Consider the following 71,859-nt stretch of genomic DNA (forward strand, 5'->3'; position numbering starts at 1 on the left):
TGTGTGTTCAGTTGGTCCAACTCCTTGTGACCCCATGGACTTACAGTCTCCTCTGTCCATGGGATTCTCCAGGCAAGAATACAAGGGAGTGGGTTCCCATCCCCTACTCCAGGGGATCTTCTCGACCCAGGGATTGAACCTGCATCTCATGAGTCTCCTGCATTGGCAGGCGGGTTCTTTACCAGCTGAGCCACTGGGGAAGCCCAGATATGGTACAGATGTTGGAATTATCAGACAGGAACTTAAAATAACTGATGAATATGTCAATGGCTCAAGTGGAAATGATCACAGGGGTGATTTCAACAGAAGAGTAGAAACCGTAGGTAAGAATCAAAGATTTGGCAACAACGAAAATAAAAACTACAGTAACAGTGATTTTGACAGACTCGTTAAAAAATACAATGCAGGTAATAACAAACTTGAAGACAGACCAAGAGAAATTATTCAAACTGAAGCTCAAATAGGAAAAGAGTTTTTAAAAAGTCAGAGCATCCAACGGTTATGGGACAAAAACAAATGGTCCAACAGAAGTGTATTTTGAATCACCGAAAGAGAGTAGAGAATGAGGCAGAAAAACTATTTGAAGAAATAATTATCTCACTGACATGTTCAGAAAATTCCATCCAAGTACACAAGGAATATTCAGTAAGACAAACCGTATTCTGAGCCAGGAAATCAGTGCTAACACTTTAAAATTAATCATCGAAATCAAACAAAAAGTATTTTCCGAAGCTAATGACTGACATCAAACCAAAGATCCAAGGAGCTCAGAGAACACCAACCAGGATGAAATAAATAAAAATGAACACCAAGATACGCATATTCAAACCGCTGAAAACTAAGCACAAGGAGAAAACCAAAGGCAAACTGAAGGAAAATAAACACCTTTCATATAGAGGAACAAAGATAATTATTACATTAGACATCTCATCAGAAGCTAGGCAAGCAAAAAGACAATGGAAACGGCATCTTTGGAGTGCTAAAAGGAAAAAGGACCTACCAAGCCCAAATCCATTCCCCAGTTTGCGGGCCATATTCCACCTGCTGTCTATTTCTGTACAGAAAGCAGTATTGAATTTACACAATTCAAACATGTATTGGCTGTGGCTGCTTTCACGTGGCAGCAGTAGAGTCAAAACCCTGATGGAAACCACATGGCTTGAAATCCTAAAATATTTACTGACTCTAAAGAAAAAATTTGCCAACTCCAAAAGATAACTGATTTTCAAAAAAGGAGTAGCAAAAGTATTGGCAAGCTTCTGTGTGCTCATATCATATATGAAAGTGAAACACTTGACCCCCCACTGACACAAAGCATTTGAATGAAGAATTACTAGTATATTGTTGTAAGTTTCCTAGACTAGACATAAAGCAGTATCATTTTAACTGAAGTCAAAAATTTTAATTAAAGATTTACACTGTAAAACCTAGGGCAACTGCTAAAAAAAAATTAAGAAATAAATACTAAGCCACTAGGGAAGATAAAATAGAATCATAAATAGAAGAATGGAGATAATAAAGATAAGAGCAGAAACTACTGAAATTGAGGACAGATGAATAATAGGGAAAAAGGATGAAACCCAAAGCTGCTTCTTTGAAAAAATAAAGCAGATAAACCTCTAACTAGATTAACCAATAGGAAAAGAGAATAACACAAGTTATCAATATCAGGAATGAAAGATTGGACCCTCACACTGCAAAGATTAAAAGATAATAAGGGAATATTACAAGCAACTCTATGCCTACAGACAGAGTAATCCCCGAGAGGCACCAACTGCCAAAGCTCATTCAGGAAAAAATGAATAATCTGAATAAACCTTTACCTATTAAATAAATAAAATATACAGTTAAGACCTTTTTAAAAAAGGAAATCCCAGACCTGGACGGCTTCAAAGGTGAATTCTACTAAATATTTAAGGAGGAGATAATACCAATTTTACACATATTGTCCTGGAACATGAAAGAGGAACAGATACTTCCCGACTCATTTTATAAGACCAGCATTACCTTGATGCCAAACACAAAGACATCACAGTAAAAGAAAATTATAGATTAGTAACCTCGGTGTTCTTTGGAAGGAATGATGCTAAAGCTGAAACTCCAGTACTTTGGCCACCTCATGCGAAGAGTTGACTTATTGGAAAAGACTCTGACGCTGGGAGGGACTGGGGGCAGGAGGAAAAGGGGACAACAGAGGATGAGATGGCTGGATGGCATCACCTACTCAACGGACGTAAGTTTGAGTGAACTCCGGGAGTTGGTGATGGACAGGGAGGCCTGGCGTGCTGTGATTTTTGGGATCGCAAAGAGTCGGACACGACTGAGTGACTGAACTGAACTGAACCTCTGTGAATATAGATAAAAATCTTTAACAAAATATAAGTACATCAAATCCAACAATGTATATAAAGGATAATTCATCACAGTCAGGTGGGCTTTATCCCAGGAAGGTATGGCTGGCTCAACATTCAAAAAGCAGTCAGTGAAACTCACTGTACCAACAGGTTAAAGAAGAAAAATCAAATGATCATGACAAAAGATGCAGAGAAAGTATTTTATAAAGACACATCCATGATTTAAGAAAAAAAAATCTCTCAGAAAACAAGGACTAGAAGAGCATGTAAACTGATAAAGGGCATCTACAGCTAACATCACACATAAAAAGACCAAATGCCTTACTGTTGAGATCCAGAATAAGCAAGGATATTGGCTCTCAAATAGTCCAGAGGAAAAAAGAGTATATTCATTGGAAAGAAAGAAATGAAACTGTCTGTATTTATAGATTACATAATTATCTACACAAAAAAAATCCAAAAAATCTATGAAAAACTTACTAGAACTACACTGCTGGGGAAGATTGAGGGCAAGAGGAGAAGGGAGTGACAGAGGATGAGATGGTTGGATGGCATCACCGACTCAATGGACATGAGTTTGAGCAAACTCCGGGAAACAGTGAAGGACAGGGAAGCCTGGTATGCTGTAGTTCATGGGGTTGTGAAGTGTCAGACACAGCTTAGGGACTGAACAACAACTGGAACTAAAATGCAAATTTAGTGAGGTCCTAGGACGGAAGGTCTATATACAAAAACTGATTGTATTTCTAGACACTTCCAATTGAAAATGAAAATATTTGAAGGTACCATTTAAATACAATAGTACCCAAACCATGAGTGATTAAGTATGAATCTTACAAAATACATGCAAAACCCATATGCTGAAGACAAAACAGTAGTGATGAAGGAGACCAAAGACCTCAATAGATGGAGAAAGATGCCATGTCGACGGATTGGGAGACCATATTAAGGTGTCAGATCTTCTAAAACCAATGCATAGAGTCAGCACAATTCCAATCAAACAGTCCTGTGTTTTCTAGAATGGAGGTGCTGATTTCTTCGTGAAAACCCAAGTCTTGGCTCCCCTCCCATTCCAGCCTCAACAAGAGTCTGCTGAATGAACGACTGAAGGACGAGTAGACTCTGGTCTTCCTGGGGGGTGTTTCTGCTTATTACAATTTTCTGTAATAGAGAAGTATTTTATGCTGGAATTAGAAAAACAGAAAGAGAGGGAGAGGAAAGAAACCTGCACCACTGGAGACCAGAAGTTTCAGAGTGTCAGCTTCTCAAGATCACTTCTTACCTCCCTCCAATGCACTTTGGATGTTTTATGGACAAACAGGCAAAGTCCAAAAGGAGGCAGGGACTTGCTGAGGTCACTCTTATGGTTTGACTGGGCTGGAGCCAGAACTCCTAACACCCTGCCTCTTTCCGTTCATCATTATTGTCATCGAAAATCGACACCGTTCAACAGTCACCGTAGGCCAAGCACCAGGACTGCGGCTTTACATGCACCTTCTCATTTACTCAGAACAGCCATTGGAGGCCCATCGATGCGGTCCAACAAAACGTGCATCTTAAACACCAGGATCGAGCCAGCCCAGGGCACCTGCGTCCCACCGTGTCCACCCTGGGGCAGAGCTCAGCCCGTTAACATTTCTGCTAGAGCACAGATGGCTGAAACCCACCACACACTCTGCATGCGTACCAAGTTGCTTCAGTTGTGTCTCTTTGTGACCCTATGGGCCATAGTCCACCAGGCTCCTCTGTCCAAGGGATTCTGGAGGCAGGAATACTGGAGCAGGTTGCCATGCCCTCCTCCAGGGAATCTTCCTGATCCAGGGATCGAACCCCCATCTCTTAGGTCTCCTGCCTTGGCAGACAGGTTCTTTACTACTAGTGCCGCCTGGGAAGCCCCCACACACTTTACTTTCAAATAAACCACACAGCCCAGCCTGGAGACACTTCCAGAACCTATGAATTTAAGTGGGGCGGGAGTGGGCCACCCAGTGTGGTGTCAGGGACCAGCTTCCAATGAAAGGCCCACTGGCTCTAGGAGTCTGCGGGGAGGTGGGGGGTGGGGAGGGAGGTGGTGGTGTGTGTGTCAGTTGCAGACCGCATATACCCCGCCCCGCCCTGTGCTCCCCCACCTTCCCATTCCCTGTCTCCTCCTCCACTTTGGGAGCCTCCATCAGAAAGGACAGGACCACTGACAGTGTCTCTTCAAGATCCCAGGCTTTTGGCGGGGTCTTTGGTTTGACTCTGCTTAAATTGTTCCCTAAAACTAACGGCATGCTTCTTAATTTCCTGGAGCTTTGGGGTAATGGGCCAGGGGGAGGGGGAAAAAGGTCTCTGATTCATTTTCTCTCCACCTTCCACAAATGAAAGAGAAACCGGAATGAATGGTGTGGTTGATAAATGAGAGCAGCTTAAATCAAAGACCTGCTTCCCCCACAGCGAGATAGCACTGCACAGTTCCCAAGGGACCTGGAAGCCGCTCCTCTCAACAGGTTTCAATCTGAGACCCCGCCAGCCTTGAGGCATAGCAATCTCAGCCGCATCAAACCCACCTAGAGAGCTGGCCAGGAGATGCTTGGAGAGGCGAGGGGCAGGGGAGGCAGGAACAGTATCTTGCTAACCCTTTTCCTTAGGGGCATTTTGCACCATCACCCCAGGTTCCATTTACCTTGGCGTCGCAGAACTGGGACATTCTGCAGTACACTCTATAAATTCTTTTTTAAGCCAGCTTGAGCCAAATATAACAGGTAAGCCGTCCAGACCTGTTTAAAAAGGATAAACCCCAGCTAAGAGCATAAATTACACCCCACTGCTTTTATCATATAAACACGGCCAAAGAGCCAAGTGCATTAAAGAGGCGAGACACAGGCCCTGGTTGCTATCTCATTAAGCCCATTAAATATTAGGAAAGAAAATACCTTCACATCTTGGGTCTGGTTTAAACTATCAGGGAACAGATTAGAGTTAATTAATGCCGTGAACTCTGAAGCCGCCAGCCAGGAGGCTCCCGGCGGAATCCACACCTGTCACAGACTCGATTTCAGAAAATCTAAGTGGACATCCAGGAGCCCTCCCCTCCTCCCTACCTCCCCTGGATGTGGGAGCCCTAGGTACCTAATCTGTAATTCCCGAATCTGGATCAAGAGATAAACCCCACCCCTGAGACAGAAAGTCGGTGCAGTCCAAGCAGAAACCGTGCAAAGGTCTCTCACTGGGCACTCCGGAAATTGCCAGGGGTTCCAGGCCGCAAGGCGAGACCACTAAGTTGCTTCTGGCAACTTGGAAAGAGCTTATCAATTATTCATGCAACTGGATAAACAGGGATTTTATCTTGTAGCATGAATCAAGAGATAAAAATTCCATTTCAAGAGGGAGGGTGGAGACTGAACTCTGAATGTTAATTGTAAAAAGAAAAAAAAGAAAAAGAAGGAAAGGAAAAAATATGTAAGGTCTGCTTGGGCTGTGCCTTGAGCACTTGTAAACTTTCCCCCACCCCCAAATTTCTGTCTGTTCACCGACTGTAGCTCACCTGCTCCCCAGACAACGCGCTGTCTCTTCTATTGATGTACCAAAGCAGCCGCAAAGCCTCCACTTGGGAGGGGCCCTCCGGATGGATTTCTCAACCCCCAAACACCACCACCTTCAAGGTATTTCTATTTAAAATCAATTTGCTAAAAAAAAAAAAAAAAAAATCAATTTGCTGCTTCCAGACTGAAATTGGAAGCAGAGGAAAGTTTACAAACAGATGCCTGTCAAAAGGCTCAAACAAAACAAGAGCTAGTCCCACTCTTGGGACACGCAGGCCAGGAAAAAGAATATGACTTCCATTGCCGGCCTCTTGTCCCCTCTCCCCGTGTGGCCCTGCACCTGACAGTTCCTTAAAGGCTGGAAAATTAAGCCAAAAGATGAAATTGGGGGATTACTGATTTATTTAGACATTCACTTTATTAAATTTGACCATAGGTTGGAAAATACACACACAAATGAAAAAGAAAGTGGTAATGTCCCAGTGTCAGCTGCACTTGTCCTCCTGTGGCCAGACACCAAGTGACTTTCATTTCTATCCATTCTACTTTGTATTTTCCAAGAAAATTTATTAGGAACATGTTATAGTGGGAGAGAAATAATCAACTTTGTGCTTTTTAAACACTATGTTAGGTGTATATATAGATGTTTCTAATTGGGGCAATGTGGGAGACCTGGGTTCGATCCCTGGGTCGGGAAGATTCCCCTAGAGAAGGCAATGGCAACCCACACCCTTGTATTCTTGCCTGGAGAATCCCATGGACAGAGGAGCCTGGCAGGCTACAGCCCACGGTGTCACAAAGAATTGGATATGACTAAGCACTGCCACCACCATAACATTTATTGTTAAAAAAAAAAAAAAATCAACCATCTGCAGTCATGTGTGCCCCCAACATTTTTTTTTTAATAATTTTCCTCCTCTGACAAAAGCTCCTCAAAACAGGAATCATCACAGTAGGTTTGCCTTCTAGACACTCGGCTGGTGGGTGGGCAGGGGGCCGATGGCTGGGGAAAGATAAGACTCTGCTCTGGGCAGCCCTCTTGCAAACACCACAGACAGGAGAAGTTGGCACCTGCACGGTGCCCCAGGGTCGAGGAGAAGAGATGAAGAGCAAAGAACCACCTTGGGCGGTGCCTCCTGCTCTTGCTGCATCTCAGTTGCCCCTGTTCAGGAAGGGGAGTCCACGTTCTCCTCTCTCTTTTGTTCATCTTACTTTTCAGACTCTGAGCAGAAAGCTGCAATCACGTAACTGAGTTCATGGTGAGCTAATAACTCAGCTCTGTGTGAGGCCTCTCATTTGTTGTATTTTATCATCTTTCCCTTCTCCCACCCCATGCCCACTTCCCTCCTCTCATGCCTGAAGGCAGCCTCTCAGATCTGTCGGACATGTTGCCTTAGATACACACACATGAAAACCTGTGGATGCAGCTTTATGTCTGGAGCTTCCGTGAAGAAGCCCTTCTGCTTCCTACCTCTTTCTCAAGACACTACATTTTCTAGATCTCTCTGTTTGGTTGTGTGTATCTCATTGGTTTCTCTGACAGCATCAGGAGCCCCCCTGCAGTTTAGCTAGGCAGACCCCTGGACACTGCTGCTAAGTTGCCTCAGTCGTGTCCGACTCTGTGCGACCCCATAGACAGCAGCCCACCAGGCTCCTCCGTCCCTGGGATTCTCCAGGCAAGAACACTGAAGTGGGTTGCCATTTCCTTCTCCAAGGCATGAAAGGGAAAAGTGAAAGTGAAGTCGCTCAGTCGTGTCCGACCCTCAGCGACCCCATGGACTGCAGCCTTCCAGGCTCCTCTGTCCATGGGATTTTCCAGGCAGGAGTACTGGAGTGGGGTGCCCTGGACACTAGGAGGAAGCTACTCATATGGGAACACATGGCCCCACCTCTGTGAATGAGGACACCTGTGGATGAGGGACTGGGATGTATCTCCACAGTGTGGGGACAGGCAGCCCAAGGGTGAGTTGGTACGTTAGTGAATTATTACGAATCAGTTAATAAATGAGAGGATAAAATCAACAAACCAGCTTGGGGACCACCCAGAACAACAATCATGACAATTGTAATGCTATTCATTCTATCCGTCCATCCACCCATCCATCCAATCACCCACACAAACATGTATCTATCCATCCATCCACCCACTCATTCATCTATGCATCCATCCATCCATCCAAAATGTGTTCACTCAAAACCTCTGTGTCTGCGTGCTGAGTTGATCCCTCCAATGTCCCCTACCCCTACTACCGCCTGATGGGGGAAGAAGACTGAGGTGTGAGGGCTGGTGGGGAGGTTTCTGGGCATCCCAGGACGTTCTCACAATCTGCCTCCCCAGGAGCTGGTGAACTGGAAGTCATTCAGGACTCAGGCAGTTTAGGGTCAGGTTGAGGAGCAGGACTCTCAAGCCCCAGAGTAAGTTCTCATTCAGGCTCCGTCTCACACCAGCTGTGTGACCTTTGACTTTCCTCCAGGGAGTCTCAGGGCCTGAGAAGACTGGATCCTATACCCAATGTCTACTTCTGTAGACACTGTCATCTTAATCCTTCAGGGTCACATGGGCATTATCCCCACTTTACAGAGGAGGAAACTGAGGTGGGGAGTTGCAGGCTAGGACCAGATGAGGCCAGGGAGGCACCCAGGGCTCCAAATGTAGGTGGTGCTTAGCTTCAGGCACCCACCCCGTACCTCCATAGCCTGAGAGTGAGCAACCCCTCAGCATTCGAGCCCCAGTCCCTCACCCTGGCTGTGGCCCTGGTGAGCTGCTAAGTGGTAGCATTAAGTTTTGCAATTGAGGGACTTCCCTGATGGTCTAGTGGATAAGACTCTGTGCTCCCAGTACCGGGAGCCTGGGTTCGATCCCTGGTCAGGGAACTAGATCCTGCATGCTACAACTAAGACCTGGAGCAGCCAAATAAATAAAAGTCTTTTTTTAAAAAGATCTGCAACAGAGTCTTCTGACAGGGCCCAGTGCTCATCCTGTGACAGTGTGTTTGATCATTTGCTCATTCATTCAACAAAGTGTAGTAAGTCCCCATCACACACAAGGTGAGATGTACCAGTGCCATGGGGGACTAGATGGACAACTGCGGGAGGATCGAGGGCTCTCCCAAGGAACAAGAACACAGGCTCCCTGCCTCAGTTTCTCCGTCTGAAACAGAGGGCTGGTCATGAGGCTCTGGGGGGCTCCAGGACAGGCAGTGTGATGCTCTGCAGGCAGAGATGGTCACCAAGTTGGGGGAAGGGTGTTCAACCTGCCCCTCACTTCATCTAGAGCAGCCCCCGCCTGCCTTTCCCACCAGGGAAGCTGGCCTGGATGTTTACTGGGTTATTAGATAACCAGGCCCGGGCAAAATTTCTTTGATCAGACACCCCTGATAACGAGCAGGGGAAACAGACCATTTTACAGCAAGATTTCGTGGGGTGATCTTATCTTCCCGTGGTGCTGTTAATATGCAGGAGGATGAGGAGGCAGGTGTTTGGTGGGGAGGGAAGAAAGAGGCCCATTCTGCAAAGCTCTCCTATTGGGCCAGCCTCGGGCTTTGATTTGGGGGGAGGGTGGGGTAGAGGTCTGGCTCAGGGCCCCTCCCTCACATCAGCTGTACATGGCTCCAGAAAGCCTGCCCTGTGTCCCCTCACTGTTCCTGCAGCTTTGACCACTTGGGAAGACCCCTGCAGTGATCAGCCAAGAGAAGTCAGCTCTGGAGGCCGATGGTAAAGCCCACAGACATGACTCATGGCTAGCAGAGTCGAGACTCAAGAAAGAGCCTGCTTCTCCCTCAGACAACCTTATAATTACTAATCATTTCAAATGTTCTCGGTGGCAGGTCTGTAGGTACGAAAGGGGTCAGGAATCGAGCAATTAATACCCTTCCTGCAACAATGTCTGGACAATACAACTTTGGGGGGTTAAAAATAAATATCTACGTTTGAAGTCAAGAAAGTTTAGCTTCAGTTCCTTCTCTCTCTTTTGTTGGATCTTCTAGTGACCAGAGGGTTGTTCAAACACTAATTGTTGATTTTCTCTCTTTTTTTTTTTTTTTTTTGAGTAAAATCTGCATTGAACAGGGAACTTATCTGACCCTGTGCTTCTGTTTTCTCACCTGTAAATCCAGGAGAGCAGCACCAGTGGGCCTTGAAGACCCCTCCTAGCTTCTCCCATCCTTCCAAGCATCACCCACTGTTCATGTCAGGCTGGGCGAGTATGATAGCACCTATAATTCTCAATCTCAACAGAGGAGTTTGGCTAAGACCTAGGCAGCACTTTGCAATAGGGCTTCCCTGCCATTCCTAAGCCTCTTCGAAGAAAGGGTGTTATCATATTAATAGAATGGGCTTTCTCATTTAGGAACTTGAGATTCAGAATGGAGCCAAGAGCCCGGTCAGTCAGGGAATCCCATGGAGACACAGAGCATCCCAGACACAAGCAGGGTCTAAGGAGTTCTGCCACCTTCCAGCTGTGTGGCCTTGAGGCAGTGGCCCAACCTCTCTGAACTCAGTTTCCCTGCTCTGTAAAATGGGGCCAACAATACTTCTTACTTCTCATCAGGCTGTCCAGATATAAAGTCTATGCTTCAAAGCATCTGGCCCACACCAAGGTCTCAATGTGGGTGTTAGTCGCTCAGTTGTGTCCAGCTCTTTGCAACCCCTCCAGGCTCCTCTGTCCATGGGATTTCCCAGGCAAGACTACTGGAGTGGGTTGCCATTTCCTTCTCCAGGGTGCAACAATTATCAGCAATTCCTCTTATAAATAAGCCAGTATAAATAAATAAGCCAATATAACAATTAATACATGAGCACCAGGCTTTGCAGGGAAGTTCTGTTTTCTAATAGCAGTACAGTAGGTTCTGAAAGTACCGAATCATAACCCCACGTTGCGTCAGTGTAACACCCACCTCCCAAGCCAAACCATTCATACTCAAAGCCCCATCAGTGACCTAGGACTGCAAAATGCCCTCAAGCAGGAAGCCCAGAAAGTACAGCCTCAAACAGTCATGGCCAAAAGAGCATGCAGTTGTTAAAACTATCCATAATTGTAAATTTTTTTAATTTAAAGGCACATAATTGCCACAAACAATCACTATTATGCAATTATAAATAATCACACTCCACCCCCCGCCCACGTTACACCTTTCACCGAAACTTAATATGTGGCGCGCGACCGCTGTCTGCCGGGGAGCTGATGGCATCTCGGCTTCAGCAAGGCCACCTCGAGCCTCATGCTGTTCTCAGCAATCCATAGAGACCAGAAAAAAATGTCATTTTCAGGAAGGGAATTGATCGTTTCTCTCACATTTCCATTTGTGTAAAATCATGCTGTGGCCTCCTTCCACACTTATCGAGTCTGTTCCTCCAGAGAAAAGGAAAGCTAAGGACATCCCAGGGACGGGGGTCCCTGGCTGGGGGTTCCCTGGTGGAAGTTGACGGACTCCAGAGGCCCAGGGTAAAAAATCAAAAGACGGGGTGCTGTCTACTGACCCCCAGGGTCAAGCAGCCCACAAGCATAGACAGGTGGGTCTGTAAGCCCTTCAGAGGGCAGGTCGGCTGCCTGGACACACACCCTGGGCACAGACATGTCCCCACATGGCCAAGTCCTCCCCAAGGGACATCCTCCATCTCTCTCTCTCCCTCTTCCCCCCTCTTTTTCATTCTATTCTTCTTCCTCCCTTTTGAACCTGCCTTCCTGTCTGCCTCTCTTCTCTGCCTTATTTCTTTGTTCCTGCCTTTCTCTCTCCCTCTCTCTGCCCTTTTCTCTTTCCTTATCTTTCTTCTCCCTCTCTCCTTCTAGGTTCTCTCTTTCACCTCTCTTTTGGTTCTGTCTACTCTCTCTTCCTCTTTCACTGTTAAGGACAACACAATGAAAATGGACACCTTGATCTAGGCATCTCAGCCCCCCACCAACCCCCACTTCACGACTTTACTTCTGTTCTCCTGGTGGTCCCCGCAGGTGGGAAGCGCTTCAACTTCCACTTCTCCAATCCAAGTGATTTTGTCGCTTCTTCATTCATAAATCCAGTAACTTGGGAGGCTCCTTCCCAGATGCTACTCCTGTCCAAGACTTCCCTACCAGTGGGGAGCTGCCTGGGGGAGCCCAGGCCCTGAGGTCAGGCCCTGAGGTGGCCTGACCCATCCATCTCCCTCCTTCTCCCAGCTGCCTTGCCTCTGAGCAGCCACCCTCAGCTGACTCACTCAGATGGGGATTAGGGGTGGGGGCAGGAGGAGGAGTTGGGGGTGGGGGGAACCGCCCCGGTCGGCTCCACACTGTTTGCCCAGATGCTCTTTGGAGCAGAGAAGAGCTAATTACAGGGAGCGGCTGTGGGCTGCTGGGCGCCCCAGGTTGGCCACATTCACTGCGCTCCTGCACTCCAAGTTGACGCGACTTTTCCAAAAGTGTCTGGAAGGCCTGAAGAGAAGCCTTAGGGGTCTGAGGACCCAGCGGGCACAGATGAGCTGCCCCCGACCCCCTAGCCCTTGGAGGGGACAACCTGCATAGGGGTGCGCTTTGGCGGAGGAGCGCACCGTACCGTCTGGCTTGGCTAGGGCAAGAGTTTTCGGGAGGCCTCCTGGCTCAATGCAGAGACTTGGTGGGGAGAGGAAAGAACCAGGGCACGGAGGGGGGTCGACTGGGTTCTGAATGGCAGGAGGAGCTGCGCCAGAGGGCTGGGCGCGCTGCGAGGCTGTGCGCGCAAGGCCGGGGGCTGTCTCCACCTCTTCTGGAAAGTTGGACCTATGAGTGCGCTGCTCTCCTTACAACTATCAACAGCCCAGGAGGGCGAGCGCGTGCGAGCGCGGAGGGGCGCGCAGGACCCTCGCGACTTCTTCGCAGGGCCCCAGCCGGGCCGCCGCTGTCCGAGGCCGCCTGAGAGCCCTGCGCCGGCGCCTCGTCTCCACACAGTGTGGAGGCGCCCCAGGGGCTGTCCTGCCACCCTCGACGGGATGCCGGCTGCCATGCTCCCCTACGCTTGCGTCCTGGTGCTGTTGGGAGGTAGGTGCCACCCTCCCCCCACTGGCTCGCCGCCTGAGGTCAGAAGGGAGGGAGCTGCCGTCTGATATTCCTTGGGCTTCTTGGGGACTGCTGTGTGGGCAGGTGAGCCAGGCCGGCGGTTCTGGTCTTGCGCGCTCTTCTCCAGCCTCACCTGGCCGGGCACCTGCTGCACCTCCAGCCTCCTCCTGGACCCTGTGCTGGGAAGCCGGGCGCGGAACCACGTGCGCGCCCCTCTGTGCTCAGTGCCCGCGCGGCCTGACCTCCAGGGATCCCCAGCCCACTGGGAGCCCCTCAGCAAGGCGCAAGCTCCATGTCACTGGGCTGCGGAATCTGGTCTTGCCCACTGCATCCTGGATGGGCTGGGACTCAGAGATGGTGTCCTACAGCAGAGCCGCAGCAGAAGTGAGGGGAGGGCACAGCGACCCTCACACCCCTCCTCAAATTCTGGTGTCCAGAAGGCTTGCGGTAGGGGGGCAGGGAACCCGACCCCCCAAAGAGGGGACAGCGTCGCCTCCAGAACTAACTGCTCTCCAGCTGCCTCTTCTTAGAGGATAGGAAGATCAAAATTCTGTAATGCCCGCTGACCGTGGTGTACCACCATTGGCAAAAATGACAATAATAACCACAGTGTGCCGGGCTCACCCCCAAGCACCCTCACCTTGTGAAGGATTAAGAATTCTACCCCTGGAGTCAGATCACCTAACTCAGAAGTCCAGATCAGCTTCATATCAACCTGTGTGAACTCGGACAGGCATGTCCATCAGTTCTCTTAGCCTCAACTTTCTCGTCTGTCAAACTGGCCCACGAGATCCTCACCTCTGTCTGGGGTTATTGTGAGGTTACAAGAAGGAGAGCAGGAGAAGCGACTAACACACTGCCCAGCCCTGAGGCGTCCATCCTGCAGGAAGACACAGCTGGGCACGCTTTTCTCCACTTACAGGCCAGGGGCAAAGTCAGGTCTCTCTGCAGCTCTTCAATCAGCCCAGAATTTCTCAGCTAGATATCGGAAAAAGAGATGAGCTGGGTCTGAAGGAAGGTCGAGGGACGATGTGTAGGTGGTTTGAAGAGCTGCAGATGTATCCGCCGAAAGGGGACATTTACCTCAGGGCTGGGGCGAGAGGTCCCACGGCTGTCCATGGCCAAGCAGTTCTCACTGGGCACAAAAATAGGCCAGGAAAGTAAGACTGGAAGGAAGGGGGCGCGGAGGGGATGGCTGGGCAAAGAGTGTGTGTGCTTGCCCTGTGGGCACAGAGCTGGGAGGGGGAGGAGGAGGAAGCTGTGTCTTCATTTCTCCTCCACCTCCTCCCAGGTGGTTCCATCCCATGGGGATGGGACGGGCCAGCCCAGTAGGGCACATTTCCCCAGAAACCTGCAGCCTTGGGCACAGCACAGGGCCGTTGTCCTTGGCAGGCCCCGTGCTTCTGTCTCGCCAATAAAATCACCGCCAGTGTGGCTCTCTGGAGTCCTGCTGCTTCGCTCCCAGGTGGCCTCTCGCCACCCCAAGTCAGGCAGATTCCACAGGAGAGAAGCCGAGAGTACCCAGAGGCCTGGGTGTACAGAAAAGGCGGCTGTGGAGCCTGCAGTTGAGACACAGGGTCTCAACCCTGGGGTGACAGATGCTTGCGGGCTGCCTTCACAGCTCCTCGCTCTGAGCTGGGCCTCATTTTCCACTGAACCCTTTTCCAAAAGCCCTTCTCACCACTGGCTGCATCACCAGGCAACAAGTTCCTTGTGCTTTAGTGAAAGGAAACAGAACCCTTTTACTCCTTCAGATACTTAGATAATTGAGGTACCTGAGCGGAGGCAAGCCTGGACTTCATGTCTCCAGGTTCAAGAAACTACTGTAGGCACACCAAAGGCCACACACACACACACACACGCACACACACACACCCCACCAGGGTTTCTCAGCCTCAGCACTGTTGACACTGTGGTCCAGACCCTTTTCTGCTGGGGGCCACCCTGTGCCCTGGAGGACATGGAACACCATCTTTGGCCTCCACCCCCCACACGCCAGTAGCAACACCTCCCAGCTATGAAAACCACAAACGTTCCCAGAAGCTGCCGGATGTCCCCCGGGACACCCATTGTCCCTGGCTGAGACCCACTGGTATGGGCAGATCAAATTCAACGTTCAGATGAATCTGTCGAAAATCACCAGGTTGGATGGATTTTGTTATTTTTGCTCTGAGCAATCAGGAAATCAAAGGCACAGTGGGACCTCAAGAAAAACAACACAGTCGAAGTAGTTTCTAATCTAGACGTTGATTTTTCCCACTTGTCCTCTCTCCCCTGGTCTCTGAAAATGTCCTTCCTGGGGGTGACAGGAGCTAGCTGTGGGTGAGGGTGGCTAGTTACCGGCTGCAGCAGACCCTCGTCAAAACCCTGCATCGCCAGATGTGTCTTGTGCCAGTGCAGCGGCTTCCAGCTTTGGTTCACTCCTCAGCAATTTCTGGCTCTTAAAAATCTCCTTACTCAACAATTTATGCTTGAGGGGGAAAATGAAAAACCACAGCTTCTTTTTTTCCCCCTCTCATTTATATTTCTTTTTTCTAATTTCAGCCCTGCTTTTATCTCTAGCCATATACTTTGCAATGGCAAGTTATCATTTAAAGACAGATTAACTAGGACAAAATCACAGGCTATTCCATAATAAATTGCTTGTGGATATGGGGCTCTGTTTCAAAACTGAGAGTGAAAGCTGGGGAGAAAATTAACTTAATAGATGGGTCCAAAAAATCAAAGGTGAAAGGAGATCGGTAATTGTATTTATTACTTAAAACAAAAAAAAAATGTTTTTGAATGAAAACTTCCTCTCACCACTTGGATCATTGTGGCCAGCTGTTTCACTTGTATTCTGACTGACACTGGAATCTCCAAAGTCTAAATAACTAGCTCAAGACAAACAGAACAGCTTTGTTGGTTTCCAAACCATCCGGATGGCAAACTAGTAAGAAGCTACATGTGAAGAACTATTTGGGAAATGTATTGGACGCTCACTATGTTCATGGAAACTGAAAGCCAAATGAGCCCCTGTTAAGATTTCCAAGATATAGTATAGCTGAGTCACTTCATGGTTCACCTGGAACTATCACAACATTGTTAATAGGCTCTACCCCAAAGCAAAGTAAAAATTTAAAAAGGCAAAAAATAAGATAAAAGACCTGGTGCAGCCAAGTAAATTAATCAATCAATTAACTAAAAAGAACCCAATGCAAAAAGAGGCCACTGAGTTCGGTTTGAACTTGAGGGCAGTTCAGGCTGAGCTGGGGGTAATCCAGGGAAGGGACTGAATTCTGAAGCTGGTGCCAGAGGTGGCCATGAGGTGTAGCCAGGTGGTGGGCAGTGTGACTGATCCTCGAACCAGAATGGCTTTCAGAAGCATATTGCACAAAGCCAGCCCCCGACCCAGAGTGGGGATTGCAAGGGTCATGGTGAATAGATGTCCCAGAGAACGTCAGACCTTCCTGTGCGAAGGGCCACCAGGGGTTCACCGGGGAGGCAGGACTAGTCCCCCAGGACCTCCACCTGTGCACTGGGAGGTTGGTTGGTCTTGGCTGAGTTTAACATGTCTTGTGTGCTATGGAGAGCTTGAGAGCAGCATCTTAGGAACTGAACAGACCTGGGTCCCATCCTGGCTTTGTCACCTTCTGGCCCTGTCACCTATGTCCCCATTAGTGAGTTGGGAATGATGATAGCCCCACCCTCCAGGGACACTCGGTCCCAGCCAGAGCCTCTGTCCAGCTCAGCTGTGTTCATACCCGTGCCTTCTAGCTTCCCTGGTGGCTCAGGGGTTAAAGCGTCTGCCCGGAATGCTAGAGGCCTGGGTTCGATCCCTGGGTCAGGAAGATCCTCTGGAGAAGGAAATGGCAACCCACTCCAGTACTCTTGCCTGGAGAATCCCATGGAAGGAGGAGCCTGGTAGGCTACAGTCCATGGGGTCGCAAAGAGTCGGACACAACTGAGTGACTTCACCTCACCTCTCCTTCGAGCCCCTGTCAGTGCTTCTGATACCTGTGTGACCCTCCTCCCCGCACACTTCACAGACAAGCTTTCTTCCTTCTGAGAGGAGGTATCACCAGCCACCACCAGGATATGGAAACACACTGTCAGCCTGTCCTTCAGGCCATGCCGCTTTCCACCACAGCCTATACACACACACATGCTGTTCCTCTGCTTAGAACACTGTTCCCTGCCCCAGCCTCCCCTTCATTTGCAGATTTGGATGTAAATCCCTAGTCATGAAATTGCTGCAGCAAAATATGTGTGTAAATTCTCCCCAGAGCCTTTCTTTCTAATGGCTTGCACAGTCAACAACCTCCATGAATGGGCTATGAGACCCTGTTCCCCACATCCTTGCCAACCTTCATCATTACTTTTCTTTAAAAATCTTGCCAGTGGCAATGCCTGGTTTATTTATACTTGCATTCCATCAGTTATGAGTAAAGAAGAATGTCTGTATATTACCCCTTTCATTGACTTTCCTATGACATGTCCGGTAATCTCCTTTGCCCATTTTTATATCGAATTAAAAAAAATATTTTCTTCTTATTGATTTGTTAGTGCTTTTTATATAGAGAGAAGTAGCTGTCTCCCATATACATTGCCATTTTCCCTAGCTTTCTGTTTGTTCACCCAAACTTCCTAAAAGAGAATTTACTCTTTGTTCCTGGTCTCTTTCACATTTATTCCACTGAAACATGCGAAGGCATGTGGTTTCTAAGCAAAATGTGCATTTTTTCACCCAGGAGGAGAATAGATGGCCAGATAGTCTTACTAGGAATGACCACATATGGTGTCTGTGTGTGAAGGAGAAACTGACTTTCCTTGGGGGGAGAGATACAACCCAAGCACTATGTTAACAAGCATCTCATAAGTGATACCCCATGATTCTTGCAACCTCCTGTGCCATGGGCACCATTCTACAGATGACAGAAGCAAGGCCACACACCCAAGGTGGTCCAGCCTGCAAGCCCAGGGGCTGAGATTTGTGGGCCCCTGAGCTTCCTGCTTCAGCTGCCCTCTCCTGGGGCAGTTCAGCTCAAAGCTCAGGCAAGAGGCTCCCTGCCCTGCTGCTGCTCGAAAGAACTGGGCTTTTGAGCCAAGTTTGGGCGCCGGGAGATCCACAGGCTCTGTGGCATCTGGGCTGATGGTTTACATAACACGACTTAATGGGGAAGATCGCAGCGCAGAGACCACAAGCATGCTAACAAGAACAGCGTTTTAAATCCCCAATTAAATGTTAATCTGAGAGTTGTTGAAGAGGGAAGGATCCTAATTGTCCATCTGCAAAGGCTGCAGAGCTGCTGGGCTCTGGAATTCGGCTTCCCACATTCCAATTCCGGCTGCTCCATTTGCTGCAGATTACCTCATCCTTCCATGCCTCAGTTTCCTCCTTCATGAAGTCGACCCCAAGGGACTACTATGAGAAGTCGGTATTACTATCCATGTGGAGCATTTAATACAGCACCAGGCACACAGCAAGGGCTTGGTGAGGTCACTCACATCACTGTTAAGGTGACAGGACACTGCCCTGCAAGGTCCAATCTGGGGAGTATGCTATCCTTCTCCTTGCGGGATTGGGGGGCAACTGCAAGGCAGTCTGGGATGTCAGGAGTGTGGCTGGGGAGGAGGGGTCAGAGAGGCTGATGGACAGAGTCAGAGGAGGACAGGGATGCAAAGTACAAAAAGGGAGTCAGAAGCCCGAGTTCCTGCTTTCAAAGGCATGTGGGGGTTTGGGTTGCCTTTGCCTGGTAGTGGACCCAAAGTGCCCATCCAGTGGGTGGGGTGGCACCATGCATTTCAGGAAGGAGGGATGGGGGAGGGTCTTTGTGAGGAAAGCTATGACAAACCTAGACAGCGTATTAGAAAGCAAAGACATCACTTTGCCCACAAAGGTCCAAATACTCAAAGCTATGGTTTTTCCAGTAGCCATGTATGGATGTGAGAGTTAGACCATAAAGAAGGCTGAGCGCTGCAGAACTGATGCTTTTGAACTGTGGTGCTGGAGAAGACTCTTAAAGTCCCTTGGACTGCAAGGCGATTAAACCAGTCAATCATAAAGGAAATCAACCCTGAATATTCATTGGAAGGAGTGATGCTGAAGCTGAAGCTCCAGTGCATTGGCCACCTAAGCTGACTCATTGGAAAAGACCTTGATGCTGAGAAAGATTGAAGGCAGGAGGAGAAGGGGGCAACAGAGGATGAGCCCTGGCTTGGGAAGATCCTCTGGAGAAGGGAATGGCTACCCACTCCAGTATTCGTGCCTGGAGAACTACGTGGACAGAGGAGCCTGGTGGGCTATAGTCCATGGGGTCGCAAAAAGTCGAACAAGACTGAGCAACTAACACACATGCACAGAAAACGGACTTGTCGACACAGTGGGGGAAGGAAAGAGTGGGACAAACAGAGAAAGTAACACCGACATAAATATACTACCACGTGTAAAATGGATAGCTGGTGAGAAGCTAGTGTATACACAAGGAGCTGAGCGTAGGGGTCTGCAGTGAGTTAGATGGGTGGGATGGGGGAAAGGGAGGAAGGCTCAAGAGGGAGGTGATATGTATATAATTATGGCTGATTTGCATTGTTGTATGGCAGAAACCAATACAACATTGTAAAGCAATTTTCCTCCCATTAAAAATTAAAAAAAAAAAAGTAAAAATGTCAACATCCACTGGGCACCTGCTTTTGTTAAGCATTGTAGGAGCATTATATTACTTCTTTACGATTGCCTTATTGTTTGCACACTGCAGTCATTACCATTTCATGCCTGAAGAAATGGAGGCCAACGGGCTAGGGTTCCTAAAAAGTTTGCAGACCAGTGAGCTCTTGGTTGCTCAGCAACTATCCACAGCATGTGAGATACCAACGCAGTAAGTCCACACAACTCACTGCTCCCTGGTGGCCCTAAGGTACTAATAGTCTGTCTACACAGTTAGCTCAGGGACCAGGAGACCCATTCCCCATCTCAGAGAGGAACCAGGGAAGGTGGGATCCTTCACAAATGCCAGGGAGATCCATGGTGCTACCTGTTGGTCTCATTAGCAGTGGAGGGTTTGCCCTGAGTAATCCTCTCCCGCCACCCCCTTCTCAAGTCTTCTTCTGTTTGAAGCCAAACTGCAGTGGACAAGTGCTGGGTCTGCCTGCCTAGGTTCCTTGCTCCCTTTTTCTGCCAACAGCAAAGTTTCCCTTATTGACTCTAGTCCTGGAGGACTTGTGAGCCAAGGTGCCTCCCATCCTACCTGGGACATGAATCTCAGGCCTGTGCCCATAGCTATCCCAAGAGCTCAACACACATTACAAAATCTGGGCTGCCCTCTCCAAACTTCAATATTAAATTATACAAAAAGGGAGAAGCAAAACAGTCGCTCACACCCAACCCTCTTCTTGCCCCCAAATACGGGTAAAAACAGAGCTCAACACAGAGATGTATTTAGCTTGGAATTACCAGTGACCACAGCAAAACGAAATTACTTGTCCTCTGAAATGTACAATTAAGAGTTGTTTTAACATATGTTTTTGGTGGTTGGGTGTGGTTTCTAGATAGTTTGAAACTGAAGTCTACTGTTTGGTCCATCAGCTCTAACCGGATTCGGATGGGCTCCACTTTCCTTAGCAGCAACCCCAAGTTAACTGAAATGAAGACCAACTTGCCAGAGAGTGAGAGTGCCTGGGCTTTTCCGGTTGATGTTTGCCCTTTTTTTTTTTTTTTTTTTTTTTTGCGATAGTTTTACATTTCATCTGCTTTTACAGGGAGGTCAACTTAAAGTAACCAATGAAAGCTCAGAAAACTGTTAACCTGGTGATGGAGTGACTAGCTGCGTTTTCCTAGTTAACCCCACCCCAAGCCTTCAGGGACTATAGATGCCTGTTTGGCGCCAATTCAGAGATGTATTCATCTCTGCCACAGTGAAATGCCATCATGTTTAGCAGTGAATTCCTGAAAACTTCCTGATGCTGACTTCCTGAAAACTTGGTGTTCTAGATACCAGGTAAAGAGCTTAAGCCCAGTCCCATTATATCAGGCTATCCATTAGTACTGCTGTCAGGGGCCTCAGGGAAAAGAGGTTAGGATACCGAGCTTCCAGAATCCTTTAAGGGCTTCAACAAAATGTGGAATCACTTGGAATTTGCATATTCATCACCATAGAGCTTCTCAGAGTGTTTGAGGCCAGAGCTGCTGGAGTTCATTATTAAGAGCGTAAAACATATTCCCCTGTTTACACAGATAATTTGCTCAGAAAGTTCTTTTTTTTTAAATCCCACTTAAGTACAAACTTCTTTCTCTCTCTCCTCCAAATTCTAATTTAGAAGAACTAAATGAATGAGTATGCATTTACTATGTTTTTGGATAACTTGGTATAATTTCAACTCAATGATGGAAACATTTCTTCATTCAAGTATTCTTCAAGGGGTGTTCAGTGGATGCTGACACTGTGCCAGGCACTGTTCCACGTCTTGGGGACACAGGCATGAACAAGATGGGTCTGGTATGGCTCTCGTGGGGCTTGCCTTCCAATTGAGTGGTGGGTTGGGGTGGGGAAGCACAGACAATAAATAAGAAATGAGAGAATGACTGACGGCAGTGGCACTATGGAACGAAGGAAAGACGGTGACTGGGGAGGTGTGGCTGCCAGAGGAGGTGAATTGAGCTGCTTGGTGATAGGAAGAGGGGGTGTGAGAGAGACCTGAGAGGACCTGACTAGGTCTGAGGCCCAGGAAAGGAGGTTGAAGATCCCAAAGGAGAGAGGAGCTAGAGGGAGGGGCGTCTGGGCCAGGGGACACCATGCTCCCGGGTCACATGCTCTGAGAACATGGGGGCCTGCTGTCTTGGTGGTGGGGTGGGATGTGGAGCAGAGCCTCAGGAGCCTATGCTGGTGAAGGTCACAGCCAGGGACAGGGCAGAGCGGAAGGCTTGCATCTGGAGAGCTCTGCCGGACACAGCAGACACACCAGCCCCAACCGCAGATGAGAACTGAATGTCCACCCGACCTTGGTGACTGCTGCTGAGGGTCTTGACCACAGCACCCAAAAGTGGTCCTGATGCAGGTGAAGGGAGCGAGCAGTCAACAGGGTCTGAGGCCAGGATGAGGCCAGCCTCCGAGGTGGACACGGAATGGAGATGAGACTCCACAGGGGGCATGGAGATGTGAGAGTGGGGCCCATGGCCTTGGTGCGAGAAGGACAACAGCTGGAGGTGATGTCTACCAGGAGGTGATGAGGGTCAGGGCAGCCTCCGAGGATGAGAGGCTTTGGTCCGAGGGAGGAGGACCTGTGATCTCCAAGCAGCACCGGCTCAGGACCTGCCATCAGGGAGGCTGGCATTCAAGTGGAAACCAAGGTTCTCAGGGATGGGAGGTGTGGGTTTGGCTCGTCTCCATGTCCAAACCGGACTCCGTGTCCAAACTGGCAGCCAGTTCAGGCAGACACCTTTGAACTTCCTCCTCCATCCCTCCCAGCCCCTTCAACCCTTTTCCTGGCCAGGTGTGTCCCATCAGCTCCCACTGGACAAATGGCCTTTCTTTGTGTACAAGGGCCAGTTCAGGATAACCAAGGGTGTGAACAGAGTCCTTCTTCCCTTCAAGAAATTATATCTTTGTTAATCAGAAATGCAGTATCTGAAGCCGCACTTAAGCATCATCTAATAGGTCCCCAATTACTGAAGGGGTGCATTTCGGGGGCTGAAATTTCAGCCGCACCACCACCAGTCTGATTATCTTGCTGCTTCCCTCCCCGTACCGAAAACATTTCATTATTGAGCAACACGCTTTCGAAGCTAGTTTACATTGTCTTTGCTTGGCTGACCTTGTATGCTATTGAGTTGGAAAATGTGGTTTGTATTGTAAGGCCTCTTAATAATGTTTTTTTTTTTTTTTTTTTTGAAACGAGGGACTTTTCCATTGCAAATGAGACAACACCATATTTAGCACAAAGAACGCCTCTGTCTGTTTTGAAACATAATTTTCATTAGCTAGGTTTTTCACCGTAAAGAGGATTTAAATTTTGTTTTAAAAACAGTCTGCCCCCCACCCACCCACCTGCAACACATATTTCTGTGTATCCCTCCATAACAAAGGTCTAGAAAGACAGGCAGATTGATAGTAATGGTCTGCTGGGAAAGGAGGTTGAAGGCTGATTAAAGGGAATTCTGCTGCCCTGCCTTACTTCTTAGTAATGCCAATACACTAATAGGGGCTAGATAGAGTCCTGCCTTCACCAGCCCCGCAGGCAGGGGCCAGTGTTATGGGTTGAATCGTACCCCTCCACCCTGCCCCCAAAATTCGTATGATGAAGTCCTAACCCCAGAACTCCGTAATGTGCCCTTCTTTTCAGAAAGGGTCTTTACAGACTGATGGCATTAAAGTGAGGTCATGGGAAGGGGAACTGTAATTCAAAATGACTGACATCCTCATAAAGAGGGGAACCAAGGTGAGGACGAGGGGAGGGAGTCATCTGCAAGCCTGGGAGAGAAGCCTCAGAGGGAACCCCCCCTGCCACACCTCTACCTGGAACAGCTGGTCTCCAGAGGGAGGGAGAATCCATTTCTGTTGTTTAAGCCCCCAGTGTGGGGGGCTGGGTGATGCTCCCCTGGGACCTAATGGAGTGAGGCATGGGTGGGGCAGGGGTCCAGTGTCCTCCTCCCTGAAGTTGGGCAACAGGCCCAGCCCCCACCCAAGCAGCTCTCACGCCGGCGCCCCTCCCCAGTCCCTGTCTGCCGTCTGCACAGGAAGCCAGGCAGTTTTGGAGGGATTAGGACCATCGCATCTCACCCACCTGGCCCCTCACGGTAACCACGTTCCCCTATTCTGTCCTCGAAAGGCCCACTGAGACCTTAGCACTGCTGACTAGGTGTCTCACGTCCCCACCAAGATCCTATGATCCCCCTCAGCTGGGTCCCCACACGGGCTCCTCCTCTTCTTGGGGCATCCAGGCCTCTGTGGGGCTCCTCCTGGGCATGCCCTGCCCTAGGCCCTGCCTCCCCCTCCTCCCCCTGCCTTCCCCTCCTCCCCCTGCCTTCCCCTCCTCCTCCTCCTCCCTCCTGCCTGCTTCCTGGCCTCCTGCCAGCGCACCCAGCCTCCCTCACTCTGACACCCCTCCCTCCTCTCTGGATATCTCTCTTCAGTCATTTCACAGGCTTCTATCACTCAAACCAGCACCGGCCAACGGAAATTAGATGCTGGCCGCATAGCCGCTATTGCACGTGAATCCTAGTTCCTTGACCAGGGATGGAACCCATGGCCCCTGAAGTGAAAGTGGAGTCTTAACCACTGGACTGCCAGGGGAAGTCCCCATATATGTAATTTTAAATTTTCTAGTAGCCACACTTTTAAAAGGAAAAAAGAATAAAATGAAATTGTATAATTACATAGTTTGATTCAGTGACTCGATGGACATGAGTATGAGCAAGGCATGCTGCAGTCCATGGGGTCATAAAGAATTGGATGCAGCTGAACTGAACTCATAGTTTGATTCATATTTAAAGATATTCTTATTTAACCCAAGATATCCAAAATACTATCATTGCCACACACAACCAATATTTTAAAATTATTGAGAGTTGGCATTATTTTTTAAATAATGTGTGATAATATTCAAAATATTCAAAATTTGGGGCACAAAATTTCCATCAGAAATCATTATATATTTAAGGTTTATAAAATTTACTGTTGAAAAGGTGAGGCACACGCTTACCCAAGTTGTTCCAGAGCTTAAAAGTGTTCTAATAACTGAACTGAATTTTAGTTTTTAAATGTGAGCTAAAATCATGTTTCTCAGAAAAGGGGCATTAGATAAAACCGGAGAAAATCTGAATAAAAGTATGTATGGACTTTAGTTAATAATGTACCAAGATTGATTGTGTAATTGTAGTAAGTGTGGGCTTCCTAGGGGGCTCAGTGGTAAAGAATCCGCCTGGCAATGCAGGAGATGCAGGTTTGATCACTGAGTGGGGAAGATCACCTGGAGAGGAAAATGGCAACCCACTCCAGTGTTCTTGCCTAGGAAGTCCCATGGACAGAGGAGCCTGGCAGGCTACAGTCCATGGGGTCACAAAGGGTCGGACATGACTTAGCCACTGAAGAGCACAATGACAACAGGCACTGCCCTCACAGAAAATGCTACTAACAGGGGAATCGGGGCTAGTGTAGATGAGGGCTCTCTGTGCTTTCTTCCCAGCTTTTCTGCAATCTGAAACTCTCTTCATACTCTCTCCTGCAGCCTCGATCCCCACAGGGGTCCCTGTGAGCAGGTCTGACTTCAGACCTAGCAACGAAAGTGAAAGCTGCTCAGTCGTGTCCGACCCTTTCCATGAACTATACAGCCCATGGAATTCTCCAGGCCAGAATACTGGAGTGGGTATAGCCTTTCCCTTCACCAGGGGCTCTTCCCAACCCAGGTCTCCTGTTTCAGATGGATTCTTTACCAGCTGAGTCACAAGGGAAGACCTCACACGCTTGCAAATTCACATAGTGACTTTTGTTTTTCATATAGTTTGGCTTGCGTATCTCTTTTTATTTCACTCAAAGTAGATCGGAATCTTATTAACATCTCCTCAGTGCCACTCATAAGAAGCCCTTTCCCCTTTCCCTAGCCTTCAACTGCAGGCATAGCCTTACCCATCCCTGCCTGGCACCAGGAAGACCCCCAAGGGCTCCCCTGCTCCCCCCTTCTCTCCCCTGCAGGTCCATGCCCCCTCAGTTGCTTCTGCCTGAAGCACCTCCAGGGCTCCTTTGCCTCCAGTATGGCCCCACCTGCCCAAACCAGCCTGCTCCACCCAGGCAGTCTCCGTACCCTGTGGGCCCCACTCTCCCTGCAGGCCGAGCTGCAGCTGCAGCAGCTTTCTGTCCTCCCCTTGCCCATTTCCAGCTCAGCCCATCCTCAGGGCCTTTGCATATGCTGTTCCCTTAGCTTGAACGTACTTTCCACGTGTTATTTCCCCAAATTCCCCTGGACCACCAGCCAGGGAGCCCTCCTGGCTAGCTTTCCCCTTCACTCCCTCAAATCCATCCTCAGCATTTGTTGTGATATTTCCTCCCTGAGATTATGTGAACACTATCTGTCCCCACTCACCCAGCACAGCACCCACCATCCCACCCCCCACACTCCACTCTAGGGACCCACCTCCCTGCCCCACCACACACTGTTGATTTATCTGGGATCTGGCTCCCAGGCGGGGCTGTGAACCCCTCCAGGGCACAATGGGTTTTATTCTTCTTTGAGTCTCTCCCACACCTGACCCAGGGTTTGGCGTAGATTATTGCTAAATAAAAGCTGTAATTGCATACACTAAAACTTCTTTTCAGGATTCAGAAAATCAACCTGAACTCATTAACCTCGGGGGTAGCAGGACTGAATAGAAATGCCCCCTTGCCCTCCTCTGCTCATAAAAATATTCATAAAGCGTGAGCGTGGCTGCAGCCCGCCTCGTGGCAGGCCCTGTGCTCAGCTCTCCACCACCTCAGCTCTGTGCTTTGTCCCTGTGCTAGAAGTGAGTGATGGGGCTGCATGATCACACAAGCAGTGACCCCAGGGCTGAGGGTCCTGACTCCTGCCAAGGCTGGAGGAGAGCAAGGAGACAGCACTTGTGTGGATGGTCGGGTCAGTGCCGAGGAAACGGGGGACCCTTAGTAAATGCAGCGCATCACAGCCTGGGGTTTGACGTTCTGGGTTACAACAGTAATCACATGCATGGAGTGAACGTGGAGTACTTCACCTGTGTTACCTCTTTCTGCACAGTAAGCCTCTGAACCCATTATATAGATGGAGAAACTGAGCTTCTCCCTCAAAGCCACTAACCTGGATTCCAGCCTGGATCTGCTGGGTCCAGTCTGGGCTCTAGCCACCATGGTCCTTGCCTTCAAGGGGCCTCAGCATGGAGGTGAAGCACAGGTGTGTACTGGGAGCTAGGGAAGCACAGAGGCCCCCTCCTGCTCCTCGGGCAGAGGCGTGCCTTCAGTAGGGACGTGATGCACAGCCTGGTTAGATGACACAATGTGATCCCAAGGCTCTGGCATGCCTTCTTAAGACCACACCCCTTTCACGCACTGATCTGCAAGAGGGCAGCTGTAGACATTCACACATGGAGCCTAGTGGGTGTCACGCTCTGCTCCCAGTCTTGAAATTCTTAATGCTTTCTGAACAAGGGCCCTGCTTTTTCAGCATGCACTGGGCCCCCAGTTTATGGAGCTGGTCCCAGTGGCCAACGTTCTTGGATGCATCTGGCAGGAGTGGCATGACCCTAGGCAGAAGTCGGCTGAAGATGCCCATGATCCCCAAGTGCTGCATGAACAGCAGTCATCGCTGGGAAGGTGGTAACCAGAACCTCCCTTGTTCCCTCTGGAGACAGTGAAGTGGGGCTGCAGGCCAAAGAGGGAACTGGAGGGCAGGCTTGAGACAAGATCATGGGGAAATTGTCACTAAAGAGGTGACATCTGGGCTGAAGGATGAGAAGGAGCTGAAAGGTCCAAACGAGCATTCCTGGGCCAAGGAGCTGCCAGTGCAAAAGCCCTGGGGTTAGTACAAGCTGGGCGTCTTAGTTGTTTCTGGCAGCTGTTACCACATGGCTATTACCATGGCCTGGGCAGCTTCACCACAGATGTGTTTCTCCCAGTTCTAGAACCTGGGAGGCCCAGGATCAAGGTGCCAGCAAATTCCATATCTACTAAAGGCCTGCTTCCCTATCTGCCTTCTTGGTGTGTCCTCGGGGGGCTCAGGACTTTCTCTTCTTATAAGAGGGCTAATCCCATCCTGGGGGCTCTACCCTCATGACCTCATCTAAAATGAATGTCTCCAAAGGTCCCCACCTCCAAATGCCATTGCACTGGGGGGCAGGGCTTCAGCTTATGTATTTGAGGCAGGCACAAACATTGTCACAGCACTGGGTGTGATTACAAAAAAACATTGACAGTAGATCAGTGTGTGATGTGCCAGGTGCTGGGAGGAACTAAGAGAAAGGAATTGGAGGCGAAGACTGGGTTTTGAAGGACTCGGAAACGGGAAGGATTTTAAATAGGTACCCGCTCACAAATAGGTTTTTATGATATAATGTTTGATAACTATTAATGCAAAAAAATAAAAGTAGAGCTTCCCTGGTGGCTCAGATGGTAAAGAATCTGCCTGCATGCAAGAGATCCAGGTTTGATTCCTGGGTTGGGAAGATCTGCTGGAGAAGGGAATGGCAAGCCACTCCAGTATTCTTGCCTGGAGAATTCCATGGACAGAGGAGCTCTGTGGGCCACAGTCCCATGGGGTCACAAATAGACACCAGTGAGCCCATCTGTTACGCCAAGAACCGGAACTTTCCTAGTATCTTTATCCTTGTCTATTTCTTTCCTTCCTGAATTTTGTGTTTTCTGTTCCTTGCCTTTTTCAGGGTATGTATACCCTGGATGTAAGTTTGTTACCTTTGTTGCTTGTTCTTGAGCTGAATAAGTTACCACGCGCTGTGCATGGGCTTCTGGGCTTTGGCCACTCCGTATTAGGTCTCTAAGTTGTGTGCGCATGGTGTTCTGTGTGGCTGCCGTCATGCTTTTTCACCCCGCTGGGTTATATTCCGATATGTAAAACAGTCTAGATTATCTTTCTGTTCTTCGGTCTGTTACATTTGTTTTCAGTTTTAGGCTATTACAAGCAAAGCTGTTACAGACATTCTTGTACTTGTCACCAGGTACACGTGTGCAAGAGTTATAAAATCAGTGTCATGATCTATTAATGCATCGGGAAATCACACTAGAGGGCCTTAATCTGTGTGTTTTCTTAAATGTTTTGTTTTGTTGCTGCTGTTTTTAGAGAAATACTGATTTTAATTCAACATAATAAAGCAAACTCTAGGCATCATTTTTCAGCCTAAAAATTGACAAAACTATTAAAACAAGGGAAAATTTCCCCCATATTTGATACATGGCTCCAGTTACCAAAAGAAAAATGATGAAAATGCTAAAACATGAAAAGAGAAGCCTAAGATTGTTTAAGTATATGAAAAAACTCTCACAAAACCTGTCAACATTGTTCTACAAAACAGCACCAGTAAGAAAGGCATGGCTGTCTCATGGTAAGAACCAATATCGTTTCCTAAATCCTCCGGTTCTATAATTTGCATGTGTGAATGCTGCTTGTTGATGTAAAATGGATTTCTGACCGTGAGTACCAGCAAATATTTGTAAAGCCCACTGGTCTCACATTGCTAACTTTTATGATGTTCATGTATGGGAGTGGTTTTATAAAACACCAGGGTTCCCACTAATCTTTACCTACACTTGCTATTTGGGGAATTCCTGATTTTTGCTCATCTCGTGAGTGTAAAATGTTACCTCATTGGGCCTTAATTTCCATGGCCCTGACAATTAATGGGCTGGAATGTCGCTATCGAGCTTTACTTAACATCCTGTTTTCTCTTCTGTAAGATTCTGGCTTGTGTGTTGCACCTATTTTTCCACCGTATTGTTTTTCCTTAAGATCTATGGGACCTCTTCACGTTCTGTACATCAGTTCTTTGCTGGTTCTCTGTGTGGCAGCTGTCTCCTCCTAGTTGGTGGTCTTCCTTTCACTCCCTTATCTGAGTAACAGGAGTTCCTAACTTTAATGTATTTATTCGCTTGTCTTTCGGTATAACACGTTTTGCATCTTGTTTGAGAAATCCTTCCCTACCCTGAAGTCATAAAGATATTCTTCCATATTTTCTTCTGAGAGTTTCAGTACTTTGCAGTTTACACTTGGCCTTCCCTGGTGGCTCAATAGCAAAGAATCCACCTGCAATGCAGGAGACATGGGTCCAATCTCTGGGTTGGGAAGATACCCTGGAGAGGGAAATGGCAACCCAGTCCAGTATTCTTGCCTGGAGAATCCCATGGGCAGAGGAGCCTGGTGGGCTACAGTCTACGGGGTGGCAAAAGAGTCAGACATGACTTAGCAACTATACAGTAACAACAATTTACATTTAAGTTTTTTATCCATTGGAAATTGATTTGGGGGCTTGGTGTGAGGAAAGGGAAGAATTTCTTTTTATTTTCCGTGTGGATAACCAAAGGCTATGTATTGAATAGCCTTCATCCTCACTGATCAGCAGTCCTGTCCCTTATCAATCTTCTGAATTTCATGAGTCAGTATCTAAGGGATCTGTTCTATTCTTCTGGTCAATTTGTTTATCTCTTCACAGAATGTACAATGCTCCAATTACTCTAGTTTTCTATAAATCTCTAATACAACACACCCGCATTTATTTTTCTTCAATTTCTGACACTTTTGCTCTTTCATATAAATTTTATAACCACCTCGTCAAGATCCTAAAATAATAAAATAAAATAGAATAACCTATTGGGAGTCTGATCTGAATCCATTGTGTCTATGGATCAGTTTTCAGAGGACAGACATCTCAATATTTCCTACCCATGAATATAACATTTCTATCTTCTTTAATATCTATCAATGTGTTTTTATAATTTTCTCCAAATATGTCTTGCATATCTTTATGAGATGTAGTCCTAGGTACCTTATATTTTTATTACTATTATAAATGGTATCTGCCCCCTCCATCTCTTTCTTGCTGTTATAGAATGTAATCAACTTTTTTTTACATTGATTTAATTTATTCAGGGATCTTGCTAAACACACTTGCTGTTTCCCATCATTTTTCTGCAGATTTTGACTTCTATTCTAAGATAATCATATCATCCACAAATAGTGACCATGTTATTTCTTATTTAATCCTTAAATCTTTTATTTCTTTTTTTTATCCTTCCTACTTCAGTAAATGTTGAGAGTAATTGGCATCCACCGTGATGTCATCTCATTTCTGATCCCAGCTGGCCAGTGTTTTACTATTCAGTTCAGTTCAGTTCAGTCGCTCAGTCGTGTCCGACACTTTGCGACCCCATGGATTGCACACACCAGGCTTTCCTGTCTATCACCAACTCCCGGAGCTTGCTTACAATTAAGAGATATTAGGGTAATGCCCTTAATCAGCATAAGGATATCTTTTGATAAGGTTTTTTTTTTTATTGTGAAGAGGTGTGGAATTTTATCACAAGTTTTCCTGCATGCTGAGTGCCAAAGAGTTGATGCTTTTGAACTGTGGTTTTAGAGAAGACTCTTGAGAGTCCCTTGGACCCAAGGAGATCCAACTAGTCCATCCTAAAGGAAATCGGTCCTGAATATTCATTGGAAGGACTGATGCTGAAGCTGAAACTCTAATACTTTGGCACCTGATGCGAAGAGCTGACTCATTTGAAAAGACCTGATGGTGGGAAAGATTGAAGGCGGCAGAAGGGGACAACAGAGGATGAGATGGTTGGATGGCATCACCGATTCAATGGACATGAGTTTGAGTAAGCTCCAGGGGTTGGTGATAGACAGGGAGGCCTGGCGTGCTGCAGTCCATGGGGTCTCAGAGAGTTGGACATGACTGAGTGACTGAACTGAACTGACTTTCCTGCATCTATAAGTCATATCACATGGTGTTTCTGGTCCTGTGGGAACGTGGTGAATGACATTTATAGATTTTTCTAACATTAAACACATTGCAATAGACCCCAACATGGACATAATGCATGATCTTCTTATATACTATGTATTTCAGTTGCTAATTTTTAAAAAATATTTATTTGTCTATTTTTCCGCCTCAGGTCTTCGTTGCATGGGATCTTTTCTGGTGGCACGTGGGCTTGGTTGCCTCTGCAGCCTATGGGATCTTAGTTCCCTGATCAGGGATTGAACCCGCATCACCTGCACTGTAAGACAGATTCTTAAGCACTGGACCACCAGGGAAGTCCCCTGCTAATAGTTAATTTAGGACTTTTGCAACCAGGTCCATCAATGAGGCTGTCCTGTAACTTTCCTTTTTCACATCATTCTTAATTTTCATTCCTCACACTGTCCTCAAAAGGCTTCAGGGTCTCTCTCTCCTTAGTGTCCTTTCCAAAACCAGGAGGAGAAGCAGGACCCCAGAAGCAAGGACTCCAGGAGAAGCAAGACCCCACATATCTTCATGTGGACATCAGTGTTTGCAGACATTGGAACTATGTCTGCAAAAACTATGTAAGCTCTGTGAACATGAGTCACTTAGGAGACAGTCTCTTCCTTTTCTTTCCCTGGTCAGTCCTTTTACCCCCCGACTACCTTCCATCCCTGCCTCCTGCTGTAAAGTGTTGCAGTGACCACAGGCACTCAGGCATCAGCTTAAGGAGAAGTTGAGCTGGAGATTCTTTTACTTAGTGAGATGTGTCCATGTGTCTCAAAGCCACTCCCCTGTGTAGTTATAGCTGGCTGAGCATGTGGGGAGGCTGGCTTCCAAGAAGACGTGCCTCTCACTGGAGTCCCTTCCCACTGTGAGGACATGAAGGCATGTGTGAATTTGTCCTCTGGCATCAGAAGTTCAAGGGTGGAGGAGAGATAAGGCATGAGCCACCCAGAGCTGGGGCTAGTCTAGGAAATGTTACTTCATATCTCCTAGCCTGTAGGTGAAAGCAGCTTAACAGAGGTTAGGGTTTTCCAAAGTTTGATAACAACCTGGAAAATGTTTGCTATTATAAAGAGCTGTGAAGCTAAAAAGAAACATTTCTAAACTATCAATAGCCAAAAATACGTTCAGCCAACAAAAACAAAAGAAAGACTGAGTGGCCTTTCCACTCTTCCCATAAAGAATGAAAATTCAAAGTCTTTGTCATATAAAGAGGGAATCGAAGCCTGAACAACCCAGAAGACACAGGAAGAAATGGCTGCAGAAGATTCAAGTCATTGATTAACGAAAATAGTATGTTCTGGGTTTTGTAATGTGTATTCAGTTCAGTTCAGTTCAGTCGCTCAGTTGTGTCTGACTCTTTGTGACCCCATGAATTGCAGCAGCACACCAGACCTCCCTGTCCATCACCAACTCCTGGAGTTCACACAAACTCTTTTCCATTGAGTTGGTGATGCCATCCAGCCATCTCATCCTCAGTCGTCCCCTTCTCCTCCTGCCCTCAATCCCTCCCAGCATCAGAGTCTCTTCCAATGTGTCAACTCTTCACATCAGGTGGCCAAAGTATTGGAGTTTCAGCTTTAGCATTAGTCCTTCCAATGAACACCCAGGACTGATCTCCCTTAGAATGGACTTGTTGGATCTCCTTGCAGTCCAAGGGACTCTCAAGAGTCTTCTCCAACACCACAGCTCAAAAGCATCAATTCTTTGGCGCTCAGCCTTCTTCACAGTCCAGCTCTCACATCCATACATGACCACTGGGAAAACCATAGCCTTGACTAGATGGACCTTTGTTGGCAAAGTAATGTCTCTGCTTTTCAATATGCTATCTAGGTTGGTCATAACTTTCCTTCCAAGGAGTAAGCGTCTTTTAATTTCATGGCTGCAATCACCATCTGCAGTGATTTTGGAGCCCCCCAAAATAAAATCTGACACTGTTTCCACTGTTTCCCCATCTATTTGCCATGAAGTGATGGGGCCAGATGCCATGATCCTAGTTTAACATTTGTCAACTGTATAACATTTGTAATCTCACATGATTTTTTTCTCATTTTCAATCAATATGTACTTTTACGGCAATTTTGAATTTTTGTATAAATTTGCACCCCTTTTCTTCAGAGGGTCTTGCAAATTGAATAAACTTCAGGCTTCACAAAACCTGGATCTGCCCTGTGTGGACGAAGGACCACAGAGGAGCTTGGGGCTGCCCTTTCCTCCTGCTCTTTGCAGGAGATTATGTAACATCAGAATGATCTGCTTCTTTAGCCTTTAGTGGAACTCTTTTGTACAAACACCCTAGCCTGGGTCTTCTGTTTATTTGGGGGATAGTGGTAAATTACTGTTCAATTTCTCAGTTATAGAACTATCCATGTATATATACCAGTATGTATAAATACTAGATCATGGATTCTTTTAATGAGATATAGATGATTTATATTGTTGTTGGATCAGAAGCTTATTTTCAATATTGCTGCAGGGTCTGTAGTTATGTCCCCTCCCAGTGTTATTAATTTCCCTCTCATCTCTCCCCACCCAGCCACTATGCTGCTCTTTCTTTCTTTTTATGATCAGTCTTACCAGAGATGATTCCCATTTATTAAGGATTTTAGAGAATGAACTTGAGCCTTGTTGATTGTCTGTTTTCTATTTTATCAATATCTGCTTTCTTTTTTTATTATGATTATCTCTTTCCTTTATTTTTCTTTGGAGTTACCCTACTTTTTGTGTTCTACCTCTTTCAGTTGGATAAATATCTTTAACTTGGAGACTTTCTTCTTTTAAGTATAAGCCTATAAGCTTACTTTGAAAACTTGCTTTCTCCACATATGAAATGTGTTTTTATAGGGACTGTTTTCTCTTTTTGCTCAGTTCTAAGCTCTATTTCTTTATTTTAGTTGTATTTCTTAATTGATGTCTGAGTGTTTCAGAAGTATTTTAAATTTACAAACACAGATTTTTAAAATTGTTTTTATTTATGATTCTTATTTTATTTTGGTTATAGAAGTGTCACCTGTATGATACCAGTCCTTTGAATTTGTTGAGACATTCTGTGGCCTCATATGGGTCAGCTTCTGTAAATGTTCCATGTGTGCTCAAAAAAAAAAGGTACATTCTCTAATTGCTTGGCACAGTAATAATTGCATATATACATTTAAACAATACATACAAATGTGCACAGATACATGTATATGTGCACTGTACACACATCTGTATAAAATGAATTATGTTTGTTGTGCTTTTTTAAGTCTTATGTATCATAACATTACTACTCTTGTCTGCTAGACCTCATAATTGAAAGAGCTGTGCTAAAATCTTTCATTAAGATGATGGATTTCTCACTGTTTCCCTATATCTGTAGCAATTTTTGCTTTGTGTATTTTGATGCTGTTTTATAGCCATATCTTCCTGGAAGATTGGATCTTTTATGGAGTGATCGCTATCCTTAACAATGCTTTTTCTAGTAATCCTATTTTATCTGATATCAGTTTCCTTTTATTTTGTATTTGGTAAGGACTCTCAATTCTGTTACTTTCAACCTTTCTGTGTCTTTACACATCAAGTATATAAATAAAATAAAGCAGGAGTTTTAAACATCCAATTTAATAGTGTCTGTTAAGAGGTTAGTAAATGAGATTTATTTTATCATATTTAGTTTTCAAAAAATTGTGCTTTATATGTTTTTTTCCCCTATTTTCTTTAAACAAGGGTTTTAGGTTTTTTTTTTAATACGGTTGGGTTCTGTTTATACCATTTTTTCTTTCTTCCAATTTAGAAGCTATATAATACTATTTATTATTTTAGTGGCTACTTCTGAAATTATAGCATCTTAATATCTTAATCTTTTTCCTGATAGTACAAGGAATTTAGAACATTAACCTGATCATTTCTTCTCCAAATTACATGTTACTATTTTCCAGTAATTTTGTTGATATCCTTTTTTTAACCACACAAAATTACAGATCATCAGTTTATTCAGTTTTTTTTTCAGATTTACAACATTTTCAAGTTCTTTGTTCATTATATCTTCTTAAAAATCAGACCTTCCTTCATCATAAATTCCTTTGCATAGAAGATCATTTCATGCAGTCATAAACATTCTTAGTATTGTTTATCTGAAAGTGTCTTTGTTTCATCCTTAATCTTGAAAGGTTGTTTGGCAGGGTCCAAAAAAGATCTTCACAACCAAGATAATCACGATGGTGTGATCACTCACCTAGAGCAAGACATCCTGGAATGTGAAGTCAAGTGGGCCTTAGAAAGCATCACTACAAACAAAGCTAGTGGAGGTGATGGAATCCAGTTGAGCTATTTCAAATCCTGAAAGATGATGGTGTGGAAGTGCTGCACTCAATATGCCAGCAAATTTGGAAAACTCAGCAGTGGCCACAGGACTGGAAAAGGTCAGTTTTCATTCCAATCCCAAAGAAGGGCAATGCCAAAGAATGTTCAACCTACCATACAATTGCACTCATCTCACACGCTAGTAAAGTAATGATCAAAATTCTCCAAGCCAGGCTTTAGCAATACGTGAACCGTGAACTTCCAGATATTCAAGCTGGTTTTAGAAAAGGCAGAGGAACCAGAGACCAAATTGCCAACATCCACTGGATCATGGAAAAAGCAAGAGAGTTCCAGAAAAACATCTATTTCTGCTTTATTGACTATGCCAAAGCCTTTGACTGTGTGGATCACAATAAACTGTGGAAAATTCTGAAAGAGATGGGAATACCAGACCACTTGATCTGCCTCTTGAGAAACCTATATGCAGGTCAGGAAGCAACAGTTAGAACTGGACATGGAACAACAGACTGGTTTCAAATAGGAAAAGGAGTACATCAAGGCTGTATATTGTCACCCTGCTTATTTAACTTCTATGCAGAGTACATCATGAGAAACACTAGGCTGGAAGAAGCACAAGGTGGAATCAAGATTGCCGGGAGAAATATCAATAACCTCAGATATGCAGATGATACCACCCTTATGGCAGAAAGTGAAGAGGAACTAAAAAGCCTCTTGATGAAAGTGAAAGTGGAGAGTGAAAAAGTTGGCTTAAAGCTCAACATTTGAAACGCTAAGATCATGGCATCTGGTCCCATCACTTCATGGCAAATAGATGGGGAAACAGTGGAAACAGTGTCAGACTTTCTTTTTTGGGCTCCAAAATCACTGCAGATGGTGATTGCAGCCATGAAATTAAAAGATGCTTACTCCTTGGAAGCAAAGTTATGACCAACCTAGATAGCATATTGAAAAGCAGAGACATTACTTTGCCAACAAAGGTCCATCTAGTCAAGGCTATGGTTTTCCCAGTGGTCATGTATGGATGTGAGAGTTGGACTGTGAAGAAAGCTGAGCCCCGAAGAATTGATGCTTTTGAGCTGTGGTGTTGGAGAAGACTCTTGAGAGTCCCTTGGACTGCAAGGAGATCCAACCTGTCTATTCTGAAGGAGATCAGTCCTGGGTGTTCATTGGAAGGACTAATGCTAAAGCTGAAACTCCAATACTTTGGCCACCTGATGTGAAGAGTTGACACATTGGAAGAGACTCTGATGCTGGGAGGGATTGAGGGCAGGAGGAGAAGGGGACGACTGAGGATGAGATGGCTGGATGGCATCACCAACTCAATGGAGAAGAGTTTGTGTGAACTCCAGGAGTTGGTGATGGACAGGGAGGCCTGGTGTGCTGCGATTCATGGGGTCACAAAGAGTCGGACACAACTGAGTGACTGAACTGAACTGGAGAAAAAAGAATCTAGATTGATGGCTCTTTTCTTCTCTTCGGTATTCTGCAGATTCAAGTGTTGATTTGTTTTTATTAATCCTGCTTAGTATTCACTGTCCTTCTGGGTACCAATGATTTGGTTTCTTTTATCACTTCTAGAAAATATTGAGACATTTTTTTCCTTTCCCTATTGCTTGTTCTATAACTTTCTTTTCTCTCCTTCCAGGACATATTATTTAGGCTTTCTCATTATAGCTGCTATGTCTAGTAAAGCCTTTTAAAGTGTTCAGCCCCCTCTCTTTCTTTCCTGAATTTTGGTTAATTTCTTTACTTCTATTTTCCAGTCCACTAATTCCTTTTCCAACAGTATCTAATCTACCCCATGATCTAAGTACTAAGTTTTTATACCAACAAGTACATTATTTTATTTCTTAAAGTTCCATTTGATTCTTTTTGAATCTGGTCGTTTCTATAGGTTCATGTCTGTTGTTCATTTTTTTAATTCCATATTTTACTTCATTAAATATTTCATACATACTTTTCCTTATTATGTGATAGTAACTCCAATATCTGAAGCTCTTGGTATGTTAGCCTTTTCTTTCTGCTAACTCTTACTCCATAGTGGGTTGTTTACTATGTATTTGGTGATCTTTATCTGGGACATCATGGAAAATTTTGGAACCTAAAATGATCATGCTTTCCACAGGAGAGTATTCATATTTACTTCTCCTAAGTGTCAAGGGGCACCAACAACCCTGTAAGTCCTGGTTCCCTGCCCCTCAGTGCTGACGTTGGCTTCTGCCCTCCGTAGAGTCTCCACAGGTCCCACTTCAGCTCATTCAGGGGACCAGGGAACTCAGAGGCTCCCCTAAATTCAGGTGAGAAATGATGGCTTTACCCAGAGTGGTGGCAATACAAATAAGCATAAGGGTATGAATCCATATTAGTGGAGTAACTGCTTATTAACCTGTGCCCCTTTATTTAGCAGTATTTTATAATCACACACACACACAAATATGTGTTTGGCCACAAACTTTCATTAGCTTCTAATTTCTCTTCCACTGTTCATATGTTAGATTTGCAAAAAGGGAAAAATCTGATAATATCCAGTGTGGTCAAATGTGTTAAGGACATGGATACTTTCATATACCACTGATGGAAGGTAAATTGAAATGGCATTTTTAAAGGGCAATTTGGTCAAATCCCATCAACATGTTAAATGCACATACAAATTTGTTTGGAATTTCTCTAAAAGACACCCATAAAATTTATACCAAGATATATTAAAAGGATGTCCAACATGTTGTTGTATTTAAAAAAAAAATTGACCACAATCTAAATAACTATCTGCAGAGGATTGGTTAACTAAATCAAGATTCATCTATATAATGGAGTATTGTTTTGTCTTTTCCACAAAGAGAGAAGGCCAAGATGGAAAGATAGCCCCAATAATTTAAGTGTAGAAAGCAAAATGCAGAACGATGTGTATAGGAAGATTGCATTCATAAAAAAAAAATTAACAGCCAAATAAAAAAAATTTACATTTATATACAGAAATTGGCATGAATGCATTTTCTGGGAGGATGCACAAGAAACTGTTAAAATGATTCACTTTGGAGGGAGCAACCAGGGCTTCAGGGTAGAAAGCAACTTTCACTTTCCATTTTACACCTTTTTTATACATCTTGAAAATTCCGCTGCAAGCCACATATTGTTTTGTTTGAAGAGTTTAGCCTGTTTTTATTGGACTCTTCTTGATTAGGACACCACTTTCCCTGGTTATTACCTCTTCTGTTTGTGCCATTTCATCATTTCTTCAGATTCTTCCTTCAAAGACTTCCTTCAAATTCCCTCCAGTCCTAAAAGGCCAGCCTTCCTCAAAGATTTCCAAAATCCATCATTAATTTAAAAACATAGATTTCATATAATACACATAGTATGGTCCTATTTTGTTTCATATATATAATATGAAAAAATATATATATATATATGAAAACATATATATATATATAAATGTTTCCCTGATAGCTCAGTTGGTAAAGAATCCACCTGCAATGCAGGAGATCCTGGTTCAATTCCTGAGTCAGGACAATCTGCTGGAGAAGGAATAGGCTACCCACTCCAGTATTCTTAGGCTTCCCTTGTGGCTCAGCTGGTAAAGAATCTGCCTGTAATTCAGGAGACCTGGGTTCAATCCCCAGATTGGGAAAATTCCCTGTAGAAGGGAAAGGATACCCACTCCAGTGGGTCTGGCCTAGAGAATTCCATGGACTGTATAGTCCATGGGGTCCCAAAGAGTCAGACACAACTGAGTGACTTTCATTTTCACTTCACTTCCATATATATATTTTGAATATGCATACATGTGTGCGAAAAGAAAAGTCTAGAACGATTTATTCATTCATTCAGGAAAAATGTATTGTGCGCCTGCCATGGGCCAGATATTGTGGTAGAGGATCAAAGGGGACCAGGGTCCCTGTGCTCAGCTCTCTTGATAACCCAGACGCTAGAATTCAGGGAGTCACCTGCGTACCAGCAGGTTAATGGCAGTGTGTTCTGTGTGAGGTTATGTGGGTGAGCTTTTACATCACCTTCATGCTTTTCTGTATCTTCTGATTTATTTATCTATTTGTTTTTTGCCCTGTGGAGGGCATGGAAGAACTTATATAAAAATAATAATTAAGCCATAAAACTCAATCTATCCCTTTGGTCTTCTCTCTTCTCCAAACCCCTACACTCATCAGTACAATCACTGAGACATTGATGCTAAAGCTTTTTTTGTGTCTGGATATCAAGTATAAGTGAGTGTCTCGTGTTGTATCTGCCACCCTACTCATACACAACCTGCTCCCGGCGCTTCTGCATCTCCGGCAGGGATGGGGCAGGAGTGGGGGCTCCTTGGCCCCTGCCTGGCCCTTCCAGCAGGGCGGCTTGCCCTGGGACTCTGCCTCCGGCTAACGTGACCTCTGTCTTCGCCCCATGTATGTGCTGTGGACAGGTGTGTGGCCGAGCCAGCTCCTCATGGCTGGCTCTTCCTGGATGCCCTGTCGGCTCCTCAAATGACACACACCCGAAATGGAACTCTCCCCAGGCTCCCTTCTCAGGAATGGACCCTCAGACCCGTTTCCCAGCTGGGAACCCACAGAGCCACACTCCCTCCTCCCTATCATCACCCCACATCTCAGCGGCCCTGGCACCTCCTCCTGAGAACCCCTCTTCCCCAGCCTCACCTTTATGCTGGGATTTGAAGTGGTCTCCCACGGGTCACCGTGAGCCGCCCCACCACCACCACATACACTGGACCATCCTGACCACAAGCCAGCAGAGCCTTAGCGCTTCGGTCCCCGGCCACTGTCACTGTGAGCCACCAACAGCAGTTGGTCACATCTGATCCTTCTGTCCTATAATAGGGTCAACCTTTCTCTCCAAATCAACTAACTCGTTTTCACTTATTTTTAAAATTAATCTATGCTTCCCTGATTGCTCAGAGGTTAAAGCGTCTGCCTCCAATGCGGGAGACCCAGGTTCGATCCCTGGGTCGGGAAGATCCCCTGGAGAAGGAAATGGCAATCCACTCCAGTATTCTTGCCTGGAGAATCCTATGGACGGAGAAGCCTAGTAGGTTACAGTCCACGGGGTCGCAAAGAGTCGGACACGACTGAGCAACTTCACCTTCACCTTAAAATTAATCTATCCTTGTATGCTTTAGCCTCGTGCTAACGAAACTCCAGGCTGGATGTGTCAGTTATCAAGCTGAATCGAAATAAGACAGGTAAACTGTCCATCACCTACCCCTGTGCCACCCAGGTGGGCACAGTGCCCTTGGGAAAGCATGCCTTTCAGAATCCCCACTGGCTCTCCTCCCGCCCCGGGGCTTCCTCACTCTCCCAGGGTGAGGGCAGGCAAGCCTCCATGCAGCTCCTGCTGCTCCCTGCCTCTCCACCTCCTGCTCGCCGGCTCTGTGTGCTCTCTGCCTGGGGACTAATGACTTCCTGCTCAGCCGGCTTGCTTTTCACACCTCCCCACCCCTCCAGCCTCTGCCCAGGGCCCATTATGGCCCTCTCCACCCATCAAGCCGCTCCTGCTCCAAAACTCTCAAGGAGCACGGAGGCAGCAAGGCTCCTCTTGGCAGACCGGACCAGAACACCAACCTCTGTCTCCCTGGTGCAGAACATAAGGTCGCGTAGCCCGTTGTCGAAGCACCTTTGCCATCCCATGGCCGGGCACTTGGTAGGTGCAATGTGGCTCAGAGACCTGGGTCTGTGTATGAACTTGGAAGAACCTGGGGTTTGCAGGGAACACAGTTGGTTTGGACTTGGGGCCTTTCCACCCACCAACTCGTGTGACAGAAGCTAGACACTCTCAGGCACTCCTTTTTGGAACCTCTGTTTCCCTGTGTGTGAAATGTGGGCAACCCCAAGACCTACCCCAAAGGCTTGGTATGAGGACCCCACAGATAAGTAAACGTGGGTTCTGCATACTCTAGAGCTACAGGAAACCTGTGTCTTGTTGTCAGTATGGTAGCTAGACGCCCAAAATTTAATCCACTGTGGTCACCCAGTTAGCCCTGCTGTGTCCCCTGGGTGAGTTGGGAGCTCCCTCCCCAGGATGCCTCCCTGGGATGCGAACCCTTGATCCAGGGTGGCAAGGGAAGGTGAGAATTACAAGCCTGTTTACTTAATATTTAGGAAGCCAGTGCATTTCCTGTGCCTTGCCTGCAACACTTAAGCCAATATTTACGTCGTCTTTGGGATTCTATTTGTATGGTAATTTAAAAATAGGGTTCGGACTTACAGCTCACCTTTCTCCTGAAACTCTGAAAGCACATTAATTTTCTAGACAGTAAAATAATGCAGTAATTAAATATTACCATTTCTTTTAAAAAATAAAATCTGGTAATGCCTAACAAAATGGGTTTTTCAAAACATGATGTAGGATTTCGCACAAAACTACACTCCTGGGAAATTCCTGATTTTGAATGTATGGAAGAGACCATGAACTCCATCTCAACACAATGTAAGAAAAATTGACTTCTTAAATTGCAATAATTTTCTTGCATTTAAAATCTCCATGCTTCCCAGCGTGGCTGACCCAAAGGCCCTCCCATGTGCGTCTTTGGGGAAAGGCCGAGAGGAGCTGGGATGGTTTGTTTGATTGTTTATGAAGCTTCCCGGACCCCTTTCTCACGGTTCCAAGTTGGAGCGTTTGTTCTGCCTTGCAAACTTCTTCCAAAGGAGGCCAAGCTTGGTGACCCCGTGACCCTCGCCCTTGGGTCTGCAAATGCGTTCTTGGTAGGAGTGAAGCCCAAGATTCCCCCACGTGGAAGAAGGCATGGGGCCCCGAGTCGGCCTTCCAAGGGCTCCTTCTCCACCAGCGCCAAGGTGGGCGGAGAGAGTCCCTGGCCCTCGGCTGAACGCCGAGGCTGGAGGAGACGGTGCTGGGTTTCAACCGAGGCCGCCCAACCGCCCCAACCAAAGCTCAAGAGGGCCCCCTTGTGGACACTTCCAAGAACAGCCCCGTACGTGGCGTACGTCCCCCAACGCCGGGGGCTGCGACCCGGGACCCCCCCGCACCTCCGGACCGCTCTCAGACCCAAAGGCACCCAAGAGGCGACCAACAGTCTCCATTCCTCTCTCCTCGAAACCTATTTCCGTGAGACAGGAGGACTCTTGGCCCCTCCAGGCAAGACCTGGTGGACAACCAAGCTTCCCAAGGTGCCTCCCCAAGGTCCTTTGTCCTGAGCCTCTTTGCGGGAGTCTTCACGGCGAGGACACAACGTCTTCTTTCTTACTGAACATGTCAAAGCCTTGTGATTGCCTTGCCAAATTCCTGTCCTATAGAACAATGGAACCTTCAGTCTTCTGCCAGGAGAGCGAACAAGGATTCGATGCAACTGGAGACTTCTAGACACACGTTCTGTTTCGCAAACACTGACTTGTAACTACAGCCCTCAGGGCAGCGCTAGAATGCTCGGTGAGACCCAGGCAGGTTCAGAAGCCAGGAGAGATCTCACGCTCCAGCACCCCACCCCCACGCCACTGATTACTCCCCTCAAAGCACAGGGCTGAACGTTGGGATCTGTGGAGAGTATCGACCAAATTTGGTATCTGCTCCATGCATGCCCAGTCATGTCCGGCTCTTTGTGACCCCATAGACTATAGCCTGCCAGGCTCCTCTGTCCCTGGGATTCTCCAGGCAAGATCACCGAATTGCCATTTCCTCCTCCAGGGGATCTTCCCAACCCAGGGATGGGACTCACATCTCATGTCTCCTGCATTGGCAGGTGGGTTCTTTACCATTATCGACACCTGGGAAGACCCTTCGCTCCCCACTGCAGTCACCCAGCAGTGGCTGGGACAACCCCACCCCAGAGGCTCTGGGCCAAATGTCAGGCATTCTCTTCCTGGGGTCGTCAGCCACTTTTCCCTGAGAGAAGGCAGGTGCTGGTGAGGCTGAAGCAGGAAATTTGGTATAAATTATGAATATCTACAGGGCCAACGTGCAGATCTGGGAACACAGGCACTCAAGTCGAGCTCAGGAGGACATGTGTCCAAGACACCAGAACATCTGGGTGAAAGAGGAAAAGCTCCCATGAATCATCCGGACGCCTTGGCTGTTTGGAAGCAGCTGGACCTTGGCTGGGAATTCCCAGTTTTCATCCGGGTAGAAGACCCGGCCAGAGAGAGGAGTGATTAGCATTATCATGGGGCTCAGGGAGTTTTGATGGGAACGGTTTTTCGTACTGGAACATTCCTAAGCAAACAAACAAATTAAAAAAAAAAAAAAAAAAAACCTGGCTGATTAGCCAGGCCTGGTGGGCCAGACTCTGTCTCCCAAATCCTCCCTTCCCTTCCCATCCCATGAGCCCTGCATTTTCTCTCCGCTTAGCAGGAAACACTCAACACAGGCCTTGGGGAGAGATCTACGTGGTCAGCCAGTCCCCTCGACAACATGTTTTCAATTTTGGAAACACAAACATAATAAAACAGTTGCCTTCTCCAGGCAGCACCTATAACGTCCACCTTTTCCACCGATCGCTTGGTCCAGCCCAAGATGGAACTTTTCATGGAAAACAGGGTAGATAGTGACAAACCAAGTACGTTCCTTCCACAGCCTTTCAACACACTGACATCTGAGTCTGAGGCCCTCCTGCATCTCAGAAGCTCAGAATCTGTTTTCCTAGGCAGATTTCTGCTAGGGAATCCCTGCAGGATTTCTGCTCCCTCAGGAGGGACCATGTCCTGAGGGAGCAGAAAGTTGCTCCCTCAGGACAACTTTAAACTCTCCAAACTCACCATGCAAAGGCAGGTACATTTCTCAGTCCTGGGAAGCTGCAGGGCTGGGGAAGCAGAGTGTCCTTTTTCTAGAGCATGCTATTTATGAGTTTCCCAAGAATACAAAGTCTGTCCTGTCCAACCCCTCCCCCACAACGCCCCTTCCCACTGGCCTTGAAGGCAAAGACACTCAGATCAGATGGATAATGAGATTCAATTAAGGTCAAATGAGGGCCATATGAGCGGTGTGAGGGCTGGCCGTCCACAACAGAGGGGGAAGTTTAGGCTCCTTAGAATTTTCTAAGTTTGTGTTCATATTTCTGTGACTTGCTGGTGCTGTCACCGCATGTCAATCTGTGACCTTCTCAGGGGAGTTTAAATGGAAACCTTGCGTGGCTTTTGTGCCGTGGCTGCCTTGCAAAGCACGTCTTCTGCTGTAGCAACGCGGTGACGGCTGCCATCTCAACAGCCGGATTCTGAAGCTTGTTGGCCAAACATCCTCTGTGTGCTATTGCACGCCAGCATTTCTCAGTGTGTAAAGGGCGGCCGCCTCTAATCAAGAGAGGTTATTTTGGGGTGGGGATTTTTATTGAAAACGTGCATAAGCTTCCAAGTACAGACATTCTAGGTGAATTAGCTCAAGCTCAGGATTTTGAAATAAACCAGAGGATTTCAGATTTTTTTTTTTAAGCAAGAGAACACTTTTTTCAAAGCAGATCTTAATTAGCCTCCCAGGACATAAACCAGAGCAAAGGGTGAGGGGCCGGCATGGGCTGAAACAGAAGCTGAGAGGCCAGGGTCCCACTTACTGGGTCTCCCCTTCTCTCCTGAAAAAAAAATCTCTGGTTTTCGGAAACCAGCTTTAAAACCTCTGATACAGTGAAATTTGATGGAGACATCTCTGTACTATCCAGTACAGCAGCCACTGGCCACATATGGCCCCCGAGCCCTAAAATGTGACCCATCTAAACTGAGCTGTGCTGGAGTATAAATGTACACCCGACTTCGAAGACTTGTGTTTGAAAGAGTGTATAAAATATCTAACTGCTAGTTTTTGTATTTATACATGTTGAATTTATTACAGACACTATTGGGTCTGGATAAAATATTGTTAAAATTAATTGCACCTGCTACTGTTTGGCTTTTTATAATGTGTGACTCACAGTGTGTGTCTGTTGAGCAGTGCTGTGGAGCCAGGTTGGAGCCTGCCCTGGGATGAAGAACCGTATCAGGGTCCTAGTTTTGCGGGGCAGGCCTCAAGGATCAAAAAAGGCTTTAAAGCCAAGGAGCTAGCATCAGGTGTTTATGCCAGATCTGGCCCATCCTCAAAACTCTCAGCAGGACTTGAGGCTCAGACTTAAATCTCCCTTTGACTACTTCTCTTTCTTTTCTCCCTGCTTAGATAAACCAGGGTCCCCTTCCTGCTGGGAACTCCCTTACTGTCCTTCTACTCTCAGCCAGATTCTTAGTGATCCCAACAGCTGCAAGCCTTCTTTTTCTTCACTTCCATTTCAAGCCTGACCCCATTAGCCACACACATGATGGAAATCACCAACCAATTTTTAGGAGGGGAAGCCCCAAGGGATGGGAGCAGTGTCAACAAGGAATTTATGGGCATTGATCTCATGGAGCATGAGTCACTCATTCATCCATTCAACTAAAAGCAGCAACCACAACCAGCATTTACTGAGTGCTTACTATGTGAAGGCATTGTCCTAAGTGCTGTCCATGTCTTGACACAACAGATCTTTAGCATCCATTGGACACTGTCCTAAGGGGCTGGGGAATCGGCAGGGAACAAGAGAGATAAGGGCCTGTCCTCATGGAAAGGAGGGAGAAAGAAAAGAGGAAATAAAGGAAGAAAAGAAGGAAAGAGGAGAGGGAGGGAGGGAGGGAGGGAGGGCAGGAGGAGAAAGAGAGAAAGAAAAGAGGGAGGGAGGGAAGGAAGGAAGGAAAAAGAGAAGAGAGACTTGGGGTGCTTAGAGTGACACCTCAGTAGCAGTGAGCACCCAGCACCCAGATCTTGGTTTCTAAATACCATTCTCCAATAAAAGGAACCAGGACACCTTGGAGAAATATGTACATAATGAGCCTAGAAGATCTAGTGCCAGAAAGTGAGGACATGCTAAAACAAACAAACAAATAAATAACAAATACATGTAGAAAAGACCCAGGAAGGAAGTCGATAGTGCTCCCGATGGCCACAGGGATAATTTGAGCTACAGATGAAATAATGATAGCAATGGATTGTAACCTGTAAAACAAATATCGCTGAGTTCACACTAATACAAATAATAATCGAATAAAGAGATAAGCAGGGAGAACAGAGCATGCTTCTTTATAGCACAATCCCAACCAATTGATTCAGAAAGAAGGGTGGAACTAGCAAATGACCATTTGCAAAACACCACAGTTTTAACTTGTAAGTAAGAATCATCAATGGTCATCAATAGATGCTAAAATTAGTAGGGGGAGTATAATGACAAACGATATTTGCATGATCTCTAAGTATATCCCCATAAGATAATTAATTACAAAGAGAAAAATAGTCGTTCAACAGATGGCTCCTTAAGTGAGTGGTCAAAGTTAATATCACCAGTGCTTCCTAAAGCAATGCCCTGAGAAGGGTGCAAAATCACCTCTTTGGGGTTTGGGCCAAAACTGTGTAAACTGAGTGTAATCATGAAGAAACATCCAAAAATCCTAAATTGAAGAACACACTTCAAAATAACTGGCTAGTACTCTTCAAAAGTTTTCAAGTTTATGAAAAACAAAGACTCAAGAAGCATTTCTGATTGAAGAACTAAAGAGATATCACTGCAGACTGTGACTGCAGCCATGAAATTAAAAGACACTTGCTCCTTAGAAGAAAAGCTATGACAGACCTAGACAGCATATTAGAAAGCAGAGACATCACTTTGCTGACAAAGGTCCATGTAGTCAAAGCTATGGTTTTTCCCTGAGTCATATAGAGAAGTGAGAGTTGAACCATAAAGAAAGTTGAGGGCTGAAGAATTGATGCTTTCAAACTGTGGTGCTGGAGAAGACTCTTGAGAGTCCCCTGGCCAGCAAGGAGATCAAAACAGTCAATCTTAAAGGAAATCAACTCTGCATATTCATTGGAGCAACTGATGCTGAAGCCAAAGCTTCAATACTTTGGTCACCTGATGCGAAAAGATGACTCGTTAGAAAAGACCCTTATCCTGGGCAAGACTGAAGGCTAAAGGAGAAGGGGGTGATAGAGGATCAGATGGTTAGATAGCATCACTGACTCAATGGACATGAATCTGAGTAAATTCCAGGAGATAGTGAAGGACAGGGAAGCCTAGTGTGCTGCAGTCCATGGGGTCTCAAAGAGTTGGGCATGACTTGCATCTGAACAACAAAAAGACCTGACAACTAAATGTGATGTCTGACCCTGCATTGGATTCTGGACCAGAAAGGAAACATTACTGGGACAACTGGTGATATTTGTATAGAATTTGTAGGTTAGGTCATAACATGGGATCGATGTCAATTTCTTGGTTTTGACCATTGTACTATGTCTATGGAAGATGGCAACCTTTGGGGAAATCAGGGATAGTAGAGCTCTTTCTACTGCTTCAGCAACATTTTTATAAGGTATGAAATGATCTCAACTTGAAAAGTCAGAAAATAAAAGTAAATTAACAACAGTAAGCAGGTAAGTAATTGAGAGAGGTGATGAGTGCTGTACAGGTGAGAAGAGAGGTAGAAAAGAGCAAAAGGGAAGGTTTGACATCAGCCTGCCAGGAATCCCAATTATGCTGAGGCTGCAGAAAGCGCAGAGCACCCAGCTCAAAACAGAGGGAGGGTGCTCTGGCCAAGAAATAGCTCTGCAGTGGCCCTGAGGCGGGAGAGTCTGCTCATCCCTAGGAACGCACAGTGGAGAAGTATAGTGGGAGCTTATGGATGGCCTTGGAAGACAGCCAATTTTGAAGGGCCCTGGAGATCCTAAGGAAAAGCATGGAATGCTACTCCAAGTGTATTAGGAAGTTTTTGGCCATTGTGTAAATTTCCTTTGAGACACTTATGATTCTTTGAAACTACAATCGGGAGCGAGTCTCCTTGATTAATGCCAGCCTCCCCAAGAGAACAGGAACTCTGGCCATCACATGCTCCCTTACAAAGCATGTAACAGCCATTCAAGGTTCATGGTAGGGGAGGGCAGAGAGAAGTGAATGGACAAAGGCTATGGTGCTGGGAGGCCCGGGTGGCTTGGTATGGGTTGTGAATTGAATTGTGTCTCTAAAAAGACGGTACCAGTAAATGTGACCTTATTTGGAAACAAGGTCTCTGCTGACGTAGATGCAGTCGTACTGGATAAGGGTGGACCCGAACCCAGTGACTCATGTCTTTATAAGAGAGAGGAGAGGGAGGTTTGGCTACAAAGACATAGACACACACAGAGAAAAGACAGTCATGTGAAGACAGAGGGAAAGAGTAAAATGATACACTTACAAGCCATGGATGCCCTGGGCCCCCAGAAGCTGAAAGAGGTAGGAAGGACCCTCCCTTGGAGCCTCCAGAGAGAGGCAGCCCTGCCCACACCTTGATTTCAGGCTTCTGGTCTCCAGACTGGGAAAGAGTAAAGTCCTGCCATTTTCAGCCCTGTAGTTTGCTGTCCTTGGTTATGAAGGCTCCAGAATGCACAGCCATGGGGGGAAGAGAGGTGATAACCTTGGCCTCTGCCATTCTGTGCACCCCTTCAGGCTACTGACCACATCTGCATATTAAATAGTTGCTTATTAAATACCATTTACTTAAAGTGTTACTTAATTTTTTAAAAATCCAATGCAGACCAAACCCCTTTTAAAACTCAGTCTTATCTTTGGCAATGTGGGCTGTGAAAGCCTGATTTTGCTACAGTAACAGCCACTGCTGCTGCTTTTTAACACCCTCTAAAATCGATGTGTAACCACTGGAATAAGAAATGCTCACCACTGCACCTAAAATCACCTGGCACACCTCCCAGAACCTCGGAACAAGCCAATTAGGATAGAAAAAAAAAAGCGAGTGTTTTTCTTTTGCTTTTTGCCCCCAACAGAAAGATATCTGAAGACCTGATATTTCTCCATCTGCTCTGGCTACGAACCCCACGCCTTCTCTCCCCCACCCCCGCCCCTATTGATCCAGACCCACGCTTTTCATGATCTTTGAAGAAAACAGGACGGTGCACCTGGGTGTAAACCAGCTCCCAAGACTCCATTTTTCATCTGGAAAATGAAGATAATCACGTCCACCTAATAGAAGTGTTGTGAACAGCAGATAAGAAAAGGGCACATATTTTTTATTTTACGAAATACCCCAAATAGGCCAATCCACCGAGACAGAAAGCAGATTAGTGGCTGCAAGGGTTTGAGAGGAGAGAGGCGTGGAGAGTGACTGCTAATGTGTGCAGGGCTTCCTTTCGGGGTGATGAAAAGATTCTGGAACTCGACAGAGCTGATGTTTGCATGACCTGGTGAACATCTTAAATGCCACTGAATTTTAATCGTATGCTTTAAAGTGGTTAAAATGGTAATGTTTATGTTAGGTGTATTTTACCCTATTTTATTTGTTAATTGAATATGAATCACCTGCCTGGGGTAGCCAACTCTCCACCCTCTGAACCTCAGTTTCCCTGTCTGCAAAATGGGGGCACAGACGGAACCTGGGCCATGGGAGCTCTTGCAGATGGTCCGTAGGAATGGCTGGCATGTGGAAGCACTCCATCAGGGTGCCGACCGGCTGCCTCCTGGGTGGTTACGGGGTGAGACCACCTCTCGAGACCACAAAGTACCGGTGCTCAAGACAGGCTCCGAAGTCGTCTTCTCCCTAAGGCCCCAGGCAGGCTCCACGTGATATCTGCCGTGCAGCCCACTGCTGGCATTCTGACTCACAATCACACAACAGGCTGGAGCACATCAGAACTGAAACCCCAATAGTCTGGTCTGAGCAATTGGACGCTCCGGATTTCATTCTGCAGGTAATTTCAACAACACGATCTAATTTCAAATGTCCTGCTCTTATGAGTGCAAAAGCAGCATAATTTTTAATTAGTGGGTAAACAGTAAATAATGGATGGCGGCAAGTGGACACCACTGTTAATTAAAAATCCATGGTTGATAAAAATCAATTTGGCCCACGCATTTACTCGGTCTATCAGGTCCCTGGGAAAAGTCGTGCAAGCCAGCCCATGGCACCATCTGCTTTCCGTTGTGGTTTCCTGAGCCCAGACTTTTGTAGGGGAGAAGAGAGGGAGAGAGAGAAAAGAAATCTATAAGCAGCCTCCAAAGCTGGGACTGGAAGCATTTCATGAGTTCATTTCTCATCGGTTGGTTTCATTTTTTGTAATCTTGAAGTTGAAGCTCTGGCCAGGAGGCAGTATCATGCTCCACTCTGAGCTTTTTACCAAGAAGGGCTCCATTTTGTGTTTTGTGTGTACATGTTCGGAATACGGTGAGATTCCACCATATCTCATCATCTCCTGAATTAATTAAATCCCAAATTTTCGCAGAAAAACAAGACAAACTAAAAGACACTTAGTGGGAAGACAGTATCTGAGGATTCATGTCAAAATACAAAATGTTTTTGGTGTCCAAAAAAAAAAAAAAAACTAAAATCTTTTTAAGTTAAAAAAAAGAATACCATGTTGTGAAAGCAATGTCTTCTTGGGAGCTCAAGAAGAAGGTGTGAAGCGTGGATACCCTTGTGTGTGTGTTTCAGCTCCAGACTCCCAATCAGCCTTGCTGGGCGTTTGGCCCAACTCAGGCGCCTCAGCGTCCTGGCTCTGGTCCCCAAAAGACTAGATGTGCCCAAGTGAACACAGAACTACTCTTTCAAGACTCTCCTTGCATGGAGCTACGCTGAGGAGTGCCCCTGACAGCCCTTGGGGCAATCCAAGTGCCCCCTGTCCTTGGGGACAGCGCAGCGCTGGCGCGCCAGCTGTCTGTCTCCATCTCTCTTATTTGGCTGATTGAAGTCCATAAATCAGGTGTAGGGCACAGCAGGAACATACGAGGACCCAGTGCTGCAGCGTTTTCACTCATTCATCCCTTCAACCCCTTCCCCTGCCTGTGATTCAAAAGAAGCCACAGTTAAGCTGACAGGCCAGAGCCCACGGCCTGGCTCCAAGCCTGGCTCCATCCCCTGGGGCAGGCCAGGCCCGGGGCCAGCTGAGCCCAGTTCACTGAGCCCTTGGCTCTGCCCATCATGGGAAGTCGAGACTAACACCGTTCCCTAGGGTCATTGCGATGGTGAGCTAACGTGTAAAAATATTTATAAAATAACATAATAAAGATGCTCAGAGTCGGTACCCAGCTAACAGGGGCTGCTGCTGGCTCTTGTCGTCGTCACCATCAGCGTCATTCCAGCTTTCTCAGCTGGTCCCAGGGGAACCCAAGAGTCTCCCAGGGAGACCCCAGACCTCCAGGAAAGTGAGGAATCCATTCTGGCAGGCCAAGGGGGAGCAGAGAGCTTGGGGGCCCCGGAAGACTGCTGCAAATGGGCAAGGAGGGGACCCCAAGCCTCCTGGCCCGAGTGCCTTTCCTGAACCTGGTGCGGTGGAGGGGGAAACACCCTGGGAAGGCTGGCAATGGAGTGGGGCCAGTGGGTTGCAGTGGCTGTAACATTTGGACGCTGCTCACCACCAAGCTTACAGCCTCCCGCATCTGGGCCATGTCAAGCCCGCCTCTCTGAGTGGGGATGACAGTTTCCAAGGGAATTGCTGCTCTTTAGCAGATGAAGGGCCTGGTGCTCTCACCTCCGAGCCGCTCCTAGAAGTGAAGATCTGGCCAGGCCTGTCTGGTCTCCACCAGATGATCATATCTGGCAGGGGAGGGAGGGGTCCCTGGAGAAGGTGGGGGTCCATCTTCCATGAGCCCTCTGAGCCCCCAACCCCCACCCCCACTGCCCCTCTGTTGGCCTCACGCCTCAGCCCGGGCCCTACCACACACATCCTGAGCATCACTGTGTACCCCAGTGCCCTCCTGGTCCACCCATGTCGAGATGGACAATGCCTGGGCCTGGCACCACCAAGAGACCATGAAGGGAGTGGCCGTGAGGGGCAGGTGCAGGTCTGGCTGCTCCAGGGAGCAGAGGTCAAGCTGAACCTGGGCTCATAGGGGAGAGGATGGCAGTCCCACTGTCCGGCTCCTCTGTCTGGCTCCTGGCTGCCTCCTGCCCCTGGTGCAGGGCCTTTTCACAACTGCCCAGGGGCACTTGGCCACAGGAGGAGGTGCAGGTGGGCGCAGACCCTTGCCTAGCTCTCTGCTGCCCCCTGAGCCAGGAGGTGGGTGCCAGTCAGCTAGAGAACCAGGGTGTGCCCAGATCGCTGACCTGGGTCTGTCTGCTTTGCACTGCAGAGGCAGCTGGGATGGCAGGGGCAGGCCGCCTGCGCTGGGAACCACGCTGCCAGCAGCTCCTGCCCAACAGAGCCCCGGTCACCGCACTGCTGCCCCCACGCCTGGACGGGCCCTGGATCTCCACTGGGTAAGACCCGAGGGTCATACAGACCACAGGCCCCTGGGCTGGGAGACCTTGCCCTGAACCTCTATGTTCACATCCGTGAAATGGGCACAATTCATCCGGTTGTCCAGAGGCTGCCCAGGCGTGGGCTTGCTTGTCACCCTCCCCAGAATGAGCCTAGGAGGCCGGAAGGAGCCATCCACCCAATTCTCCTTTTCATCTGATAGTCTCACCTGATGTTTCTGAAGTCCCACTGCTGCTCTGAGGGGTGGGCTTGGCGCTCTGCCCTCACTGGTGGGGCAGCCAGGAGAGTCCTCCCTCCCAGGGTCAGAGAGAAGGCAGGCAGCGTCCTCACCCACCATCCCCTTGGGCCAGTCCCACTCTGGGGTCAAGGACTGGACTTTGCACATCCTCCATGCACTCCTGAGGTCAGGGGGAAAATTCCACTGACAAACATCTGTTAGCAGCTCCCTGGGGTGGGTGGGGACTTGAGATCTGCAAAGTTGCTCTGGATGTATTCCCAGGCTCTGCCCCCATCTTGGGTCCATGGGCCAGGTGGAATTCAGGCATCACGGGCCAGGGTCACTGTGAGACAGAACATGGGGAGGAAGGGGGCTGGCTGCAGGCTGTTCTTGCCCTGGGACAACAGCATTCCAGATAGTTCTAGAAGCTTCTGATATTTTCTTCCTAGAAAGTCCTCCATTGTACCCTTCAGATAGGGTCTGCTGCTTTCTGGGAGCAGCATAGGGAAGGACCCAGAGTCTGAGAACCACGAGGACATCTAGTGCAATCTGCTACCTTCCCCTGGGCAAATCTCCCCCCACTGGGGTGTGAGCCACTTCTCTCTGTGTAACTACCACCTGTACTAATCCTTACAGGTGGTAGTTCTTCTTACGATTCTTCTTAAGAATCTTTACGATTTCCTTACGATTCTTCTTTAAACCAACTTGCTTTTGTTGGTGTACTTATATTAATGTATTTGTACAGCTTTATTGGGGGATAATTGGTATACTGTACACATTTACAGTACTGTGATTATGTTTTAAAGGAAGTATAATATCACTATGAATATGGAGAGCTGAGCCACTTGCCATAAATAGGAGGTAGCCATTAAAAAAAAAGTCTGAAAACAAAACAACATCATTAAGTTCTCACCCGATTCTCTCACTGCCTGCCTAAGGCCCCAAGTCTGTTTGTTTTGGGAGAAAGGGGAGGTTGGTGTTAAAGACATAGGATAGAAAGAAAAGGCTGGTGAGAACATGTTTCTCCTGCTCCAGCAGCCCTAGTACGAAAAATACTGAGAAAATAACAGTCGAGGTACTGCCTGTTTGTGGGGGGACTCGTCCACCGTCCACCCCAGCTGAGTACCCATGGGAATGTCCCAGATGCTCCCTGACCCCAGCCCAGGGTGTGACAGGGTCCAGGAGTCCTGTTTTCATCACCAGTAGAATGAGGCCTGAGGACCAGGGCTGGCTTTGTAAATAAAGCTTTACTGGCACACAACCACACCCATTACATACAGTGCTGTCTCTGGCTACTTTGGCTTCAAGACCACAATCTTGAGTAATTGCAACAAAGACCACCTGGCCACAAAGACAAAATAGTTATAGTCTGACCTTTTCCATGAAAAGTGTGCTGACCCCCCCGGTTTAGATCAACAAGTCTGTCACAGACTTGGATGAAACCTGGTTTGGGGTGGCAGGGGAGCGGTGGTGGTCAGCTTAGCAAATGGGGAGACAATGTAAGCGTTCATCATTCATGAGTCACTCAGTTAGGACCAGGGTTGGGGGATCCAGTGTGTGCCTGGTCCTGGAGCAGGTGCCAGGAATCCACTGGGGAGAGAATAGGCAGGATCCTGCTTCCTGGAGCTCAGAGCACAGGGTTCCCCACACAAAGCAAAGGAGCCCCCATTTCTTAAACACCTCCCAGGTGCCATCACTGTGCTGGTTGCTTGCCGGGAGCCCGGACTGTGGATCTGATGCCTGAGTCCGGAGGAAGAAGCTGGGCGTCATCCCGGGTCACACTCCTCATGAGGGACTGAAATGGAGTTTGAACCACGGGCCTCTGGCTGCAAAGCCTGTGTATTTCCTGGACCAATAGGGATCCCTGGGGGACCCAGGCCAGAAGCGGGGAGATGTCGGCTGAAAACGGTGCTTAGTACCGAATGGAAGGAAAGCTTCCGTTGAGACCATAAGGCAAGAGGGGAAGGCCCCCAGCATGCAGAGTGGGGCTGAGGGCAGCTGGGGGAACTGAGCCTGCAGGCCTGAGAGGAAGGCTGCGGGAGGTGGAGCCCGGAGCCGCCCCGGGCTTCACCATGCACGACCTCAGCTCACTGCCCTGCACCCCGTCTCCCTCTGCCCCGCAGCTGCGAGGTGCGCCCGGGACCCGAGTTCCTCACCCGCTCCTATACTTTCTACCCCAACCGCCTGTTCCGCGCCTACCAGTTCTTCTACCGGGACCCCTCGTGCAGCGAGCCCGCGTACTCGCTGCTCATCAAGGGCAGGGTGCGCCTGCGCCGGGCCTCCTGGGTCACCCGCGGCGCCACGGAGGCCGACTACCATCTGCACAAGGTGGGCGTCGTCTTCCACAGCCGCCGCGCCCTGCTCGACGTGGCCGGCCGCCTGGACCACAGTAAGGCGGGCCGGGACTGCGCGCACCGCCTGCCCCCGGCGCGGGCCTGGCTGCCCGGGGCCCTGTACGAACTGCTGGGCGCCGGGGCTGAGCGTGACTGCGCGGCCGCCCTGGGCTTCACCATGCACGAGCTCAGCCTGGTGCGCGTGCAGCGCCGCTTGCAGCCCGAGCCCCGGGCCGCGCCTCGCCTGGTGGAGGAGCTCTACCTGGGGGACATCCACACCGACCGGGCCGAACGGCGGCACTACCGGCCCACCGGCTACCAGCGTCCTCTGCAGAGTGCCCTGGTGAGTCTGGGGCCCAGGGAGGGTGAGTTCTGAGAGCCTGTGGGGCCTGTCCCTGCCTGGAGCCCTCTTCCCCTTCACTCCAACCCCACACTGGTCTGCTGGCCTCAGGACCTTTGCACATGCTCTTCCCTCTGCTTGAGGCCTTTCCTCAGGTCTGGACAGGACTGGCTTTTTCCAGCAGGAGCTCCTGGGTTGCCTTCTTGAGTCTGGTCCTCCTGGACTCTGGAGGGTTCTTTCCTGCTGCTGGGATGGTGCAGGTCCCTGTCTCTGAGGTCTCTGCTCCACCGTCCCCTCCCATCCCCACTCTGCACACACTCAGGGCTGCACTGTTTATTTGCAGGTTGACTGTCTTGCCCCAGCAGCACTGGATCCTCTGCAAGGGGGGAAGCCCCTTGCCCCTGTGTGTCCCCACCCAGAGCCCAGGGGCTGGCACACTTGCTGGGCCCATAAACATTGCTATATGAACTGGGGGGTTGGGGGGCACTGAAGCTACAGGGCTACAGGGCTTTGCTGCCCATTCTCACAATTAGAAGAATTTTTAATTCTTTGGAGTTTAGGTTGAGATTAGTAGAAATGAAGTTAAGGTTAGGATGCTGGTTTAAGAATGTCTGTAACAGATACCCAAGGGATATTTTTCAAAAGTGAAAATCGTTAAGGTATCCTTATCAAGTGCTCTTTGAACCCATAGGCAACCCTCACACATTCAGCATGTATTGAGTGCCTGCTGTATGCTAGACACTTAAGGAATTAAATCAAATGAGGTGAAACACCCACTGTGTATGGGGGGGCGGTGGGAGGCGGGGGCACCCTCTGCTCTCTCTCCTTCTCCCTCTTCCCTCCTCCCAACTCAGGATCTGGGAGGAAGCACAATAAGAAGTTCTCACACTCAGAAAATTAGCCTGAGTTCTTTTCATGACCTCGAAACAATTCTGTTTGCCAGCCAATGTTCCAGGCTGCTCTGATGTCCATCCTTCTCAGAGCGGAGAAAGTGCTGGTGCTGGGGTGACTACTGGCACCCATCACCTCATTGGGAGGGCAGTCTCCTCCGGACACAGAGAGAAAGGACCGCAAGGTTCAGAGGATGACACTGTCCCTGGGGCCACGCACTCCTACCCTTCTGCTGCCTGACCGTCACCCAGGGTACCCATGCAGCCTGCACTGCGATCACTAAGCAGGACACACGTGCATGTGAGCCCGGGCTGGCAGGCCAGATGTGCAGACATTAAATTAAATGTCTTCAAACCAGCTGCCCCCCTCCCCACAGAAAAAGAAAAAGGAAGATAATTTCAAAGATGGATTCACTGCAGATAGACTAAGCAACGAATTAGTCATAACCTTAAGCTCTCTGGGTCCCAAGCCTTGTCCACAACCCAAACCAGATGGTAAATATGAACATTTCTAGAAGTTAATTTAAAGCCAATTTGATCCCCAAATTCATTGCCTGGATATAGAGTCCTAATCGACCAAAATCATCTAAGCCTGGTGTCACCTCTAGGGGTTAATTAGAAACTGTTCTGTGTTGTTGGTATAACTTTATATAACAAGCTTAAATCAGAAGGAGTTTGGCTTGCACACAAGTGTGAATTCTGCTGGCCAGGGTCTTGTGTATTAACACATGCAGCTCCAGACTTGTGCACAGTGATGCCCGGGAAGGTTTTTTGAGGGAGATGGGTATTTCCTTCCACCTTCTTCCAGAGCATCGGAGAAGGAAATTCTTTCTCTCCCCCTCTCTCACCTTCCAGTCGTGCTTGTTCTCCATTTGTTTCTGCCATTGCAGAAGACTGGTTGCCCCAGATCATCAGCCAGCATCCCCAGATAGCCTGTATGCAGAAGATATCTTTTGAGGGAGAAAGGCAGCCCAGAGATTATTTTGATATAATACATTATGTCCTGTCAATACACATTAGTATAACAACAATTGGAATGTGGGTTAAAATGCCTAAATTAGAGGAGACTCTTATCAGCCAGCACTCCAATTACCAGCACTCCAGCTAACTACCCAGCTTTCTTGCTTCTTTGTTACAAACATTTCTGTAGCCATTTATTTAGCATTGCCAAGTGCTTTCAGGTCCCCTGGGTCAAAATCCCCCAAAACAAAAAGAATATCATTTTCTGTATGATAGAAGTAGAATTCCGGGCAAGTGTAGGTTCATCATAGAAATAAATAAGAAGAGCTTATAATGTAGCAATCCAAAATAGAAAAAAAAAAGTTCTCACTCATCCAATATGTCCTTTCTAAATCACAACTCCCAAATGCCCCTTGTTTGGCATGAGACTCACCCAGCGGCAATCTGTGGAAATATGTTTTTTTTTTTTTGTTTTCTTGGCAAGAAAAAAAAACTGGATCTGTTTTCCCAGCTGGACCCTCGAGAAGCATTTCCCTTCCTGGCCCTGTTGTACACCCTTGGCCCTGAGTCCCCTTCTGGAGCAGCTAAAGCTAGAGATGCTTGCTTTGACAAGAGGCTGTTCCAAGACATTTACCTTTCAGAATGATGCTCTCAACTAAATTCTGGGCAGCAGCTCCCTTAAAAAAAAAAAAAAGAAGAAGTCAGTATCTTGTTTCTTCTTGGCCTGGACTGAGCTTTTTCACTCCAAAAGCAGACTGACTCCTCCCACGCAATTTGGTTCAGCATCTGCTTCCTGTTGACGTGTTTTACTGTAAACCCAACTCATGAGAATTTATAAGGCAGAGGCAACTGTAAATAAGGCCAAAGCGAGAGGAAAACAAATCCACAGCCTCAGGCACCTGAGGACTTTGACCTCACCTGACAGTACAGTGGGGACTGGGTTTCCAGTTCTAAACAACACAGGAATGAACATCTTTGTGTCTCATCACTTTGCCAACTTTTCAGCCACCGCAGCACAGACCCTCAGCAAGTGGGTTCTGGAGGCATGAGAATTTTAGCAGCTCTAAAGTAACAGCGCATGGAAAGCGCTCAGCCCAGCTCTTAGCCCTTAGGAAAGTGAAAGTGAAAATGAAGTCGCTCAGTTGTGTCCGACTCTTTGTGACCCCATAGACTGTAGCCCACCAGGCTCCTCTGTCCATGGGTTTTCTTGGCCCTTAGGAAGCACCTAACAAAGAATGAGTTGGGAGTGAAGGGAGTAACTACAGGCAAGAAGGATAGTAAACGTTAATGGTCAAATTTCAGGATCAAGCAGGCCAGGTGTGGGAAAGGACACCTCCTTTCAAATCCCAGGATACAAGTTCCATCTCTCCTTCCTTCCTTCACCCAATACACCTGCTGTGAACCAGAACCTTGCTCGGCTGGGGGTGGAACAGCCAGGGAAAGACGGTTTGCTCTCTGGAGCTTATGAAGGGGTAGGGGCGGAGAGAAGAGGAAAGAGGGGATGATGCATCTCAGGGCCACCATCCAAGGCAAGGTCAGAAGAGGTCTCTCTGAGGCCAGTCTCTGAGCTGAGACTTAGAGGTTGGGAAGAGGGCAGTCAGGCCACATGTTGGGGCAGAGGGGAAGGGGGGTTCCAGGTAGAAGCAGCAGCAGGTGCAAAGGCCTAGAGGATGGAGCAGCTGACAGATGTCCAAGAAGAGTAAAATGACCACAGGGCTGGAGGCAAGAATGAAGGAAGTGATGGGTGTGGGGGACGGGATCGTGAGCCAGCCCACTCCAGGCGCACCCTTGCACTCCACCTCTGACGTCACCCCCCTTCCCCTTTGTCTCTGCCAGCACCATGCCCACCCCTGTCCAGCCTGCAGCCTCATCGCCCACTCTGATGAGCACCACCCACCCGTGCTGCCCCCCCAGGCGGCCCTGCCTCTGCGCCTGGGCGGCCGCTGGGTCAGCCCTGGCTGTGAGGTGCACCCCGCCGTGCTCTTCCTCACCAGGCTCTTCACCTTCCACGGGCACAACCGCTCCTGGGAAGGGTATTACCACCACTTCTCAGACCCCACCTGCCGGCAGCCCACCTTCACTGTCTATGCAGCCGGCCGCTACACCAAGGGCACGCCGTCCGTCAAGGTTCGAGGTGGCACTGAGCTGGTGTTCCAGGTCACAAGGGCCCGCGTCACCCCCATGGACCGGGTCACCACGGCCATGCTCAACTTCTCTGAACCAAGCAGCTGTGGGGGCCCAGGGGCTTGGGCCCTGGGAGCCGAGCGGGACATCACCGCCACCAATGGGTGCCTGCCACTGGGCATCAGGCTGCCCCACGTGGAGTATGAGCTGTTCAGGATGGAGCGGGACCCCCTTGGGCAAAGCCTGCTCTTCATCGGACAAAGGCCCACTGACGGCTCGAGTCCTGACACTCCGGAGAAGCGGCCCACATCCTATCAAGCACCCCTGGTGCTCTGTGACAGCGTGGCCTGGGGCTTCTCCCTGCAGCATGGGGATCAGCTGCAGACGCCTGTCAGTGGTGGGACACCATGTCCCCACGTGGCCCCTCTCCCCGTCCTACTCCTGGTCCTCAGGCCGGCCTTCCTCCAGTGGTTGTGAAATAGGTATATACTTCCAGCTGGTGCCTCAGGACACTCTTCTGGCCCATGGACTCCCTCCTGGCCATAGACTCCTACACCCATGGCTGTCCTGGACAGTGATACAGCCTGGCTACGTCAGTTCAGCACCTGCAGGGTCTGCACTACGGCCAGCAACTTAAGTCACGACCACAGACTCAGGCCTGGCATCAAAGTCACCTGCTGTGAGTTTCTACATGCTCACTCTGATTTTCCTGGGTAGTCTGAGGAGTGGACTATGCCCATCTCCCTGCCCGATGGCGCCCCAGTTCTCTCCTGGAGCCCCAGGATTCAGTGAACTGGGAACACAGTTCTCCGTGTGCATACTGCCACAGTTCTCCTGAGTCTGTGGGTTGCTGTTTAAAGATTATTAATTTGCATTTAGCAATACCAACTCAAAACCAAGCCATGAATTAAAGATGCTGCTTTGGGCTTTCAGCACAACTCAGCTCGCCGGCAGGGGCTCGTCTCTCTTTGGGGGCAACTCGGCTTTCTTGAGTTGTGACTGCTGGCGTTTGTCTGCGCCCGCCTGTGCTTCTGTGAGTCAGGCCTCAAGCTGTCAACAGCGTGTGCAGAGAAATTGAGCCCTCCTGGGCCAGGGAGCAAATCAAGGCAGCCCCATCTGAGCCTAGAAGCTCGGCCTCCCTTGCCCACCCCGTATGCCAGCGCGTGGAGCTAGCGGCCGGGGCCAGGTCTTTGGAGGAAAGCAGTGTTTCCAGCCTTTGGAAAGTAATTAATACTAATGACAGCGGTAACACTAACGTGCTCTGTAATTAGGCCTGCATTGGCATCCTCTGTTTTCAAGATTCCCTGTGCTTGGCTGACAAGGAGGGAGATAAATCTCCGGTGCATCTCTGGGACCATCCGAGGGTCACTGGGCTGCCCAGCAGTGTCTGGAGGATGAGGTGGAGAGCCACGCTGCACCCAGCCTGTCCTCTGCAGTGCTGCTGTGCCCATGCTCTCAGTTCAGAGGGAGCTGTCATCACGGTGGGGACAGGCTGTGCCTCTCCAGGGACCCTGCCTGCGTTCCCAGGGCCTCGTCTGTACACCGCGAAATTAACTGGCCTCCTGGTGGGCTCAAGGGTTTCCGGGACACTGTGCTGATGAGTCACGCCCTCCTTCCTCTGCCCGAATCCTAGAATCCTATCTATCTCTGGCTCTTATGGCAGATCTTGAACAATTGTCTGTGAGGCTAATGATGCTTTCAGAGGGAGGCCCTTGTCCTCTGTTGAACAGTGTGGGGTTCAATCAGTCCGCTGAAATTGCTAACTTATCTACCCATCCTTCTTGGAAAAAAAAAAAAAAAACACCAAGTTAATATTCTCTATAGGTCTCAGAGAGCTATGAGTGTTCCTGGCATATTTACCAAAGTACAAGAAATAATTAGATTATTTACAGTCTCAGACTGCATCACAGTGGGGGTTGTGTGTGTCTGTGTTCTTGGTGGGGATGAGGGTGGGTGGCGGGAACATGTCCACGGCTGAGCAAGTCTTGTATCTGAGGCTTGAGGCAGCCGTACTACCATTTATCATCAAATTTGAATCTTTTAATAAAATTAAACAGCCTGAAAAATGTTCCTGCTGGTTATTAAAGTCAACCAAGGGGATTATGGTTCTAAAGAAAGGAAGTGAAGTATCTTGTGGAGAACATGTGAAAGAGAATAAAACCAGTGGAGGTGAACCCTGGCTCTCTCTGTGCTGCTCCTTCAGTTCACACCACTGCCCTGTGCTAATTAAAGCTCTCCAGGGGCTTCCAGCACACACAGAATAAAATCCCAGGTCTGGACATACCACGGGCTGCCCTGGCTTCCCTGGGTGTGCTTCTGTCTCCTGACCACACCAGGCTGTTTCCTGCCCCAGGACCTTTGCACGTGTCATTGCTGCCTCCCGTTTCCTCCTCCCCCAGATCCACAGAGATGCGACTCCTTTCATTCACACCTGAGACTGCATGCCACCTCCTTGGGGAAGCCACATAAATATTCCACCCCCTACCCCCAAGGCAGCCTGCGTTTCCTGCTCTCCTCTCTATCCACCCCATCACTCTGCTTTATGTTCCTTATAATGCTTGCTGATCACTGTCAGATTTATTCATGTTTATTCTCTGCCTCGAGGGAAGGACTGACTCAGTCACCGGGATCTTTTCCAACTGGTACAGCCATACCTGGTGCTCAGTAGAACCAGGATGAATATGGTTGGGTAAACCAAGGCTGGTGATCGCAGTTAAACTTCACCAGCAAAGAAGGCACTGCCCGGTGAGGCATCCCATGAGAGGGGTGCCCCACAGTGTAGGGTGGGACTTCTGCAACTTGCAGAGAGAATCCAGGCTTCGAGGAGAGAGGGATCAGTCCCAGGCCACCGCAGCTGGACCCCAAGAGCCTGAGTGCAGAGCCTCTGACTCGGGGTGCCCCACTGGGACACTGGTTCCTGGCAGGGGTCGGAGTCCTGACTGTGTTTGAAGAAAGCAGTTCAGGGCTGCTTTGGAGGACATGACTGAGCCTCCCCTAGTTGGGAAGCCTATGCTGAGGAAGAGAGAAGGGTCCTGGCCTCAGGGACTAGATGGAGGCACCCTCCCATCCTGGGCTTCCTGGTTCTGGAAGATTCGATGTGTGTGTGCTAAGTTGCTTCAGTCGTGTCTGACACTTTGCAACCCTATGGACCATAGCCCATCAGGCTCCTCTGTCCATAGGATTCTCCAGGCAAGAATACTGGAGTGGTTTGCCATGCTCTCCTCCAGGGGATCTTCCTGACCCAGGGATCGAATCCACATCTCCGACACTGGCAGACGGGTTCGTTACCATTAGCATCACCTGGGAAGCCCACTCATTGCTGACAGAAAGTTCCAGGCTCTTTTCTCCAGGGCAAGAAGCCAAGCTTCCCAGACCCTGGGCTCCAGTGAGGGGTGGGTTTTGACCCAGAGGACTGAGTGAGGGGACTTTTCCAGGGCTGGGGACCCACCTTATCGTTATGTCTGGACCTTCCACAGAGAACTCAAGATGACTTTAATCAGAAGAGGGGAAAGTAAAACCAACAGTTCTCATTCAAAACAAAACAAAATTAATGTTCTCCATTGTATGTTCAGTCACGTTTAAAAAAAAAAAAAAAACCTGTGCAGTTTATAATTTCATAGCGCAGGCTCCCAGGAGGGTAAATGAGCTTTTTTCTTTTTTAATAAAAAGTTTAAATTGTCTACAGCTCTCAGAGGCCTATTAACTAACAGATGCTGGTTATCAACAGAAGTTATTTCTTTGCTTTCTCTAAATGAATGTGCTCAGTCTCCCAGCGGTGCAGCTGGCCTGAGCCACGCAGCTCAAGGTGACGCGGTGGCTCTGGTCCCTGGGGCCCATGACGCAGCCGGGAGTGGGGAAGGGCAGAGCCGCCAGCCGCAGGGAGGGACCAGCGTCAGTGCTGGCCCGGCCTGGACCCCCTCCCGGCCATTAGTGGAGCCAGCTGGGGAGGGGCTGCTCTGCTCAGAGGGGGTCACCTGGGCAGCAGTGTGAGACCCCCAGTCTGTTCCTTCTGGCCTTAAGTGACAGACAGCCGTTGCCTTGTCACACATAACCACCATCACATGGACGTGAGCCCGGGAGTCAATTACCTGCCAATATTCCCTAGGACTCAACTTTTCAGATTCGAGGCCGACCCTCCTATGAACCCCGGATTTCCCTGAGACCCCTTTGGCCACCTCCATCCTCCATCAGCCCCAGCCAGCTGCCCCCCTGCTGTCCCGAATGTGGTCCCTCTCAGGTACTTTGCCTCTGATCCCCCCTCTGCCTGGAGCATTCTGCTCACCTCACCTCACTGTGTCACTGCCCACCAGGGCATCCTTTTTATCCCACCACAGCAATTTTCAGGATCTCAAATACCCTATTTGTTGGTTTCCTTCTTTCTTGTCAGCCTCTCTCCTCTAGGGGCTTCCCTGGTGGCTCAGATGGTAAAGAATCCGCCTGCAATGCAGGAGACCCAGGTTCAGTCCCTGGGTTGGGAAGATCCCCTGGAGAAGGGAATGGCAACCCACTCCAGTCTTCTTGCCTAGAGAATTCCATGGACAGAGGAGCCTGGCAGGCTACAGTCCACGGGGTCACAAAGAGTTGGACATGGCTGAGTGACTGACACTACTATTCTCTCCTCTAGAGTATGAGTTCCCTGACAAGCTGACCCTTGTCTATCTGGTTCCCCACTGTCCCCCTGGGTGTGAAACAGAGCCTGGCACAGAGCGGGGGCTCAATAAACACTGGTTAAATGAAGAAATGCTCTGAGAACTGCCTGGGAGTGCTTTGCATTCAAGCATCAAGATGATAACCACGTTCTTTAAATACCAGCTTGGAATTTTGCTTTTTTAATAAGATGGACAAAGCAGAACTCTGTGAACTTGAAGATACCTATTTTCTACTAGCCAGACTCTCTCTAGGAAGGACACTAGGTACAACTGCTGTCCCAGGAGAGGGGGTCACAGCACCCAACACAAGATCCCCTGAGAATCCATCTCGGGTTTCTCATACTTAACAGAGGTCACGGAGACTGAGGACACCCTCAGCCTCACAAACACACCTAAGACTCCATGTTCTTGCTGCTCTGGTTCCCCCACAAACAAAATGAGCTGAAACCTGATAATAATTCCTGGAGCCACCCATCTTCAACAGGAAAGACTATAACTGTCAAGTGATTCAAGAGGAATCGACAACATAGTCTAAGAGGAATGGCTTTAAATTAGGAAACTTGGTGAGGTTGGGTCTTTTCTCAGTGATGTCACATTTATTTCCTAAAGGCTATTAATTAATAATGTACTATTCTTCCTCCTACATCTGGTATTTTTTTAATACCTCAGGAGAAAATAAATTAACAAAAAACTTAGGTGGTTTATTGCTTCTGTTAAAATCGGCCATGTCTGTTTAATAAGACCTATAAATATTGACTTAGCATCCACCAGGAAGGTCTGCCAAGCTTCTGGCTAAAGTGGCCAGATAGAACACATGCTTTTCCCTCTACTTTCTTCTGAAATCCCAGTAAATGTCAGGAAAAGAATAAAAAGGCACAAAATCACACAGATGAAAAAAGAAAAGAGACAACAGCCAACAAGAGGAAAATTCTGGGATCTGGAACACAGATGGGCCCCTTTCTGTAGAAGGCTACAAGAAAGTCAAAGAAAAGAGCTGGCAGGTTGGCTGAGAGGTGGAGCTCAGAGGTGTGTCCACTGTGACCTGAAGGCTAAGGAATTGGTGGGCCAAGGCAACTCAGAAGCAGAACAGCAGTAGGGCTGGAAATAGGAGGACCATTTGAAAGTCTATAAAAGGAGTTTTGCCCCCCAGGTCCTGTCCCTAACCCCTCTAACAACCAGCAGTTTAATTAGAGTATCTTTGGACGTGGAAACTATTTAGGGCAAGGACAAGGTATAACGTAAAAATGAAGTAATGACAATTCTACACGTGAAACAGTGAAGCTGTACATTTTCTTCCTTGTTAAGGGATGATGGCCGGACTTATGCTGCCAGGTAAGATTCCTCTTTGGAGAAATGAGCCCCAGCTAAACCAACTACAGGTACTGACAGCTAGAAATTCCACAACGAGGTATCTGTTAGGTCCCTAATGAATTAGCTTTCACTGAAACCCACTGTTCAACAAATCCCACCTTCACCCATGCACCTTCCCATCAGCTTTTTAGTGGTTCACTAAAAATACTTGCTTCTCTGGTGGCTCAGTGGTAAAAAATCCACCTGCCAATTCAGGAGACACGGGTTTGATCCCTTGGTAGGGAAGATCCACTGAAGAAGGAAATGACAACTCACTTTGGTATTTCTGGGAAATCCCATGTACAGAGGGGTCTGGTGGGCTACAGTCCATGGGGTCACAAAAGAGTCAGACATGACTTTGCAACTAAACAACCACAAATAAATAGCTAAGGATGGTCAAGGATTACCAGGCATTTGAGAAAACCTCTAAAATGGTAGAGACACAAATCTAGTCCAAAGCAAGTAGTGGGTAGTAGACAATGCAGGGGATAGACCCACAACAAAAACTATACTTTCTTCAGTGAAAAGAATGCTAACCTTTTAAAGACCACCACCATTTTTTAGTCTCTCTTATAGAACAACAAAACAGAAGCTTCTAGAACAACAATAAAAGAACTATAATATCCTCAATGAAAAGAAAGCAGCATATACATCTAGCAACAGCAGCTGGCCATAAACAAATAAGAATAACTGGAAAAGAAAGAAGTCTTGAAAATGTTAAATACATTAACAGAAAAAAAAATCAAAAGAAAGTTGGAGATTGAAAAATTTCCCCAGAAATAGAAAAAGGATCACACATTAAAATGGCCTCTGACTTCTTATGGGCAACACTGGAAACTGGCAATCAGTGAACAATGCTTCAAAATCCTCTAAATGATTTCCAACCTTGATTACTATACCCACTACAACTATCAACCAAGTAGGAGGGCAGAATGGAACACTTCCAGGAACATGAAATTCTCAGAAAAATGATCTCATCCTTACTTCTCCATTAGAAATCTGCTAAAGGATACATGCTGCCACATTCTTCAGCAGGTAGTAAAACAAGGAGAGAGCAAGAGAGCCAGAAAACAAGAAACCCAACCCAGGAGAGAACAAAGGAAGCTCCCAAGATGCAAGGGAAGAAAGGGCCCTCTTGGGATGAGAGCTGGGCAGGCAGGCCTAGAGATATCAGTCCAGAGAATAGCAAGGGATGCAGAGGTCCCAGGAGGGAGCTTTCTAAGAAAACACACACACACACACTCACACATAAAAATCACAGGCTACCCGATATGTGAAAGTACTAAAGAGAGTTATATTTCTGTCAGAGTTGGAGGCTGAATTCCAGATACATAGAAAACTAAGAAACAAAACACTAAGATGCAGTTATTCTGGGGGAGGGAGGGGAAGGTCCTGGATACATACACTCATGGAACATACAAGGCAGAGCTGTGAAAAATATTTTCCTTGGAAGGAAAGCTATGACAAACCTAGAAAGCATATTAAAAAGCAGAGACATCACTTTGCCAACAAAGGTCCATCTAATCAAAGCTATAGTTTTACCAGTAGTCATGTACAGATGTGAGAGTTGAACCATAAAGAAGGCTGAGCACCAAGGAATTGATGCTTTCGAATTATGTTACTGGAGAAGACTCTTGAGAATCCCCTGGATAACAAGGAGATAAAACTAGTCAATCCTAAAGGAAATCAACCCTGAACATCCACTGGAAGGACTGATGCTGAAGCTGAAGCTCCAATACTTTGGCCACCTGATGAGAAGAGCTGACTCATTAAAAAAGACCATGATGCTGGGAAAGATTGAGGGCAAGAGGAGAAGGGGGCAACAGAGGATACGATGGTTCGATGGCATCATTAACACAATGGACATGAGTTTGAGCACACTCCGGGAGATAGTGAAGGGCAGGGAAGCCTGGTGTGCTGCAGTCCATGGGGTCACAAAGAGTAGGACACAACTTAGCGATTGAACAACCACCACCATGCATAAGGATAATTGCATAGCCAGAAACGATGACATGACATGCAGAGAGGGACAGGAGAGGAGACTGTGCTGCAGACAGGGGTGGGGAGAAAGGTTATTGGAGCTAAACCCTTATCTTCCTTAGAAGGAAATCAAGAAATAGTACCTAGACATGAAAAATCGAGAAAAAAGCAGCACATGCACACTATTCAGAAATATAGAGGTTAATTACCAGAAGAAATTAGTGCGAAAAACAGCTGCCTCTAGGCAATGGAAGCCAGGAGTGATGAGGGTCTGCTGGTTTTCATTATGAGCCTGTTAGAACTACTTCGCTGTTAATACTATTAAATGAAATGCTTGGGTTAAAAAACAAAATTAAAAATACCACAAGGCCAAATCCAATGACAGAACCTAGAATGTCCCTTCAAATTGCTTTTAATCCAATAAAGGGACAGAGAACTGGGGGCAGGGGTGGTGGGCTTGGGAAGGTGCCTTAGAGCCGGCAGTCTCAGCCAATGTCTGTAAATCTCACTTGTCCTCAATGGCTGAGACTTAGGGGAAATGCTGAGGGTATGATGGGGCATAGGCTTCCCAGATGGCACTAGCAGTAAAGAACCCGCCTGCCAATGCAGGAGACGTAAGAGACGCAGTTTGATCCCTGGGTCAGGAAGATCCCCTGGAGGAGGGCGTGACAACTGACTCCAGTGTTTTTACCTAGAGAAGCCTGTGGACAGAGGAGCCTGGTGGGCTACAGTCCAGAGGGTTGCAAAGAGTCAGACACGACTGAAACAACTTAGCACACACATGACAGGGACACGGGGACTGGATGGCTATCCTTTGATGACTTCATCATTCCTAATGGAGTTTGGAGTCACGTTTAGAACTGGCAATGTGACTGCAAGGAGAGGCTTAAAATACGACAGTGGGCCTTGGCTTGATTGTAAAGAGTCCTGCCCCCTATACACATTGTCCTAACATTTTTGAAGTAGCATAAAGGTACTTTTTTCCAGAAGTCCATAACACTCGTTTTGTGTTTCTCCAAAGTTGTGCTATTTCTTTGCTGCTTTGAAGTGACCTTAGTGGTCAAATATTGCTCAGAAAACAGAAGTTCAACTTGAAAAAAAAAAAAGGAAGTCAAGACTCTGAGTATGATTTCCGAGGGCATTCTGTGTCTGATGCAGTGCGTCACTCCCATTTAGGACCCGGCAGGTTCTTAGGGAGTAGATTTGTCTTCTAATGCACTGACGAAAGATAATGGCAAATTGGTGTGGTTACTTCTTCAGTACAGCACCTTTTCTTGTTTAAAAAGGCCTCACCTAGAGATTGTCATCAGAGAAGGCAATGGCACCCCACTCCAGTACTCTTGCTTGGAAAATCCCATGGAAGGAGGAGCCTGATGGGCTGCCGTCTCTGGGGTTGCACAGAGTCGGACATGACTGAAGCGACTTAGCAGCAGCAGCAGCAGAGATTGTCATACTGAGGTGAAGTAACTCAGAGGAGAAATATGACATCCCTTATATGTGGAATCTCAAAAGAAATGATACAAATGAACTTATTTACAGAACAGAAAGAGACTCACAGACTTAGAGAAGGAACTGATAGTTGCTAGGGGGGAAGGGATAGTTAGGGAATTTGGGATGCACGTGTACACACTGCTATATTTAAAATGGATAACCAACAAGGGCCTACGGTACAGCGCAGGGAACTCTGCTCCATGTTGTGACAGGCTGGATGGGAGCGGAGTTTAGGGGAGAATGCATAGCCGTATATGTATGCCTGAGTCACTTTCCTGTGCACCTGAAGCTATCACCACATTGTTAATTGGCTACACTCCAATACAAAATGAAAAGCTTAAAAAAAAAAAAAAGCTTCCATTTCACAGCTGGGATTTTAACCCTGTACAGATTACTACCATTTTCAGTACCTTTTATATGAGGAAGCTTTGCCATGGACTAGGAGGCTGAAACACATCCTCTTAGAGCCATAGTCAAAGGATCCCAGGAATGTGATGTGTGATGTTCAGACCCCAGTGCAGTAGTGAGGCTGCTGATTTGGGTCAACAGTCCAAGCTCAGTTTGCTGGCCACACAGTATGATTTCCTCTCCCACCCAGTCCACTTCTGTACTCTTTGCAGCATGTGATTTTCCTGTTAGTGAAATCACATAGATTCCTATTTGCACATTCATAAATGTGTCCTTAGCATCTTCATTTTTGTCATTCTGTCATCAGCCCCTTGTGTGGTGTGCCTTTCAATGTCACTGCTGATCCTTTACCCCATGAAAGCTGCTCAACCTCACACACAGAAATCCCAGATTAAAACTGGGAAACCAAGTGCATGCTTCCGATGAGCAAAGATCAAAAAGGTGAGCGAGGCAAGATGCTGGTGAAGAAAACAGGAGGAAAGGAGGCAGTTCTGGGGCCACATGCCCCCACGTCCTCTGTAAGATGTGGAGTCACGGGGTCAAATTTTACACGCAGGCATCCTTTCCTGTGGGGCTTCCCAAGTGGCACAGAGGTAAAAGAATCTGCCTGCCAATGCATGAGATGCTGGAGATGCGGGTTCTATCCCTGGGTCAGGAAGATTTCCTGGAGGAGGAAATGGCAACCTACTCCAGTATTCTTCCCTGGAGAATCCCATGGACAAAGGAGCCTGGCAGGCTACAGTCTATGGGGTCACCGAGTCGGATACAACTAAGTGACTATGCACGCACACAATGCCCTTTCCCAAGTCTCTTTGAGGAACTCTCCCCTGATATTCCAGCTCACTTACAGGAGCATTTGCTGCAGCTGTGTTTGCAGCAGCGAGACTAGAAATGACTTAGGTGCGCCTCTCAGAAGCCTGGTTGAGAAAAATCACCCAGGGGAGACCCACGGAGCCATTCAGATGTGTGTGGCCACGAAATGATCTCTAAGATGCACTATAAAGTAGCACTCAGGACAGGGAGGGGAGTGTGTGCTGCTGCTTGTGTGTAATAAAACACAAGGGCTCTGCACACACAGCAGTACACAGAGGGCATCTCTGGGGAGAGCTGAACAGGAAATGGGGTGTGGGGAGCCTGGGGAGAAGGGAAGTGGGTTTGGGACTGGAGGACACTGAAGAGGAGCTGTCTACCCTTCGCTCTTGCATGAAGCCTTCCCGTTGGCATGTGTAACTTCCTCCAAAGAGGTCAAAATGTTTTTCATTAATGTTTTAACATGAAAACACTGGAAGATGGAGACTATCTGCCATGGCTTAAAAGACCAATGCCACCCCAGTGTGTGGGCTTGGAGGAAGTTTACACCAGTGAGTAATCAGTAAGTCAACAACAAACACCTCCCCTGACAGGAAAACACAGGGATGCAGGCCTGGTCCCCATGCTGAAGCTCTCTGGGCAAAAGTTTCCTCATCAGTAAAATAAGCAGGTTGACCTAAGTCGTTCTGTAAGGCTGATTTCGGGCACAAAATATCTGATTGTTCATTTAAACCAATTTTGTGTTCCCAAGGAACAGTAAGAGAGCTAGTGATGGGCTCTAGTATCTGGTCTAAATCACGGCTAAATGCTCTTAGGCCATCCATTCCAAATAATTTTACACTGAAGCATCCTTCAAATACATTCAGAGCACAGAATTTATTGAACATAACACGGAGACGGCTAGTATGGAAAGTTCATGCCTCGGCAGGGCAGGTTTCATCAGGCTAACATGGAACATGTGAGAACATGCTGTGAATGGCTCCTCTGATCTGGACACTGCAGAAGCCCCCGCCCCCACTTCCCTCTGGAAGGTGGAAAATCAGCCATGAAACCATGAATTTATTACATATCAGATAACCAACACGTACCATGGTAAAGAGTCCTCTCCTACACCAACTTTTTAAATGCACTCCACGTCAAAACAGGTCATACAACTTAAAATACATTAAAAAAAAAAACCGATGAAAATGAAAGCATTCTAAGACATGTCTTAGAATATTCAATGCCCAAAATGTTAACATATATTGAAGTCAGGATAAAAACCCTCATCACAAACTGCAGAGATTTTTTTCAAGACAGGGAATGAGATATAAACTATGGAAAGAACAGCATGTGTTACTGAAACTACTACTTTTCTCAAAGAGAGGAGGTGAAGGGAATATTTAAATAAAAATAGATCATTTTGAGTTTCTTCTAAGAAGTTCCAAATGGCAGCAGCTTATAAATTGTGTTTTTTAAAAAAGGAAACGCTAGTAAGAGAAATAAGAACCAAATGCATTTTGCG

The 71,859-nt window shown here is 47.6% G+C and overlaps 1 protein-coding gene across 1 annotated transcript; it reads left to right on the forward strand.

The window, feature by feature from the left end:
• Nucleotides 1-12,607: 12,607 nt before the first annotated feature.
• Nucleotides 12,608-60,144, forward strand: APCDD1L (APC down-regulated 1 like). The gene is made up of 4 exons (XM_052651340.1): nucleotides 12,608-12,863; nucleotides 52,676-52,802; nucleotides 55,144-55,696; nucleotides 59,380-60,144. The coding sequence occupies exons 1-4, from the start codon at nucleotides 12,608-12,610 to the stop codon at nucleotides 60,142-60,144; spliced, it is 1,701 nt and encodes a 566-aa protein (XP_052507300.1).
• Nucleotides 60,145-71,859: the final 11,715 nt, after the last annotated feature.

The sequence above is a fragment of the Budorcas taxicolor genome, chromosome 13 (genome assembly GCF_023091745.1).
Source record: "Budorcas taxicolor isolate Tak-1 chromosome 13, Takin1.1, whole genome shotgun sequence".
NCBI lineage: Eukaryota > Metazoa > Chordata > Mammalia > Artiodactyla > Bovidae > Budorcas > Budorcas taxicolor.

Excerpts from the sequence above, each read along its gene's own strand:
- APCDD1L (XM_052651340.1), top strand. The coding sequence starts at position 12,608 with ATGAGTGCGCTGCTCTCCTTACAACTATCAACAGCCCAGGAGGGCGAG. Across the intron at positions 12,864-52,675 it reads CGTCCTGGTGCTGTTGGGAG|AGGCAGCTGGGATGGCAGGG; the intron begins GTAGGTGCCACC and ends TTTGCACTGCAG. Across the intron at positions 55,697-59,379 it reads GTCCTCTGCAGAGTGCCCTG|CACCATGCCCACCCCTGTCC; the intron begins GTGAGTCTGGGG and ends TGTCTCTGCCAG.